This window comes from Camellia sinensis, chromosome 1 (assembly GCF_055761805.1).
Source record: "Camellia sinensis isolate YWXY chromosome 1, ASM5576180v1, whole genome shotgun sequence".
Classification (NCBI taxonomy): domain Eukaryota; kingdom Viridiplantae; phylum Streptophyta; class Magnoliopsida; order Ericales; family Theaceae; genus Camellia; species Camellia sinensis.
This window is the reverse complement of record NC_138961.1, coordinates 246,816,286-246,888,374: the sequence shown is the minus strand read 5'-3', so window position 1 is coordinate 246,888,374 and position 72,089 is coordinate 246,816,286. Positions and strand designations below refer to the sequence as shown.

The window sequence follows — 72,089 nt, the reverse complement described above, 5'->3', positions numbered from 1 at the left end:
CGTAAACTGTCACAACAACTGTCACAACAGTGTCTGCTACAACGGTCCGACATGACCCCATAAACTGTCTTCTACAACGGTCCGACATGACCCCATAAACTGTCTTCTACATCGGTTTGACACCCCCATACAGTGTCCTCTACAACGTTATGACACCACCATACAGTGTCCTCTACAACGTTATGACACCACCATTCAGTGTCTTCACCAATGGTCTGACACGACCATACAGTGTCTCCTATCCTTTTTTTATTTTTATGTATTTTCTTGTTTTGCTCCTCTCTCCAAACTCAAGTTGGTTAGTTTCTATCCTCCTTGAGTTTGCGGGGGGCTGTTAAAATATATCATCACCTACCACCTCCACTCAACTCACCTACCACACACACTCACCTACTCCCCAATCCTCTCCTATATAATGAGTACCTCACCATCTGTAATTTACACATCAATCAAATATCAATCAATAATACATCAATATATATACATAATTTGTTTTCTCTCTTTCTATATATATTAATTTTAACATAAACAGATAAATAAATCTATCAAACAGATAATTTATTACATTTTCCATTGGTGAGTGATTTATCAATCCAACTACATCATTCAATCACAATTTCCCCCAATTTCAAGATTCTCAACCCAATTTCATATTTCCACAATTTACTAAATTAATTATACAAATTAATTATTTAAATTCAATTAGGGCATTTTCCTCATTTTCTCAAACATTGATCCTAAGACCAAATTTCATCCATTCTACCCAAATATCCCCATTTTCAAGACCTCACACACACAATGAAGTCCAAAGATAGAAAACCCCTCTTTCAAACATTTCAAATTTCAAACCCTAACTTCCCAAAATTTTCAAATCTCACCATTTATACAAAATGACTAATGTCTATGTTAAAACCCATAAAAATGAGTAGATTATCCCTACCTCACATGGAGAAGCTCAAAGGAGATGAAGAGAAAAACCCAAGATGCTCCAAGGTTCAACTTTTTCGGATCAACTAATAGCCCACACGATACTCTACCTTTTTTACAAAAGGAAGTAGGGTAGAGACACTCTAGATCAAGTGTATTTGTAGAGAGGGAGAGAGAGTAGAGAGAGAGACAGCTAGATCTAGGGTTTGGAGTGAAATGGAGTTGAAAAAGTGGTGCAGAATCACGCTGTTGCGAACTGATATATACAGGGCTCGCTCGAGCGAAGAAGTGATCGCTCAAGCGACCAGACACAAAAGGACCTCACTCGAGCGCAAGAAGCGTCGCCCCAGTGAAAAATGCAAAGCTTCAGGTCTGCAACCCAAATGTACGCTCGAGTGCAGGAGTCCTCGCTCAAGCGAAGGACACAGAGTTCGCTTGAGCGCAAGAAAACTCGCTCGAGCAGAGAATACCACTCTTCAGGTCAAAAAGAGACACAGACGCACGCTCGAGCGCAAGAGTTCTCGCTCGAGCGAAGAGGCACACCAGACTAGGCTCGTTCGAGCGCAAGAAAGCTCGCTCGAGTAGAAGCTGCGTCTGAAAAGAAACCTGAAGACCTTCAATCCTCGCTCAAGTGCAAGAACTCTCGCTCGAGCGAAGAAGCAAATACCCAGGCCTCGCTTGAGCGCAAAAAGTCTCGCTCGAGCGAAGAAACCAAATCCTGGGCAGCAACCATTTGTTCTAACTCACAGCCAACCTGTTCCAAACTCACCCAACACATCCCAAAACTCAAACACAAAGAATCAAAGGATGGAAACGAGATACAGACAACAACATACAACCACGGAACTCGAGTCCGAAATATAGTAATGACAGGGAAAAACCGGGATCGCTATAATATATATGGACTGATAAACTTCATATTAGTTTCAATGCTCTACTAGGAAATTAGTTATGGCAAAGTGAAATAAAAGAAGGACAGATACAGAACATCAAATTTTCAACTTCCTATGTATATTGTTATACTAAAAAGTTCCAGAATCAATGGTGTAGAGGAGGGAGAGGTGCACAGATTATATGATTTACTGGTTGATGTACCAAATGTTAACAATGGTGTGGAGGATTCTTGCAAATGGCTAGCCCACTTATCAGGATCTTTTAGTGTAGCTTCAGTGTGGAAATGGGGGGAGCTAACTAGAGGTATTATCCTCAGAATTTCAAATTGTCTGTGGCTAAATGCTGCTCCTCCAAGAGTGCAATTTTTTGGATGGTTAACTTGGAGGGGGAGGATTAAAACCTCTGTTTTTTTGGAGAGGATTGGTTTACTGAATAATTCTGCTATCACTTTCTGCCATTTCTGCAGGATAGCGGAGGAATCAGTGAATCATACTTTGCTATTTTGCTCATTGGTTTGGAAAATTTGATCTGATGTAATCAATTGGTAGGGATTGAAGTAGGCTGTTCCTGGCTCCATTGAGAATCTGATGCTGTTGTGGTCAGGTGTTAAGTATAAGAAATCAGTTCTGAGTATTTGGAAGATTGTCCCTCTAGCTGTAATGTGGTCTATTTGGAAACTCAGAAATGAGTGCTTGTTTAATGAAGGCCAGCCCGATTTTGAGGAGCTAAAAGAATTGGTGAGAGTAAGAATAGCTTTATGGGCTAAGTTCAACTCAAAAGGGTGAGCATAGATTGGGTTGACATATCAAGTTTCTTGTGCTGCTTGCTGCTAGTTTACTATTGTTGCTGTCATTGTTGTTCTAGGTGCCTGTTGGGGCTTGCCTTGGTTGTTTTGTTAGTCTTGTTGGTCCCTCACCATCTTCTTGGCTCGAGCTAGCAGATGATAGGGTGCTTTTCTTAGTACCAATCTAGTTGGGATTAAGGAAATCACTATGATACTTGTTGCTCTTTGCCTCTGCTTTATTGATGCAATTCCATATTTATTGTATGTTGATATCATCAATGAAGTTCATTAATTTTGCCGATCAAAAAAAAAAAAAAAAATTCCAGAATCAATGTAGAATAGGGAAAAAAAATGGGATGTCAACAAGCAAAATGGGTCAATTATTGCATAAGTTTCAATTTCCCAAGAGAATAACTCTTGCTGTGTGAACTAATAGCACAAATTACACAAGGACAAGGCAACATTCATGTTTTAGTGACACAGAAAGAAAGAGATCTCATGAAAGATTCATGCTTTACTGTCATTTTCAGGAATCTGGTAAATAATAGTATGCTTGAGAGTGGAGTTATTGATTGACATTCTAAAAGCTTCTAATATTTGGTACCTGAATTAGTTGATGTGCTGTTGATGGAGTGATACTCACTGCCCTTTGCGGGTGAAAATAGAGAAGTGAGTATGATTTTATGAATAGTTAATTTGCATTTAGAACTAAAAACAGACTGTTAAACAAAGGAAAAATGAAATCCCACAACACCAAAAATCAAAAAGAAAAACTTTTAAGATTAGGACAGAATGGTCGTAACATCTATAAAGATGTTACTATTCATCGAATCCTGGATAACTGTAGTCTGTAGATTACAATATTAAGGGTTGGTTTGGGATGTTTTAAAAAAGTGCACTTTTTGACTTATTGGCTTATATGGGTTGAGTTTGGGTTGGGTTTGATGTGATGTGTTAGAGATGTGATGTGATTTAAATAAGATGATGTGACTTAAATAGGATAGTGACTTTTTGTATTATTTAGTTTATGCCAAACCAACCCTAAATATGGTCCGAAAATAAACACTCGAATCAGAAAATAAACATCAATTTCAATGCTCCATTGCCAGATTTTGGACTTTGAAACAACAATATGATTTTAAACTGTTCCAATTGCAAAAATAAAATACAGAAAAAAATTAAAAGAGGAAAAAAAAGGCAAGCAGAATATGATATTATGCAACACCTTAGGGTCAACTTTCCAAATTTGTCTAATTTGTGGGCAGTACTGAATCTGCATATTGTCGCCAACAAAAAAAGGAAAAAGAAGGGTGATTTCAGAGTGTTGCCTTCATTTTTTTGGTTCTTCTGTTTAAATTTCATCATTGCATTAAATTATTTAAAGAGACTCTTCAAATGCCATTTAAAAAAACAAACACAAAATTGAATCCTTTTGTCAAATTTGTATATTCTGAATAAAAAAAGGCATATGAATGGTGCCGTACAGTGGATTACATTCATCCATGGGTGTGCCACCAATAACCTGTTCATGATGTTATAAAAATATATATATTTTGCTATTAAATTAAACATTTTAAAAATGTCAAAAGTATCAATTTTACTACTAAGAGAAATAAACCATCTGAACCGTGTCACTAGGTCTCTTAGCTATTGGCTTTGCTTCTCCTGTGATCATACCCTCATTTACATGACTCTGACCATTAATGACAATACCATCAACAGGAACCTTTGCCTCTGGAACCATGTTCAAAATGTCATTCATCTATATTAGTTGAGTGCTAGTTTCTATCTCTGACATGACATTACCTCCAAATATTTTCCTAAGAGAATAAAGGATATCAACATTGCACTAGTGTGAAAGAAATCTTGCCCCTCAAATGTATCTGAAGTTAAAGCTTTTATCAATATATATACAGAGTAAGAGTTTCGATACATCTAAAAGTAGAGCTAGACTTCAGATCTGTTGCTCACTAATGAAAAATACTATCAAAAGTAGACATTCAATGTTATCATGTTTCTAGTGTGCTCATATGATTTTCTTTTCCTCTTTCTTTTTTTGTGTGAAAGGCAATTTTCTTTTTTTTTTGAACAGCAAAAGGCAATTATATCATATGATATACACTTGAAAGCAAACACGGCTCTATATAGATAGTTCTATATTAAAAAATGTGATAAAAAGAAAGAAGATTTAGAAAACAGCCTATACCTCAAGCAGGTAATATTTCTCCAAGAGTGAAATCTTAGGTAGGATGCCTATTGAAAGCTTCACTGCTATCAGATATTTTATGATCATCTTATTGCAACAAAATCAAAGAAAAAATAGGGGGTCCATGTCCCCCCCCCCCCCCCCCCCCCCCCCCCCCCGGGTTTTGGAATTTTTTTTTTTGTGCAAACAAAAAGAAAATATTTTAAATAAAAAAATTATAAAAATATTATTTAGAGTGAAATGTCAATGACATTTTTTAAATTATGATAACAATAATGGTTGTTTTGATTGAAAATAATGAGACTACGATAAGTCATATTATTATTTATGAAAATTTCAATATAATAGTGATGTCTATTATTATTGATATGCAAACACAATTAATCTCAATAAAGATATGAAATTTATTGAATTGTTAGTTACATTTTGACATGTTGAGTTCATCCTCCATGTGTTTTTTTACTATTGGTTAGTGATATCACGTGTCAATATTGATGCAGTATTACTATTATATTGAATTTTTACTCATATTTTGTATAAAAAATTACTTTATCATTATATAATTTATATTAAAACTTATATCCATGACTTTTTTTTATTTATTTATATTGTCTATGATACACTAGTTACAAATAACTTTTTTATTTTTTATCTTTCTTGAAGTCAATCATAAAAATTTATGCGAAATCTTTTTGTAAAAATTTTTAACGTTGTAATTAATAAGTCCCCCCTCTGATTTAATTTCTTGGCTCCACCGCTAATCATACACAACGATAACTGAAGAGAAAAAATATACTAAGGTCAAGTTTGGCATCCTCCAAAAAATTCAAAAAGTTAAAAAGTCACTATCCTATTTAGGTCACATCATCTTATTTAAGTCACATCACCTCTCTAACACATCACTTCAAACCCAACCCAAATCTAACCCATATTTCATAAAAAGTCAAAAAGTGCACTTATTTAGTTTTCCCAAACTTGGCCTAAAACTTACTTTTAGATCACTCGAGGAAGAGTTACTAAATAGGGATATAGAACTAATATTTTATATGACAATGGAAGAAATAAAACCAAACCAAAATGCATACCAATGTTTTCTCGTATATATGTAAGCGATCTGAAAAAGAGCAGTAATCTTTCCTAAGAAAACAACCACTTCAAAAGGGTGGTGTGTCCGTATTCGACACTTATTGACTACATAAAGACATCACATATGAGAGCCTTAGATATATCATGTGACAATAGAGCTATGTGACTCCAATGATAATATTCAAGTGTTGTAGGAAAATCCAGATTTAGCATCAATGAAATGCTTACTTACCACATAAATGGAAAGGAAAAACACATAAATAAAGAGTGTAAAAGAAGACTCATAGTTGAAACCATGAGGTACATCATAATTTTGCATCTATTTTATACTCAAACTTTGAGTCAACACCTATTGAAGGAGGGGGAAAACGGAAAGAAAAGAAACAAAACTATAAAACAACAAAAAACTCCACACATTAAAGCAGGAAGGATCCTGTATAGTATCTCAAATTACATTATAGTCATGTGTACTAACCTAACAGTTTAAACTGTTTGATTCTCAAATTCACTCATGTTTTGCTAAATAATAATGTAACAATGCAAAAGTTCCCACTCAAAAAGTTTAGCAAATTGAACACAATCATACATGCGTGCTTGTGTGTATCAAAATGCAATCAAATCGCTGTTCAAGCTGAACGAAAGAAGATCAGAATCAATTCAGCTTAATAATCACATGTAACGAAGTTACATAAATGAGGTGTGCATAAGAGAAAAAGAAGAGATTTTTAAACTTGAAAATGCATCGAAGCTACTAGACCCAGCAAACAAACAAGGTCGAGAGAAAGATACTACATATATGGAAGTGAAAATTAGCAAGATACTAGAGAAAAGTAGAAAACGCAGAAGAAACTTACCTTGAAGAAAAACACTAATGAAGAAACCAAATGAAGAAGCTCGAATTCAAGCCATTTGTAAGCAAAAGTGTAAATTTCAAACCACAATACCTCAATATAGAGAGAGGAGGGAGAGGGGATACTTGAGCAAAGAGAGGACTTGGAATCGATCAAACAAGGGTTCTCCTGTGCAATAGAAAAACCTAATAAGCAATTCCATCAATATGCAATAGAGATTATTACGGATGGTAAGCAACAACGAAGAGCTGCAGTAGGAGGGGACAAGAATAACCTAGCGGGTAGATGTGCAGACTCGGCCAATCCTTCGTGAATTTGTCAACAACGAAGAGCTGCAACAACTTGCTCAGCAACTTACAGTGGCATCGACATTGATGGAAGATTTGATGGAAGATGGAAGATGTAGATGGAGAGAGACAGACCCAGAGAGAGAGAGAGAGAGACAGTTGAGCGTGAAAATGAGATAAGAGGGAAATTTATTGGGTAATTTGTTTCTTTTTTATTATTTGGCTTTGCAAACTATATAGTTTCATAATATAGGAGTTTATCCAAGAGTGACTCAAAATATTCGAATAATATTTTGCGTAATATAATTTCATAATATAGTTTCATAACATAGGAGTTTATCTTTTGCGTAATATATATTCTATTAATATTATACTTTCATGTTGTAAGAGTTGTAAAATAGCAAGTCTAGGTGTTACTGTTAACACCATAAATCTGCAATTTTTATTATTATTTATTATTTATATAATTTCAGGACACGTGGCATCCTCTTATTCATTTGGAAGTTAAAAGAAGTTATAGAGATAATAGAGAATATGAAGGACAAAGTGGATGAGTGGGAGGACAAAGTGGATGAGTGGAATGACACATGGCAAGACAAGAATGAAGATGGAAGAAATGGGTAGTTACTAAGTAGTTATTACTGTATTTTTTCTTCTATAAATAGCCATTAATGGCTACATTGTAAAGGATCCAGAATTCATAATCAAAGACACTTGATTTCAATATTTCTTGTTATTTTCCTTATCTTAGGAGTAGTTTAACATAGATTTATATTTCGAAGCATTTATTTTCAGCATTTCCATTTCGAAGCATTTTATGCACTTTCTTTTCGAAGCATAGGAGTAGAGGTAAGTAATTATTACTTTGATTGTTCACTCAATCATCTTTCTCCGTTCCCCATTCTTCTTTTCTTTTTTCTTTTCTTTACACTTGGCAATCTTGAAGTCCTCTTCGTTGAGGCAAAAGAACCGTCAACACAATCGCTTGATAATTGGCTTGAATTTAATCTGTAAGGATTTTTCAATCCTTGCTGGCACGCTCGCATTTATAATATTTTCCTTCGTAGGAAAAATAAGCCAACATTTTAGCCAACATTTTTTGGCACGCCCAGTGGGACGTCAAGTGTAATAAATGGAAAATGAATTGGATTTGTCCATTTCAAATAGTCTAGATGAAATTTATTGGCGTAAACAAGAAATTTTGGATCTTCAAGAAGATATTCATTTTCTTGATGAAGTAAATTTTCATCCCTTACAATATTATTTGGTGGAAGAACAAAGACACCATTTAATTGGAGAAATTCATCAACTTGATATGGAAATTCGCCAATGGAATGATGAGTTATCAACTCTCACTACCAAGTCTTTAACTGAGGCCTTAATGGCCGAAATTGGTGAATTTTTTCAGAATTTTTCCATGGTTAAAAATAGCAAAAGCAAAGAGTTGATTTCATCAATGGCTCGGGGGGTTCAAGAATCCGTTTTTAAAGAGCCAAATTATGAAATTAACACAACGAAAGAGCATGTTCTTGAACCAAATTTGGCTAAGAATGATGTTCCATGTATGACTCGGGGGGTCCAAAAACCAAATTTTAGAGAGTCAAGTCATGAAAATAATATATCTATGGGTGATTTTCATAAGCCATTAATGGCTAACATGGAAAAACAACCCATTTTGCCAAATAATTATGAAAACCTATTCGGCAAAAGTCATGTTTTTAAAACAAACATGGTCAAGAACAATGAACAAGCCACTGTTCATGAATTCAAAATTTTTGACATTTTTCAAAATGTCAAAAAGTATAAATTTTCATGGTCACACTATACCATGACTTTTGGTGTTCAAAATCCTTTTTGGATTTGTGGTTCACATCAAAATATAATTATGATGATGTGGTTAATAAAATTAACAAATTGTTCTTATGAGTTCGAAGCACTAAGAACAAGGGATGACCATTTAAAATGCATGAACTTGGCTAGAAAAAGCCTTTGCATTTAAATAAATGGTTGAGAATGGCTTATCTTTTCAAATTGATAGCCAGTTGTTTGTATGTACACAATCAAAGCATCGAAGATACATTCGAAGCATCAAGAGTTGTTTCGAAGGTTGATTACTTCACATTCGAAGCTGTATAAAGCTTTGAAGATACATTCGAAACATCAAGAGTTGTTTCGAAGGTTGATTACTTCACCTTCGAAACTGTATAAAACTTTGAAAACTTTCGAAATGTGTACATCTCTTCAAATATATGTAAAATGACAATTAATTAGTTGTCGAATAATGCCTGTTTTTGGCATCATAAGTTGGCTCGAAGAACAACAGTTTTGGTGTCTTCGAAGAATTAATAATTGGTTCGAAGCACAAAATTAATATTTTCATTAATTCTGTGTGAATCAGAACATATAAGTTTTGAATAACCACAATGTTGGCCAAAAACAGCTTCGAAAGCCGTTTTGCCATAAGTTGCTTCGAAAGCCGTTTTGCCATAATTTTGTAAGCTTCGAAGCACTCTATCTTGTATCAACAACAGCTTCGAAGAAATAATAATGGAGGTTATGAACCTTCGAAGCTTTGTCGAGTATTTTTGAGGATGTAATTCGTCTTTGGTCGGTTCCATCGACCTTCGAATAATGATTTTGGTTCTTTATATCACTTTCGAAGCTTGTTACTAGTAATAATTCGAGTCATCTTGTCATAATTTCATACTCATTCGAAGCACTTTATTGGTGTTGTTACATCATTCGAAGCACTTTGCTGCTTAGGTTAGTCATGTGCTTGGTTCGGCCCTTCAAAAATTCAAATAAACATCATTTTTAAGGGCCGCGGGGGGTAATGTTAACACCATAAATCTGCAATTTTTATTATTATTTATTATTTATATAATTTCAGGACACGTGGCATCCTCTTATTCATTTGGAAGTTAAAAGAAGTTATAGAGATAATAGAGAATATGAAGGACAAAGTGGATGAGTGGGAGGACAAAGTGGATGAGTGGAATGACACATGGCAAGACAAGAATGAAGATGGAAGAAATGGGTAGTTACTAAGTAGTTATTGCTGTATTTTTTCTTCTATAAATAGCCATTAATGGCTACATTGTAAAGGATCCAGAATTCATAATCAAAGACACTTGATTTCAATATTTCTTGTTATTTTCCTTATCTTAGGAGTAGTTTAACATAGATTTATATTTCGAAGCATTTATTTTCAGCATTTCCATTTCGAAGCATTTTATGCACTTTCTTTTCGAAGCATAGGAGTAGAGGTAAGTAATTATTACTTTGATTGTTCACTCAATCATCTTTCTCCGTTCCCCATTCTTCTTTTCTTTTTTCTTTTCTTTACACTTGGCAATCTTGAAGTCCTCTTCGTTGAGGCAAAAGAACCGTCAACACAATCGCTTGATAATTGGCTTGAATTTAATCTGTAAGGATTTTTCAATCCTTGCTGGCACGCTCGCATTTATAATATTTTCCTTCGTAGGAAAAATAAGCCAACATTTTAGCCAACAGTTACGAAAATTATTTTATAAATTCTATCTCAAAATTTTGCCGATCATCTGACTTTATTGATCTTAAATTGTGCCGATCAGTCGCTCAATTGATCAAAACACAACTTTGTGTCAAATTTGATGATCTTAATATTATTAGTTATCTCGTTCAAAAAAAAAAACATTATTGGTTATAAAAAATAAATAAATAATTCTTTTTATTTCCTTGGAAAAATTGGTGAAAATTTCATATTTTTTGGTATTTATGGCATTAGATTTAAGAATTATTTTGTTTTGATGATAATGACATAATTAATAAAATTGTTTAATGAGAATGACTAATTATTATTCTGAAGGACTTTTTTCAAATTATTTTTACTCTACTATTATCAAACTACTGGATCACCATTGGAAAAGTCACTAGAAGTAGTTGGCGACAATAGCTGGCAGCAGTAGTGGTAGTGATATGAACAGATAGGTATAGTAGACAAATAAAAAATGACATGTGAAAAAATAAATGATGTAAATAGATAAATAAACAAATAAATAGAGATGATATAACATTTTAAATTGTTATTGTTCGTTTGTCTCCAAAAAATAGACCTTGCGATTATTAATAAAAAAAGTTTAAAATGAAACTAATAACCGACTATACTCTTTTCTTTTAAATAAAAAAAATGAATAAAAAGATGACAACAGTACAAAACTTTTCGAATTCAAGACAATTTTATGCCAAAAAATTTCCCCTAATTGACAGAGTGGTAAACTCTTTTATTTTTATTTTTATTATATATAGGGTAAATTTCACTTTACTCTTTTGTGATTTGAGTTATGTGCGTTTTACTTCCTAACGTTTGAGAATGACCACATAATCCCTTTTGTGATTAGTGGATTAAAGTGCATCATTAGACCCGATACTGATTTAATGAAAAAGACTAAAATATTTCTATATTTTCATTATTTGTTTAAAAAATAAAGTGCATTTAGCCACGGTACTTTATTTCATTCTTTGAAATTTAAAAATAAGTATATAATCTATTAGTCTATTGCGACACTTGTTCTTAAATTAGACAAAATATTTAACAATATAATTCAATTCACAAATCACATAGTGATTATATAATCATTTTCAAATATTAAGAGATACACTGCATAGAGACCGAACCACAGTAGTGTGAGATTTGCCCTTTTATATATGCTGAAAAACCACACTGTTTGTTGACACACACTCTCTTTCTCTTCTTTTTATTCTGCATTTTGGGTCTCCTCACTCTGTTCATGAGAGCGTTACATACCTTGTGAGTCTGTGATTGTTCCTGTGGAGTCCTCTCTAGATCTGTACAAACCTACAGCTTCTCTAATCTTGTAGTTTTGTTTTTTTTTTATTTATAATTTCTATGCAATTACCCACATGTGTACGTGAATTATTATTATATATACACACACATATATAAAGGAAATGTGAAACGGAAGTGTACAATGTTATACCCAATGGAAGCAATTCAAAAACAAGCAAGCAAGCAAAGGGAACAAGTAGCCAAACAGCAGCAAGTACCTTTTTATTCGATTCAACTTCCTATTTGGTTTTTGAGAATTTTGAATTTTGAATTATGATTTTTTTTTTTAAATTGCTTAATTGTCTGTTAAGTTTTACGTAAATGTATATATCTACATATACTATATTGGGTTTGCACTACTCTTCGGTTAAACCTTGATTCACTTTTTATTGAAATCACATTGATGAATTGGGAATTTGAGAGTTTTGTGTATGGTCCAATTTGGTGTTTTGTTTTGCATGATACAAAACTCTAAATAATTTTAATATAGGTATGGAGGATTAAAAAGAGAGATTTTATTGTTTAATTGTTACCAACTTCCACAATCAGGAGTTAAGAAGATTGTGATGGGCATATAATTGGCAATTTCAAATCACCTCATATTTTATTTTTTTATTAAGTTAAGTTATGTTCTTCAAATTTTTATAAATATTCAAACAAATTTGTCCTTAATGAGAGTGCCTTAATTACATGTTGAGCAACATCAAGTTAGTTATTTTATTTTATTTTATTCAAATTTCAAAATGTCATAAATTTTCATTGTGTATATATTTTAAAATAAAATTAACAATTTTAGAATCTAATTGTCGAAATATCAAATCAAAATGGATTATGAAATTATGCATACAAAAACAACTAAGAAATTTAGTAGTTTTCTGAAACTATAAAATTTCGTAGTTTGTGTTTGAGAAAATGTGAAAATTCAAATGTAATAGTTTTTGAAACTGAAAATTTGTAAAATTTTATTGCTTTTATGTTCGAGTAACTACGAAATTTCACGACTTCTGAAAAGAATCTGTGAATTTTTTAGAAATTGAGAATTTTGAAAATTATAATATTGATCTATTTTTGTGTTTGTAAAAATACAATTTTTCATAGTTTTTTTTTTTTTTTTTTTTTTTTGGGGGGGGGGGCGGGGTGCATAAATTGTGAAATTTCATTGTTTCTATATAGAAGATTGTGAAACAATTTCTCGCTCTGAAAATTTTGTCTCCATTTTAAAAAGAAAAAATTATATTGAATATAGCTTTATTGTTTGATAGATATTCTTGAATAGGTTTCAAAATTATAAAATTTAGAACAAACTTCACTTTATTTCTTGTGGTTTGAGTTATGTGTAGTTTACACCTTTAACGTTTGAAAATGACTGCATAATCTCCTTATGGCTTGTGGATTAAAGTGCACCGTTAGATTAGATTCGTTAATGATTTAATAAAAAAGACTAAAATATCTCTATATTTTCATCATTTGTTTGGAAGACAAAGTACACTTTAATCCCTGTACTTTATTCCATGTGCAATTTACCCTCTTGAAATTTGAAAATGAACATATAACCTGTTACGTCTACAATGTGTTTCACACTTATTTTTAAGTTAAATCGATATAACTGAACCAATTAAGATGAACAAACGTTTTGATTTTTGAAATTTTGATTTTTAGTCAGTTTTTCATGAAGTACGATTCGTTTTGGTTCTCAAATTTTACAACAATATGAACTGAAATATTTTAGTTAAATATTTTTCAGATTCTAATTCTTTAAGTATTAAAGATCAGTAATCAATAATATTGCATGTATTACAATAAAAATTGAGGATGAAACCATTATAAAACAATCCCCATCCTCTTTCTTCCTTTGTTTTCGATGTAAGGTTTAATAAATTTTTATAAACGCTTAAAATCTCTTATGAATTCTTCATTTACAGCAAATCGTAAGTATGTGGTTGAATCAATAAAATCAAAAAATTCAGTTGAGCACTAGTTTTTTTTTTCCTAAACCTAACCCGTATGGGACGGTCAAGCCATAATTATTTAGAATTGGTTTAAAAAATGAACATCTTTTTAATAAGGCCCTGTATGGCAAGCCACACAAAAAATAGAAAAAATAAACCCCAACAACAAAAGTTCACACCATTATATCAAACTGAAAGATGTGTCTTGATTTCTGAAAATGTCATTAACACCTGAAAATTTGTAGTCATCCTAATTAGAAGCCACTAAATGTGACCTTTACTTTATCATATAGATCAAACTTTTGTCTGATATACAAATTAATACAAATTTGTAAACACCAAAGTTAGCAATGCAAACACTGGAGAATATAAACTAAATAATATAATTCAAAATCCCATATGTTAATCTCACAAATACATGAAGAATAGCTCAAGTATTAGGTTTAATAGAAAATGTATTATACAGGATTTAAGTTGGAAGATCCTTGTAAAAGGGATAGCAGGTAGTGTTGTAGACACCCCATTTTTGACCAACCTTAAGACTCAGACGTCATTATTTGTGCACGCGATGATTGCGCATGTTTGTGCTTGTTTTGAGCGCCCGAAGATCTCAGCTAGGTGCCTTGTCTTTGAGCCTCTTAACCCTTTGTGTTTTGGCCTTGTTTTTTGGGCCCAACCTTGTTGCCTCTTGCCAGAGGGGGGGGGGGGGGAGAGGGCCTTGCCGGCCACTTGTGGCACTTGCTGGCCACTTTTCTCCCTTGTAGGCCACTTCAAGTGGCCGACAGGCCACCTTAACTGGCCGGCAGCCACTTTTTCTCCTTTTTAGATATTTTCAGATCTTTTGAGCCAGCTGTGGCTCACTGAACTCATCCTCTATACACGTGTATGGAGGGATTGAGCAAGCTTTTTGGCTTGCTTGCTCTATAAAAGGGGAGCTTCCTCCCCCTTGAGAGGGGTTCAGATTTTTCAGAGCTAAAAATCTTCCTCTCTCTCTAAAATTCTCATACACTCTCTCTATATTGTGCTATTGTGCTTAGAAGTGTTGTTTCTTCATACTTTGGCACACAAACACCTAGTTAAACACCTTTACTTTGGAGCTGAGGTCCATTGGAGTTTCATTTGAGGTCTTTGGAGTGCATTTGGTTTAGAATTATTGCTGAAGTTGCCTCCTTGCTGCTGTGCTCCAAGGGTAAGGCACTTGTCCCTTTAAAAACTTTGTTTTGATTAAGAGCTTAACCATCTTTGCATGCTATTTAAAGGCTAGTTTTGGCCTCTCAAAAACTCTATTTTTAAGGCTTAAAAGTGTTGGTTTGAACTTTGTGGGGTTAAGGGGGTGGACCCCCTCTTTTGCTCTTTGGCTTGTTAAGCCTTTTGAGCCAACTCTCTAAGCTTTTGATTCTCCCCTTGCTTGGCATTTTTACCACTGAAACTCAAAGGAATTTCAGTGGTAAAAAGTTGCTCTTGTGGTCCAAAATAGGAGGGGGTGGTCCCCCTCTCCTTTTGTCTTGCTTGTAGGCCTTGTTGGCCTTCTACTTGAGCATGCTTTTCTAGTCTTTTGTGACTTAGATCAAGCATGTTTTTGTGACTTTTGGGACCTTCCATAGCTCTATTTTTGGTTGGTTTGGTCATTGATTGTTTGCTTCTTACACTTATAGTGTAATTCTTGCTAATTAGCCTTGTATGCTTAATGCTTTGGTCCATTATTCTAGCCTATTTTGGTCCTACTCTAGCATGTATTTGGTGTCATTTTAACATTCTTTAACTCTGATTTTGATTGGTGGGGTCACCTCTTACTTGCATCTTATACTTGTAGTGTAATCCTACTTGTAGGCCTAATATGCATCATGCTTTATGCCTCTAATATTGGCTTGTGTTGGCTTTATCTCAGTATGTTTTTTCCATTATTTTAGCATGCCTTAGCTCTGTTTTGAGTGGTCTTGGCCATGTGAGGCTTGCCTTGTAGGGTTGCAGTGTAAGTGGCTTTGGCTAGTTTTGAGTTTCAAAGTCCCTAACATGTTGTGTATGTGATGATTGCATGCCTTCAACTCATTTCTCACATGATTTCAGTGTATATGGTGTAGTCACACTCTCACATATTCCACTCCTTCATAGCTTTTGTGAGTTGTGCCTTATGCCTTGTTTGTAAGCCAACTTGCATGCATGCTTGTGTAAGCTTTTGAGCTTCCATCTCAACATGTTTTGGTCTTTGTTTTGGCCTAATTGAACTCTGTCCGACGCTGGTTTAGTCATTTGTGCCATGTATTACATGCCTCTTGTGTAGTGCCCTTTACGAGCCTTATGCTTTGGGCCTTCTACCATGCCTTACTTGTGATGTTTATGTGATATGGCATCATTAAACACCTAATTTCAGAGCATATAGCCTTGTCATACTCTCATGTTTATCACTCTTTAATTGTGTTTAAGAGTTGTGCCCTTATACCTTGTTGATGAGTCAATGCATGAACATCATTTGCTTGCCTTTCATGCTATCATTTCAGAGCATTCCACCACTGTTTTGGTATGCATGGGGTCCGTTTAGGGTTGGTTTGTCATTAAACATTGTATTGTATAGCCCTAGTGTTGTGTACTTTGCTAGCTTTAATGCTTAAGGACTCTAGCATGCCATACTTGTGTTGTTTGCATGATATGTCATCATTTGGCATATGATTTCAGTGATTATACCTCTGTTATGCTCTCATATATGTCGTTCTTTCAATGTGTTTGAAAATTAAGCTTTGTGCCTTGCTTAGAGAAAACGGATGAGCATGCATTCCTTGCTTTTTGTGCCTAGGTTTTGGTGTGTATTGGCCACTGTTTTGGAGCATCTTAGGTCTTTCCATATGTGGTTTGACCATTTGAGCATTGTAGTGCATGCCTCATATGCAATACACTTTACTAGCTTTGATGCCTTAGCTTCTAAACATGCCATGCATACATTGTTTAACTGTTAGAGTCTTGTGTATGTCATTTTAGCATTGAAAGATAAGCATGTTGTTTGCATTGCATCGTGTTTGGATCGGACGTTAATCCAAACACGAGGAATGTGGCACGTTTCATACTCAAAGTGATGAAACGTGTTGCATTTCTTGGTCGCCAACCCTCTTGATCATGCATGATAGAGGTGGAGGCTCTTTTGTGTTGTTTGTGCATTCAATAACATTATGCGATCTTGGCTCTTTGGCCATCGTGCATTGAGATACGTGGTTGGTGGCTTGAAAGTCGAGTACTACGCTCCTTTGAGCTTGAGAAATGATAAGGAGAGTAGTTACGCACACATTTCCTTGTAAATGCATTGTTGTACCTTTGTTGATCTTTGCTGCAGCAAAGTTGAGGTTCTAGAAAGGAAAGTGGCCAGCCGGCCACTTGCACTAGCCTGCCGACGAGTTTAAGTGACCGACCGGCCACTTGCAGCAAATTTTTCCAAAATGCTCCTGTTTTAAGGCAGATGCAACCTGAAAGTGTGCATGATGTTCCAAGATCACCGTGAGTGCAAACAGAGACAACTCATGGCAAGGTAATGCATTCTCGGGCGAAGCAAATCGAGCATACATATCTCTCTCCCCTCGAGGCCATTTTAACTGTTTTACTTAGTAAATTTGTCAGTTTTTTGTAATTAATTAGTTAATGTGCTTAGCTAATTTAATTCATCTTTGTAATATTCTAATTAGCTCAGCATAGCTAGTTTTCAATTCGGTTTGTAATTAATTAGCTTAGCATAGTTAATTAATTGGTTTGTAATAAGTAGCTTAGCTTAGAGTAGCTTAGCCTATTTATTTAGACCCTCCGTCGAGAGGGCGCAATGTTGTAATAAATGTGTGTGTGTGTGTGAATGTCTTCCAACCCCACGTCTTTCTCCCTTTTATTTACCAGCTTTTGATGGTTAGATTAGGGCATATTTCAATTAGCATACTTATGCTTTGCATGCGTGCATCATTCATTTGTCTTGCATGCACCGGGCTCGGCACTTCATTCAAACTGCATTGTACTTCAATCCCTATTTGAATACATGTATCAATCGTCGCATTCATATGCCATTCTAGATAGCCGAGTCTATTTTAGTTTCATTTTTGCATGTGTTGGATTAGGCATCTTTACATAGCTAGGATCATACATGATTTCTAATTAGCTTCTGTTTTGGCTCGGAGTACACTGTAAGTGTTTACGCTTTAGCATCCTTGCATGAGTGTAAGTGATTGCCATGTTCAGCATGCTTGCCATGAGGCTATTTGCTTAATTGCTATAACTGCATGAATGCTTGTGGATGCAGGCTTCATTGCTTGAATTGGAACAATTCATCAAAATGTGCATTTTAAGCCCACTTTGCGGAGTGGCAAAATCATGTTGTTTTAAGCCCACATGAGGTGGCAAAACCGCGCTTTAGCCTACTTGCGAGTAGCACCTTCAAACCATTCTCGAAAAACAAACATGAGATGTTTTGTTCCAAAGTGAGTGATTTGGTCCATACTTGTATGCTATGCGCATCACGTAGTAAGTTAGCTAATAAACTGGAATAAGAACACATGTGGTTTCAAAAACAACATATCATGTTTAGTAGAGGCCGATCTTTGATCGGGCGAGTGAGGGTGCTCATTTCAGGACCTTCCCCTCTCGTACCCAAGTTCCCGAGCCGGGGCAACTCTGTTGATGACGGACGCGTGGCCTTAGGCACGAGTCAGGGTTTCCTAAATTTTTCAAAACAAAATATTTAGGCGGCGACTTTGAAATCTGGCAAAGCAATCCATGTTTGGCGCTTTTGATTCAAAATTGATTTTTAAAAACCAATTGCCAGATTTGGACTCTTTGGTGATTTATCAGTCTTACATTGCACTTTGTGAGATTAGATTCAGAACTGTGATAGGAGTCCGAACTATAGTAACTAGAACCCAATTCGCACCCTCGCGCGCGGAGAGAGTTCTGGGTGGTCTACAAGTGTTAACTAAATAAAGATGAAAACAAGATTTCCTCTTCCAAACGTGTGCATTTTCTTCCTTTTAGACATGATAATGCTTAAACAAACACAAATTAAAATGCATCTTTCCTGTCATAGACTATGCATAAAAATGAAGAACCAGAGGAAACATAGGACTGAAAGAAGTTCTAATGTCTCCCAATCCAAGTGAGCTTAACTGGTTGAAATATTCAGAAGCATGCAAACTAAAAAATATACAACAAAAGTCAAGTCCTTCGCAAAAGGAAAAGGCAAGAGCGAAGACGATACATTCTCATTAAACATTTCAATGTTTTTTATAGAATTTTCCAACTTTAATCCTAAGCCGTAGACGTACCTAAGCATTTCAAAATTCAAAGACAACAGAATTCATAACCAACCAACAATTATCCAGAGTTGGCAGTTAAAAATCACAAAATTCCCTTTTTACATACCCTAAGCATAAGATAAGGAAATTGGAAACCAGAATTTTGTATATATGAAACATTTACGTCACTATACAATCTGACAATAAGGCCATCCTCAACATATATTCCCTTTAGGTGATCATTTGTCAGACGACATTGCAGATAAACTGGACTGCAAATCTTTATCTTGCTCCGTACATTCCCCACTACTATCTTTTCTTTCCAAAATTTCAGATTCTCCATTTCCTAAGCTGGCCACTTTTAGGGAATCAACGGGTGTGACTTGTCCAGCAGGCTGAGGGTTAGAATCTGGAGGCACATTAGAAGCAATTGAAGGGTTTTCTTTAGCATCATTGTCAATGCTAGAATTACTAGATGCCAGCCATATAAACTGCAAATTGTGGCCTTGCCAGCATTTACCACTCACAAATGCCCTCTCAACTGAACGACGTGTTATGGAAGATATATGAGTTGAGCAATTTTTGGATGCCACTACGTCAGTAGACTCTACATCTTTTAGCTCTACAGAAGAAAGTTCACCGTAAGCCGAGAAATGCTCCTTTAAAACAACAACCTATGCAACATAAGAAGTCAATTTTACCATCAATAGAAAGACATAGAGACCTGGATACATAGAGTTTACTCAAACTACTAGTAAAGTAATTTTTTACAAAAATAAAACCATAACAAGGGTTGTTTAACAGAGAAAAGTGTTTTAGGAGGCATCAAAGTGTAGAGCACAGCGTTATGCGTTATACTAAAACAAAAAAAAAATGCAACACACCTACGATATATGACAAATATTATTCATAATTATTACGAAATCCCTTTTTAAGTATACAAATTTTGGGGCAAAAAATTGCCTCCTAACTCTAAAGGTCAGTAGTAGTTCAAAAAAAAAAAAAAACTTTTAAGGGAACTTTTCAATATAATCTGGTCTAGCCCACTTGATATATTTCTTAATAATTGGCCAATCTACTACTTTGTTCACTTCCCCATAAACATGTTCCCTTTCATAGATAAGTTATTCCATATCTAGTTTTTGTATTCTCAAATGATTGGCTACAAGCTCAATAGCCCTTTACCAGTTTGATTGATTCCTTCAGTAACATCCCGAGTATCCCTCTATATGGAGATGTTTTAAGGTCTTCGTTATGACCATCAAAATGGCTTCCCCAAAGCTTTCAAGGTTAGCACTCATTACTGATATTTAAAACCTTTTGATGGTTGATGACGATGTGTCTTGATGAGATCTTCTAGGAAGATGGCAGACACCGAGATGATAAGAGAGCAACGGAGGTAATGGAGGTGAGAGTTTAGATGGCCTTAGTGAGAGAAAAGTTGGAAGTGGAGATAGCTAGTGCTTTACTGGAGCTGGGAGATGATTAAGGATGGCTGGTCATTGAAAAATATATATACATGAAGGCCTCCTCATATAGGTTGTGATTGAACCATGGAGGCCAGCTTACCCTCGAACAAGTGGCTAACCCGTATCCTAATTACCTCAGCATTCTATGATTAGATCTTGAGGTCTATCATAGACAGGTATGGTCTGTATCTTTGTATGGAAACTTCTCTTGACACTCGAGAGTATGTATCAAACATGGAAAATTGCATGGAGGTCCTTTTTTCTTCATTGCCTGTATTGCACTTAGACGCTATTCCAGGGACGGAGCAGGTGCGTTCAGTAGAGTGGTCTACCGCAATTAGATGTCTTGCGAAGGCTCGACGGGATTGGTTATTTACCCTTCTACAAGTATTCACAATTGTGATTATATTTGTCACATGGATATTATTTTTTTCTAAATTTGTGATTTAAATTTACTCATTTAAAAAGCTGATGTCCTTCAGAAACCTGATGTCTTCACATGATTTGCAATTCTCTCTCTCTCTCTCTCTCTGATAGACATCTTAAAAATATCATATTCTCCTGTGTTTTAGTGGAATAGTTCTCTTACAAATTGGTTGGTAGGTATAGGGGTGCACACAAGTTGTTTTGGTTGATTGTGGTCTGTACCAAAGCCCCCGAATGAGCCCACCCAAGTCGGTTCCAGAAAATTGAACCTTGGACTGAATTATTATATTTTATTAATCATATATTGAAGTATAACATTATCAATAGATTAGAAAATAATGGCTGCTTAATTGGGTTAGCCTCATAAGTCTGTTTTTTACCTGTTAGTAGGCTTAATTAAATAGAAGCCTAAGGTAAATCTTACACTGAAGGTACAGTGAGCGATGTAAATCTTTCAAAATCAAGGTGAATAAGGCACAAGCTAAATCTTTCAAAATCAACCTGGTTTCCGATGTCATTTGTGTTCTTCAAATCTTGGAAGCATAACCAGTAAGCACAATAAAACCAAATCAATCAGCTTGAATTGGTCAATTTCAGCTCTAGTCTTAGTTTCACCAAGTCATGCACTGTCATTAGGTATTTTATGTTGCTTATAGGCTGCACATGGAAAAACAAGATTGAGTTGTTGCTGGGCATGATGTGTTTCTGCAGGAAATGAATTTCATTATTTTCTATATATTGTATTGTCACGGCCCAAACCCACCCCTATAGGTTTAGCATCGTAACCGACCAGTAATCCTGGGATTACCGAAGGCCTCTGAGATATATTAATTTAATAATAGAGGTTAGCAGAAGCAAATAACAAATATACAACATCCATTGAGCTGTGCATACTTTCATGAGATAAAAAAATTTGAAACTTTTTATATACATATTTACACATCATTCTTACGTCATCATATATATACAAATTAGACAAGAAGGGACTTAGCCCTATTTACAAAATAAACAAAGGCTTGTTTAATTAAACAAGAAAACAAAACTTGAACCTTGTGTACTTAGCCATAACCACTAGACATATTTAGAACCTCCACGGGAGGCACATAGGTTGGCTGACAAAACAGAGTCCAGGCAGAAACTCTAGGCCTGGTCATGTGGCTGATCACCTACATACATAAATAATACAGTGAGCTGGAGCCCAGTGAATAATAACAAAATAAAGAGTTTTAATGAACGATGTCCCTCACATAGTCTTATGCATATTCAGATTTCAGTTAGAAACGGATAAGGATTCATATTCATATTCTTATTCAAATCATATACAAATTTCAGAGTTCATGCTTAATCTTACATATTACATCCGTTAGTGCTAACAGATCATTTACAAAGCATCATAGGTCATACTTGTCAGTTCCATAAGGAACCTCCGGACTGGGAACTTGTAAACTTGTCAGTTCCACCTAGGAACCTCCAACCGGGTATAGATAGCTTGTCAATTCCATAAGGAACCTCCGGTACCGGGAACTTGTAACATACTTGAATCATAGCATAATGTCACTTGTAACATACTTGAACCATAGCATACTGTCACTTGTAACATACTTGAATCATAACATATTGTCATTTGTAACATACTTGAATCATAGCATAATGTCATAAATGCTTGTTATAGTGGGACAATCATTCATAGAATAAGGCATGGCATTTCTTTCAACAGATCTTATTTCGTGTAAAGAAAATACATAAAGTTGAACATAGCATTACTAAGTTATTACTCACAGTGTTCAAATGCCTGGTTCGCCCTAGTAGTTGACCTTACACAATTCATAACATATTGGGTCATATTACAATTCATTTTGTTCTTTAACTTGTTTAACATTCTTAGGCTCCTTTCATGTTCTTTAATTCATTTACAATGTTTAATGCATGCCTACGAGTGCTTTGAAATGAAAGAGAACGGAAAACGAAGCATAAAACATCTTTTCAAAATTTCTGGAACAGGGCCCTCCGCTTGAGCGGACCCATTTGGTCTGCAAAAGTACTGGTTGCTTACAAATTATGCTCGAGCGAGACTTTTGACGTTCGAGCGAGGAGTCTAGTAAAACAGGGTAGTTCGAGCGGGACTCTCCACGCTCTAGCGGACAGGTTGAATTCTGGGTTTTTCCAGATTATGTTTGAGATTCAAAACTTGATTCCAACCAATGTAATTAATATCATAAGACTCATATTTCCACCATATAACTTTTAACATGAACATAAAGGCCAATTTTACAAGATTTGAATCTCAAATTTATATAAATACATCTCATAAACTCGAATCGTATCAAACTCACTTCATAGCTTCAAAGATCATGCAAACTAATTTCCATATCATTTTGAAATATACATGCATGTGAAATATAGGTTTCGTTTTCAACTTAAATAGTACAATTGATGATCAACTTCATGAAATTCAACATTATCGTGCTTGCGTGTGCCAAATAACCTTCAATTCATTATAAAATACATGTCTGTAATCAAATATGCAAACTCATGAAAATCCCTTACATGCATGTACACACAAACTTCAAATTCAGCTCAATTCATGTTCTTCATATCAAGCCCAATTCCAAGCTCACAAATTCTAAAACTTGAATTGAGCTTTTAAAATAATTTCAAGACTTGGGTTCATACATGGCTTATCTAAAAACATACAACTCTTAAATAATCAAGAAAATATGATCAATTTTAAATCATTTACATCAAAACTCCTTTAATTTCAAATTGAACTCATCTGTTCATAAATTCATAATTTTCCAAAGCTTAGTTCTTATTTCATCAAAACATGAAATCAATTCCAAGAAATCTATGATGCATGTAAATTTACAATATCCATAATAAAGGTTCAATCGCTAATTTTTAACATAATTTTTGAACACTTCCAAAATCCAATTAAACTTGTATATATATAATTCAACCTCTCAATTTCATGATTCTACTTTAAATTTGGGCAAAATCATTAATTATCATCATGAATTAACTTAGGGTTTTTAAGAAAAATCAAGACTTTCAAGAAAAATTAAAACTTCTCACACCACTTCTTTTTATTCCAATTTTCCCATTGATTATGCATCCAAGGTTCGCAATCCATAATCTTAACCTAATAATTGAATCCCAACACTTCAAACCCTAAACCTCCAATTTCCATGGTATAACACTATATGCTCAAAAATGTAGATTTTGCATTTATATAATCAAAATACCACAAATCTATCTATTAATGCAAGTATTAAAGAAGAACTAGGACCCCTACCTCAAGAATCAAGCAAAAGAGCAAAGCTTTGAGAAAAATCCTCCGCAAATCCGAATTCCAATCGATAGGAAAGTAAGATCTTCACGCCTTCTTCACTTTTTGGTATGGGATCTTGGCCAAAACTTTGGAGAATGAGAGGTATTTGGGCCAAAATCTCTAGGGTTTTCGGACTAAGGGTGAGAGGGATGAAAAAAGAAGATGAAGGTGTGAAAAATGATTTAGAAAAGTGCCTTTAAACTTGTTGCAATTGCGCAGGCCGCTCGAGCGTCTCTTTCCACGCTCGAGTGTACCTGCTTTCAGCTAAGATATGAAAACTTCAAACAGGTATAACCCTCTCATTCGGACTCCGTTCTAGGTCGTTCTTGTGTCCAAATCGAAGCCCCGGAAATAAGATTTCCAATGGTTCTAGCCTCACATCCAAATTCAAGGTGTGGAAAAAGAAAAAGGCAAAAGAGTGACGGCTATTCGTAGGAAAAATTATCCAAATTAAATTCTTGGTTTACCCCTACTTTACTATTATGTTACCACTTCGATCAATGTCTCAAAATAAAATAAGGAGGTTCCAAATATTAAATCGAGCTTATTATCATCATCAATTTTTGTATTGTAAATCACCAAGGCCCTCAATTTCAAATCAAATCCAAAATCCTTGTCAATAAATTTCATATTCAAATTGGATACCTCGTAAATAGATTTAATTCATAATAATAATAATTTCTCAAACCTTATAACATAATTAACTTAATTAGCTCCCAAATGAGTCCGTATTTAATTGATTCAACTTGTTAATTTCACTTGCTTAAGCCATTGGGACCCTTAATTTCTAATTCTAAAATAAATCCTTATTAAAATCAAATACGAATCAAACTCTAAAATTCTCATAAATCACAAATTACCTTAGAGTAACAACTAATTAGAATCCAAATCTCCTTAATTAATTAAACATAAAATCACATACATAATGAGGTTGGCTTAATCTTAGGTTTATGTTAATTAAGCTCAATTAATTCATTATGAATCATAATTTTGCCAAATTTTACCGTAGGTTCTAAAAATCCTGCTAAACACAGATATGAAATCGGTTTTGTTTTCTGGCGCCTCTAAGCCTAAAAATTTTTAGTTCAAAGCCCCAATAACAGTAGATTTTCCTACACTCAACAGATATAAATTCATAATCACATAATAACTCACATAGTTAAACATACAAATTCATATCAAACACATAATCACATGTGTAATTAAATATATTACAGGTTGGGTTATCACATGTACACACAGTAACTTCAACTATTGCATGCCCTGTATAGGTTCAAAAGTAAATTTAGTGGAAGGAGATGGTGAATTCTCCAAAGTAGTGAAAACGATGCAAGTAAAGGCTAGGCTAGTTCAGATTGGTTCCATCCTACCAAGTGAGCTGGGAAAACTGAAAGCTTGTCTATTGAACACTAGATCAGATGGTTGGTTTTTCACATAATTGTAACCTAACTGTAATTTAGGGAAACTATATTTAATAATTAGTAAATTCTAAAACTGGAATCTTTAAATTTTATTTCTTCACTGAGTTAAAAGGAGCATTATTGTGTTTCATGCCTTTATAGCCGAAAACTTCACTTTCAGAGTACACCTTGAGTTTTTGTCTTTGTAGGTATTTGGGATGTTCTGGTAGAAGTTGTAGCAGCTTTGCAACATGTTGAAGAAAGTATATAAAAATAGTGGCTTGTTAATGCAGTGGAAATTAGCGGTGTAACAATTTATCCTTCCACGATAGGCCCAATTCTTCTAATATGTTATCGTTACTTTTTGAAATTGATGTGGATTTTCCCAAAACCCTAGTCTGTTTACTCTGGCACAAATGCATGATACATGGTAGTATTTTCTGTCAGAAATCATGTATCTATCGCTGAAAATAAGTGCATTGGTAATTGAAAACAGGATGCCTTCATCTCCCAATTATTCTATTCAATTTAATGGGATGTTAGTGCGTAGTGAAGTCTCACATTGCCCAACTATGAAAGTAATGTGCACTATATAAGCATGAGGGCATCCCCACTAAATAACTAGCTCTTGGGATTAAGTTCAACCAGGGATAAGTAGGGTGCGTATCCCTAGCTTGCATGTGCTGGGTGCTACCAAGTAAGGGAGGGAGGTGTAGACACCCCATTTTTGATCGACCTTAAGACTTAGACGTCACCAGTTGAGCGCTCGGTGATGTTGCATGTTGTGCTCGTTCTGAGGTTTCAAAGTCTCGGCTGCGAGCCTTGCCTCCGGACTTCGGGGCTCTTTTTGTGCCATGCCTCGATTTGCGAATCGGGTCCTGTTTTCTCTGTTTTCTCTTCTCGAAGGGAGGGAGAGGTCTCGTAGACCATCTCTCAGTGGCCGTAGGCTACGTTTCGTGGTCGTAGGCCATTTTTCTTGTTTGGAGCCCGGTTTTCGATTTTCGGAGCCGTCGGCCGTGTGCCTCGGTTCGGGACCGCTTAGCTACCTCCGTTTACTCTGATTTTTGGCACACATCTTATTTCCTCCCTTTAGAGGAACACTGTGGCCGTGGAGACCACCTTCGTGGTCATATGCCACTTCCGGTGCCTAACAGCCTGTTTTCGGGGCCCCGAACCGCGCGTTTTGGCCCCCGAACCTTCGTTTTGCATCCGTTTTAGTCCATTTTTGGTAGAGATCCTTTTTTCACTGTTAGGGAGGTGGTAGGATGGTGGTCAGCCACCTCTTCCCCTGAAAAGCCAATTTTCTCATTTTCTCTCTCCAAAAGCCGATTTTTCTGACAGAAAGCTGGTTTTTCTCACTTTTGAGCCACATTTTCTGGCTTTTCATACCACCATTGTGTTATGCTCATTTGGGAGGCCACCAATATGGGTAGGCCGGCCAGAAATTCATCTTGACCCTTTTAAACCTTGCTTAAAAGCTAGCTTTTCTCTCTCTTGGGTCACATTTTCTAGTTTTTCTCTACATAGCTCTGTTCTACTCATCTGGGAGGCCACCTTTCTGGGTAGGCTGACCAGCAATTTTGCTTGAACCTTTTGACCCCTGGTCAGCCGACCAGGGGGAGTGGCCGGCCGGCCACTTGAACTGGCCGGCCTGCTTCTTGCTTTTTGCCCTCTCTGAATGCTTTACAGATGTGCTAGTTGGGGGGCATTTGGTGCATTCTCCATACACGTGTATGGAGGATCTTTGAAGCTTCCAAGAGAAGCTTTGGCCTCTCTTCTCTATAAGAGCGGCCCTCCTCTTCATATCAGAGGGTTGAACATTTTTGCTTAAAGCTTATAACCTCCTTCCTCCATTGTCACTATTCTAAGCTCCAAAACCCTAATTTTCTTGGTCCATTTGCACTACAACCCTTAGCACCACACCTCCATCATCCATTCCAGCACCTTGGAAGTCATTTTCAGAGGTTGAAAGCTCACCAACTTGGTCCAAAAGCCGCTGGAGGTCAGCTCTTCAAGGGTAAGTGTCTATTTCCCTTAAACTTGCATTTTTTTGCTTCATTACTTAGCTTCACTTGCAAGTATTTCTGGGCTTTGTCACAAACTAGAAAGTGTCATATTTTGAGCTCCTCTTCAACTTTTTTTAAGGGAAATTTGCTGTTTGAGGTCTTCTACTTCCCCTTACCCTCTATCTCTCTTTTATGGCTATTTTTGCATCATACTTTAGCCTTACTTGTGAACATTTTCAAGATTTGTTATAAACTGGAAAAATCCTTGTTTTGACCTCCTCTTTAAGTTTTCTTAAGGTCACTTTTCTATTTGGAGTCATCTCCTTCCTTGCATGCTTCATTCCTTCATATTTAGGGCTATGCATTAGAGCATTTGCATTGGACTTATTTTGGCCTCTTAGCCGCTTTAATGAGGTTTTGAGCTTTGAAATCATAGAGGGGTGACCCTCTCACCCCTCATTTTCTTTACTAGCATCATTGGCTTTCCAAAGGGGCTCTATTTTTCATGCATTGAAGTCACTTTTTGGGTTCAATTTTGTGGGTTTTAAGGTCTTCCTTAGGTCTTTCCAGGGCCCTTTTGATCATATTTTATGTCTATAGTGCATGTGTAGAACAATTCCATTCAAGGCCTTTTGAGGGGGCCTTTCATCGTATGCTTCCTTGACTAATTTCAGGGCCAATTTTGTGAGTTTTAGGGTTATCATAACTCATTTCCAGAGTTGGTTTGGTCATGCTAAGTGTCTATCTTATATGTGCTTAACAACCCCTTGAATGGCCTTCCAAAGAAGCCCCTCATTTTTGCATGCATTGGTTGCATTTCAGTGATTATTTAGACATATTTTGGCATGTTTTATTCACTATTTTTGACTGGTTTGATGAGTTCTCATTTTCTTCATATACATGCCATGTAAACCATTATGGCTAGCCAATGTTGCATACTATTTTAGTCCATCATGTTAGCATCTTTTGGCCATGCTCTAAACTAGAAATGTGCATGTTTTGGGACTGCCTTGGCTCTGTCTTTAGACTTCATGATCAAATAATGCTTTCTTTGTATACTTGTGGTTCAATGCATTGGACTAGTTTTGAGTTTCGGGGCTTATTCCATGCATCGGGTGCCATATTTCCATGTTTCGGGACCATTTAGCATTATGTTTCAGTGCTGAAAATTACATGCTTGAATGCCATGCTTCATCCTTGCCATGCTTTGGTAGAGTGGTATTTTATGCCTTAGGTTCGGTCCTCGGTTTGCGTGCATGTGTGCACGCATTTCGGTTGTCTCATTTTCATCCCATGGCTGCTGATGTGAGTGTGGCTGAGGTCCACTCATGATTGGTGTAAGTCCATTATGCATTGCGTATGCCTTTTCAATTCATAGCATTGCGTATGCTAGGTTGCGTGTTAGTGCATTGTGTATGCCATGTTATATCGAGCATTGTGTATGCCATCTCATAGCATTGCGTATGCTAGGTTGTATGTTAGTCGCATTGTGTTTGCCATTTCATTTGCATTGTGTTTGGGATAGGAGTTAGCCCAAGCACGAGAAACGAGGGACGTTTCGTACTCCGAGTGACGGAACGTGTCTCAATTCCCCGTCGCCGACACTCCGGATTACCCATGATGGAGTTTAGGTCTTGTTGTGTTTTCATGTACATTCATCTCATATTGAGTCGTGCAATTCGACTCCTCGGCCATCATGCATCGATATGCGTGATTGGTGGCACGAGAATCGAGGACTACAGTCCCTGAAGAGTAGTTATGCATACATATGTGAAAATACTTTGCCATGCCTCTTTGTTGCTCTCTATTGTAGCAAATCAGAAATCAGCAGCTTTCTAAAGCCTTGCACAACATTCCGGCATTAATTGCAAACAGAGGCGAATCGGGGCATCGCAATGGATTTCCGCGCCAGGCAACTCAAGCATGCATCTTCCATCATTCGGAACAGAGCTGAGGCAGTCCATAGGCTTGCATGCTAATTTACTCGCTTTCCTAGATTAATTTGTTAATTAATTAGGATTTTGTAATATTATTCATTTCGGACTGTACTATTTATTCGGACTGTATTATTCTTTCGGACCTTCCGAGTGAGGGCATAACTGTAATAAGTGTGCGTGAGTGTGATGTATGTCTTCCAATCCCACGTCTTTCTCCCTTTTATTTACCAGCTTATGATGGTTAGATTAGGGCATGTTTCAATTAGCATATGGTATGATAGCATGTTTGCATTCATTCATCTGTCTTGCATGCACCGGGCTCGGCGCATTATACTAACTGCATTTGTATTTCAATTCCAAGTTAAATACTTGTTAGTTGTAGCATTTCATATGCCATCTTAGAATAGTCGGGCCTATCTTAGTTGCATTTTGCATGTGTTGCATTAGGCATTTCTGTATAGTTAGGATCATGCATGGATTTCTAACATAGCTTCTGTTTTGACTTGGAGTACTCGGTAAGTTTTATGCTTTAGCATCCTTGCATGCGTGTGAGTGACTGCCATGATAGCGTGCTTACCATGAGGCTAATTGCTTATGTGACATAACTGTCTGAGTGCCTGTGGGTGAAGGTTGGGTTATTTAGATTGGAACAATTCATCAATTGTGAGTTTTAAGCCCACTTGAGAGTGGCAAGACCATGTTTTCTAAGCCCACCCGAGGGTGGCAAAATCTGCATTTTAAGCCTACTTGCGAATAGCAAACCATTTTCAAAACAAACATGGAATGTGTTGTTCCAATTCAGGCGATCCGGTCTATATTTGTATGCTGTGCGCATCACATAGTAAATCTAGGCTAATAACCGGAATAAGAACGCATAATGTTTTCAAAACCCGATATCATGGTTAGTAGAGGCCGATCTTTGATCGGGCGAGCGGGGGTGCTCACGAAGTGACCTTCCCTAATCGTACCCAAGTTCCCGAGCCGAGGCAACTTTGGTGATGACGGACACATGGCCTTAGGCAACGAGTCAGGGTTTTCTAAATTTTTCAAAATAAAATATTTAGGTGGCGACTCTGTATCTGGCAAAGTAGTCCATGTTTGGCACTTCTTTCAAAAAATCTGTTTTCAAAAATGATTTGCCGGATTTGGACTCTTTGATGATTTCATCGGTCTTGCATTGCACTCTGCGAGATTAGATACAAGACCGTGACATTGAGTCCTGAACTGTAGTGAGCCCAATGAACAACACCGGGGGGGGGGGATTCCCTCCCGGAACGTTCGGGGACGTCTACAGGAGGGTGTGATGCGAAGTCTCACATTGCTTAGTAATGCAAGAGATCCCAAGATTGGTACCTCCTTTTTCATCACTCACTGCACACTAAGTGTAGGGCTTCTAGCGTAAAGTGCAGTATATAAACGTGAGGGCACCCTCACCTTAACAACTAACTTTTGGGGTTGAGTTCTATGTTGTTAATATGTTCATAACAGTTTTTCTTTGGGGCTTGTTGGCTCCTACTGCACTTTTACAGTACCTTAGCATCTTTTTTAACGGTGTCATTGAAGTCTATCTATTGAAAAACTAGGTTATGAGTTATCAACTGACTTAGATTTTTCAGATGAATTTTAGTGGGTTACACCTGCTAACAGCTTGAAAAATTCATTGCACTTAGACATTTATCCTCAATTCCCTTGCAGGCTCTTCGTTTCTTTGTATGCTATGTGGTAGCTGCTCCAAGTATATGCCTCTCCTAGTTGTGGACCAACACACGGTGTTGAGTGACCTACCAGTTACCCTTTCATCTCTTTTATCAGATAGTAATTGGGGGTTGGTTGCAGAGTCTGTGGCTTCGTATTTGTGGGCATCCACAAAGAGAATTTATGATTCGGCCATGCGTATAGCACGCAGTGATGATTCATCTATCCTGTATCCTATTGACAAGAGTGAGAATGTTTCTGCTTTTTTTCTATTGTAGGTGATGCATCATATTTGTGTTTGTTTGAAAGATTATTTGCCTCCAAAGAAACAATTCAAGATTACCAACTTGGTGGTCCCTTGAATTATGGGACATATGTTGAAATGCTTGCGACAAAGCTTGAACGCATGATGTTTGTATTAGTTACAGCTTATAACATTTTGTTTTTTGTATAGTAGTTTCAGAGGAATTTCATTTTCTATGTGATGTAACTTTGCTAGCAACTAAAATTGTTTCTAATATGAAAATTAATCCAATATCTCATCTTGATGTAGATTAACGGTTTAATAAAACTTGAAATTTAGGATAAAATAACATTCTATGACAGAATGAGATTAGATTTCAATGTTATGTTTGGATGGTAAACTTGAGAAGTGAAATGAGAATCTCATTGTTATAGGTTGCATCAAGATGTGATTTTTTTTCATTTTATTCTCAAGGTGTAACCTCTTGTGGAAATTTCACGTTCTTAGAAGAATTTAAAATATTTTCTGTTAAAAAAAAGAAGAAAGAAGAATCTAAAATATTTGAGTGAAAATATTTAAAAATTTGGTGTATGGTTCGTTTCTCATATTCTTAAATTAATTGTTGTCTTAATGCATATTACTAAATCATAATAATAATATTAAGACAACAAATATTAACACAATTCATATTCTATGTCACATAAGCATATATACTCTTGTACCTCATCAAACCACCCATAAAAATCAAGCTTATATATAAATGGTGGTAATAACATCATACTAAAATAATTTTTAGAGGTTACAGTTAGATCCATAAATAGCAATATGCTTAGTACTATAAAAATCACAATAAAATTTTAATATGTTTTCTCATACTAAAATTTGATAACATAATTTAGCAAAACATAAATAATAATGATTCATTATGCAATACTAAATATTTTTAGGCATTATTTAAAATTTACAAACACTAAATCAAACAATACGGTGATCATCACCCATTAATAGGGATGGCAATTTGAGACCAACCCGACGGGGACCCGCCTCCCCGATCCCGATTTAAGCACTTTTTTCCCGAAAAATACACCCTACGAGGTGGGGATGGTATTCGAAAATGAATCCCTGATCAGTTTTGGGCCGGGGACGGTGATAAGTGTACAAGCCCTGGCCCCGAACCCATCCCTGGCCTCGTTTGTCCCCGAAATAAAATTACTATTTTACCCCTCTCTATATATATGTGTGTGTCTTGACTCATTTTAGGGTTAACACTCACATAAAAAAAACACATTGCCTCTCTATCTCTCTCTCTCTTACTCTCTCTCTCTTCTCTCTGCAGCAAGCGATGCAATCACCGTCGTCGCCTCCTCCTTCGCGCCACCTCTACTCTCTTCCACTCTCTCTCTTCTCTCCGTAGTGACGCTATCGTCAGTGCCGTCTCGTTCTTTGAGCAGTAGTGGCAGCGATGAAGACGAATCTGAGTTGGACTGGCTGGATCTGAGTTGGACTTGCTCGGATCTGAACTTGAATCCATATATAATGCTCTACTAAAGGCTAACATGGTAAGATAGCTCTACTTTAAGTATTTCTTCTCAACCCATATAGATTTTTATCTTGCTGATGGGAGATCTTCGTTTTCTTCACGATCTCAGAGCAGCCATTGCCATTTTTTAGAAGAAGAAGAAGACTCACAGAGGACCTCTAACCATCATCACCGATGTTCCTCTCTTCTTCTCTCTTCAGATCTGCAAACGTTTCCTCTAAGTTTTTATCGATGATGATAATGATGAAACTGTTGGCTTATTTTTCCTACAAAGGAAAATATCATAAATGTGAACGTGCCAGCAAGGATTGAAAAATCCTTACAGATTAAATTCAAGCCAATTATCAAGTGATTGTGTTAATGGTTCTTTTGCCTCAATGAAGAGGACTTCAAAATTGCTAAGTGTAGAGAAAAGAAAAATTAACAAAAGAAGGTGGAAGATAGAGAAAGATGATTGAATAAATAATCGGGGTGATTGAGTAAACAATCAAAGTAACAATTACTTACCTCTACTCCTATGCTTTGAAAAGGAAGTGCATAAAATGCTTCAAAAAGTAAGTGCGTAAAATAAAATATAGGAAATATAAATGACAAGAAAAATAGAAATTAGTTGTCTTTGATTTGAGTTTTGGATCCCGTTACAATATAGCCATTGATGGCTATTTATAGAGAAAAAAAATACAGCAATAACTACGTAGTAACTATCCATTTATCCCATATTCATCATTCTCTTGCCATGTGTCCTTCCACTCAGCCACTTTGTCTTTCATGTTCTCTATCATCTCCATAATTTCTTTTAACTTCCAAATGAATAAGAGGATGCCACGTGTCCTGAAAATAATAACAATAATAATAATAATAATAATAATAATATTTTATGGTGCCAACAGAAACATACTGAAAACAGATTAATTTTTTTTTTTGTTCTTATGTTGAACAGATTATTCATTTTTTTTATTTTGTTTTTGTTTATCTATTTTCTGTATTTGAACAAATCACAAAAATCTCATTGTCTCTTTCATCTCTCTATATGTTGTCTATCTCTCTAAATCTCTCTCTATGTCTATTGTTGTTGTTGATAGGGGGCGGGGATTTTTCGAGATCGGGGAAACCCAATCCCCGTTAAGGGACGAGGGCGGGAATTTTTTTACCTTCGGGGATTGGGAATAGGGATTTTTTTACCCTTAAGGATCGAGATCGGGGATGGATCTTTTATATTCGAATTATCAAAAGGAAATATCTTTTATTTCTTTTAAACCAAGAGATAGCACTTATCACTTTGAAGGAATTCAATTTTTTTTTTATAATAAAAAAAAATCATAAATCAAACTACTCAAGAGTCAATAATGCTTTTGTTTTTCCATATTAAAAGACCTGGTTAGTAAGAAAAACTTTAAATGGTGAATTACACCAATTAGGGGTGAGCAGCGGATACACCGATCTGCCAAAATCGACCAAACCGAACCGAACCGATCCGTCGCATTTTGGACGGATGCGTGATGACGAGCGGACGGTTGCGGATTGATTTTCTCCAATCTGCCAATTTGGCGGACGGATGACGGATTTGAGATTCCTTTGGCCGCAACCGAACTGCCTAACCGCGAGCACCCCTAATAATTTATAAGACTTTATGTTTTCAATTTGTTTAAATATTTTGTTTGTGTTTTCAATAGAAAAAGAGTTTAAATATTCTGTTGAAAAAAAGTTTTCAACTTGAATATATTTTTTGAATTGAAAAAAATAAACGTATTATTTATCTATATTTTTTAGTTTTTAAATTTAACTCTAAAAATAATAAATAGAAAATATGATATATGCTAGTTGGTTTTTGTTTTCAAAAACATATATAGATGTAACAGTACAGAGATATACAATCTCTACTGCTGCCATGTTCATGGTTTTGGTGGTTTGAATTGTTATTATATTTGAAGAACCAAAGATTGTAATACTTTATGTGGATGAATCATGCTGTGATTGTAATATGTGAATGAGCCATGCAGTGATTGTGATATTCTAAAGTTTCAAACTTTCTTTTTTTGGATGAGAATTGTAATAGTTTTTGAAGTCATTGACTGTAATACTTTCTCTTTTTTTTTTTTTTTGAGGAAGTGCACAAGTTGAATTATGTTAAACCGCCAAACCGCTCAATCCACATCCGTCCATCAAACCGCCAAACCGCTCAATCCACATCAAACCGCTCAATCCACATCCGTCCATCAAACCGCCAAACCGCTCAATACACATCCATCCATCAAACCGCCAAACCGCTCAATCCACATCCGCCGGATTGGCGGACGGATGCGGATTGATTTTCTCCAATCCGCCAATTTGGCAGACGGATGGCGGATTGGAGGTTCCGTGGCCGCAACCGACCCGCACCCACCCCTAACACCAATGGTCTTTATTGTTTAGGATTTATGTCATTTTGATTATTGACTTTTTAATTATGACATATTTGACCTTGAGTTTTAAATCTTGTTCCAAACAAGGACAATTGAAGATATCATTAGATTTTTCAAGGGCAAAACCGTCAATTTGATAAAATATAAATTAATTTGACAAATATAAATGTCAAAAAAATGAAAGTATAGTATTAGTAGAATATATTACACCAAAGAATTATTAGCTCGTTAAATGCTGTGAGTCACTGTTGGATTAAACTCTTATATTATGAAACTATAGTTTACAAATCTAAATAAAAAAGAAAATTTACTCAATAAATGTCATGCCTCACTATTTGATTGAAATACTCTAATCTTATAAAAATGGGAAATACACACATAAACTTAAAGAACTTAGATAATGTTTTACATAATTATTTCATGGGTAAATTATGCAAATGATCCCTGTAGTTTATACGATATGTCAATTTAGTTCTTATTGTTTTAATTTGTTTGATTTTATCCCTTAATTTAACGGATTTTATCCCTTAATATGGTAGTAATATAGTAATTTTGAAACATAGTAATTTAAGTAGTAATATAGTAATTTTGTAACATAAGTAGTAATATAGTAATTTTGGAAATGCCAAACTGGCATTAGCTCGTCAATCCATCCCTTTATAAAATTCCGTCCTTTTATAATAATTGGTGATTTTGAAAATGCCAAACTGAAATAATAACCCTTGCCTTTTTTTTTTTTTTGGAACAACAATTTCTTTAAATATTTGGAAGGTTCCTAATTTTTATTATGAATTTTAAAAATTTGAAAGTAATTATATATGGTATGAATAATATAGTAATATAGTAAGAAACAAATTTTAATTTTTTTAAAAGAAATAAAAATCAGTGGGAGATGATTAGGTTGGAAATATATGGAATATATATTTTTTTTATCTTTCCTTTTGAAAACTATAAATTATGGAATTATTAGTATTTTGAAAACTATTACTTTAATGGATTAGTCAAATTAAATTTTAAATTTTAATTTAGTAATATATTAATAAATTCTAAAGGGAATAATATAGTAGGAAATAAATTTTAAAATATAGTAATATAGTAGTAATATAGTAGGAAATAATATAGTAATATAGTATTAATATAGTAATTTTGAAAATACCAAGCTGGCATCTTCAATCCTTTCCTTTATAAAATTCCTTCCCTTTATAATAACCGGTGATTTTGAAAATGCCAAACTGAAATAATGACCCTTGCCCCTTTCTCTTCTCTTCTCATTTTTTTTTTTTTTTGGAACATCAATTTCTTTAAATATTTGGAAGGTTCCTAATTTTTATCATGAATTTTAAAAATTTGAAAGTAATTATATATGGTATGAATAAAATAGTAATATAGTAAGAAACAAATTTTAATTTTTTTAAAGGAAATAAAAATCAATGGGAGATGACTAAATTGGAAAGATATGAAATTTTTTTTTTATCTTTCCTTTTGAAAATTATAAATTATGGAATTATTAATATTTTTAAAACTATTCAGTGTGTTTGTTTTCAATTTTCTGAATTCAGTTTTTTAAAAACTGAGTTTTTTATTTTTCGTGTTTTATTGTTTTTAGTGAATATTTTTTAAATTTTAAGTAATTTTTTAGATGTACTTTACTTAAATTTATCGAAATAGTAAAATATTTGTGAAAAAATATTTTAAAAAATTAATAATATACAAAAATACGAAAACGTACTAAATTTTGTTGTTGTTGTTGTTGTTGTTTTTTTTTTTTGTATCTTTTGGTATTTAGTATATTTTTTAAAGATTTTTTTTTCATAAATATTATACTTTTTAAGTGTGTTTATGTTAGGTGTGTCTAAAAATTAAAAAAAAATTGCCTAAAATATTAAAAAAATTCATTGAAAACATTAAAATACGAAAAATAAAAAAGTAGAATTTTCTGAAAACTATTTTTTGAAAATTGGAACCAAACAAGCAGTTACTTTAATGAATTAGCCAAATTAAATTTTAAATTTTAATTTTAAAGGGAATAATATAGTAGGAATTAAATTTTAAAATATAGTAATATAGTAGTAATATAGTAGGAAATAATATAGTAATATAGTAATCATCTAAATTGAAATTAAAATACATTTTTAATATCATTAAAAATTATTAATTGAGTTTATTATTTATCCTAAATGTTTTTTTAATTCATTTATGAGTACTTGAAAAAGAAAGAAATGTATGTAACCAAAAAAAAAAAAAAAAAAAAAGAAAAATTTTTGGATCCTCTTGTGTTAGCAAAGTACACTCACTCACACACACACACGACGCTGCTACTCTGCTTCTTCTTGATTCTATACGATCAAGAAAAAAAGAAACATTCCCTTGCCTTTTTTATTTTTTGAACAACAATTCCTTCCCTTTATAAACTCAGACCCTCTCCCCAATTCTCTTCATCTTACTCACGTCAATCTTCTTCTTCTCTTCTTCTCTCTCTGTAAAAACCACCAATCCCCCAACTCTTTGCTACCAGTATTCTCTCTCTCAAAAACAAGAATCCCCCAACTCTGATATATATATATATATAATGGACCTGACCAAATATACATATACATTTGCTACCAGTATTCTTGACGAAGTCTGCCGTTCCATGGACGCCGGGAGCGAGAAACAGAGCCGTACTGTCATCGACAAATACGAAGACTTCGCGAGCATCCGCCGAGCATGTTTCCTCGAGCACGAGACTGCTTGTTTCACCACAACGAAGCCAAAGACAGTGAAGACGACTAGTGTTTCGGAGAAGGAGAAACAGCCAGTGAAGACGACTGGGGGCAAGCTCGCCAGCTTTTTAAACTCTATGTTGAGGAATGGAAATTCGAAGAAGATGAAGAAGAACTCAAGCTCATCATCAACTGGAGGTTACGGGGATGCACGTGTGGAGAGAAAACCAAACTCTACTCAAGCATCTATGCATTCATGGGCATCTTCATATTTCTGTATAAAACCTCAATGAATTCGAAATGTAAACTGTTTTTCTTTTCATATTTCCTTCCCTCTGTTTTTTTTATTATCTGTTTTATATTTTTGAATTTGTACATTTTCATGTCTAAAGATGTCTCGATATATGTGAATATGTTTTGATGAATCATTAACCAAGGAAGTGCACCACTGCAAATTGTAGCTAATGGAGAGATTAATTTAATGTCCGAATATTTTCATCCCATCAAGTAACAGAATAGGTCATTTCTGTAATGAGAGAAGTCTTATGTTTTTTTTTTTTTTTTTTTTACTTGAGTACATCTGCAAAATAAAAGGGAACAATGTTTGGATGCTTTAGCTGGCAGAGAACTTTAATTTCCTGCATTAGAGCAATCACTTTTTCCCCCTCATAAGTATCCACAACAACAGCAAATTAACAAATAAATACACCTAAGAATAACTCGGTGCAGAATGGATGCAAATTAATCAACACGAAATCCTTTCTTGTCACTCATTGCGGACATGATGCTGCTTCACAAATTTCAGGTGATAATTATAAGAATGAATTTGTATTGAATGTCAACATCATGTACTTCTGACACAATTATTTCTACAATAAGAGTAGATGTAATTTATCAATTCTAGTCTAGAACTCTCGAGAGTCAACCACTTCATAAAACTTATGTGGTATTTATTTGAAGACACTGTTTTTTTGTTTGTTTGTTTGTTTTTTTTTTTTTGTGACAATTTCCTTCAAAATCTAAACACAAATTTAGTTTCTAATCACCTTTAACCATTGCAACTCTCTCTGCTTTGGAATGGCAAATATGATATTGGTGATTCCCTCTTAAATTTCAAGGATTTATTTCGAATTTTGATAAATTGATTGGAGAGAAACAAACTAACTGGAATTGGAGACTTGTGTAGTTCATTGACTGAATCCGAACAAATTCCATCATAAAGAAACATTAAACTGTTTCCAAGGCTTTGATGTAGATTTTCCATGCAGATTGACAATGTTCTTATTAGCTAATTCTCTGACAATGTGTTTCTCTCTTATTTTTTAGTTTCACTGCTCTTTGTATTTAGTTTCATGACAGAGTGATTATTACGTCTGATGTTCTATATCCTTCATGAAAATTGTTGATTACTAGCAATAGTACCTGCTTTTACCTGTTTTTTGCTTCCCAGACAAATGAATTTTAATTGGATGAAAAGGGATTCTATATTGACCCTAGAGGATACGAGAAGATTAGCCATGTCAGGCTTCTATTCGTTTGTTATTCAAATCAAATGTCCTTGTCCTCTTGAAAAAACAGACAGCATTAGTTTTATTCTAATCATCCGAAGTTTCAATGCAAGAGGATTATCCTTAAAAAGTTTTTTTCTTTTCTCTTTCTTCAAAGCTTCCATAAAACAGTAACAGGCACTATCTTCATACCCTTTGGGGCAGAATGCTTTGATTCGTGAAACCAACAACAAACCGTAGCAAATTGAAAAACCTTATCCATCATAAACCAGGGTAGCAAAATGCTTCCCTGCTAATTGCTATGGATGGGAGATGGTTCGTTCCTGTTGTAATGAGATCCCACAGCCTGGAACTCTAGGCTATTTAGATGCAGGTATCTTCCTGTTGGCTTCATGATTTTATAGTTCTTTCTGTCAGCATATGATCTGAACTTGCATTCATAGATTTTATTGATTAATCCACTATTTGTTGCTGTCGGTACTTTTTTAGTGTACAACATAACGTCTTCCCTTTTACATTGTTCTGTGCTATTGTTGTCATGTTTGGCAAAACAACTTGATGTCAGCCGGTGCTTCCTCCAATGTTTTGCAGCTCAAGCGTCTAAGGGAAACTTTGTCTGCAGCTCTCATTTTCCAGGTCTGTTGTTTAATTCAGAGACTACGTATATGAGCTTCTATGCAAATTCTTAAGGCACGCTATATTCCTTTGCTGTATTTTTGATCACTTGGCAGGGCCCCTTATGGTGGTGCTCTCTTTTATGTAGGATCTATCATTTTTTGATAAAGAAGCAGTTGGTGATTTGACTAGCAGGCTTGGAACAGATTGTCAAAGACTGTCTCATGTTATTGAAAATGATATACATTTGATATTACGCAGTTCTCTTTGGGTTGCTACTCTTATTGTAACTCTTTCTTTTCCTAGACTGCCATTCACTTTCAAGCTTGGCTCTTACTTGAAGTTGAACTATTACTTTCAGGGCATAGGTGCATTGATCAATTTACTGACTTTATCTTGGCCTCTTGCATTTTCAACCTTGGTGATATGTTCTGTCTTATCCACAATCTTCCTATTTTACGGCCAGTAAGCATTTTTATCTTTGCCCACATTGATACACATTAGATTGGTCTTCCCAATCTTCACTTCATATTAGTGTAGTACACACATGATCACAGAAACCAATCATTTATAGTGTGCAAATGGTTTGCCCTGTTTGCAACTTAATTTGCTTGTTTTTTTTGTTAAGTTGCTCTATTTTTATTTAGCATTCACTTTAAGTTGCACTTTCGTTAAGTTGACCATTTTTTTTTTTGAAAAGTAAGAATCAAAATCTTATGTAGTCCTCATCATGCCGAAATGTTTGGGTGCTCTAGACATCCACTGTGTGTAAAGGCAGAGATATATTTAGCTTATTTAATAACTTTCAATACAAATTCTGGCTAAACCACGGCTAGGGTCATTCTTCTGTATATTGCACCAAAGAATATAGGTCCTTTCTATTGCACCAAAGAATATAGGTCCTTTCTTCTTGTTCAGATTGGATTGCTTCTTTAAATGAAGTAGGTAGCTTCCTTGTTATACTTGAAGTAAGTTGTATCATTTTGCTTTTCATGCCTTTCACTTACCAAGTTTTCTTCCAATTTTTGATATTTCTATAAAGAGTAAGGGCACAAAGTGAAATACATATATCACAATGTCAAAGTTCTTTGTAAATCAAATCCAATGGTGAAATGAAAGACTTAACTGGTGTGACTGCCAGTTGAAGGGATATTAACAGTGGCCAAAAATCATAATGATCATGAACATGCATGCTTATAAATGAAGGGTTTTGTTAGCGTGTGCCATTAAGGCACATGTTAAGAATGCTTGAAAGGATTATACATTCTTTCTTACTCGCACTTTCATGCAGAATGTATAATCATTTTAAGCTTCTTAACGGCACACACTAACAATTGCTTTAAAATATTTGACTATCTATTCATAAGGGTGCCTTTAACAGTTTATGGTTTTTGGAAAGTGTTACAGAAACCTTTCGTTATCTGATAGGTTCCAAAAGAAAGCAGCTAAATTTACCCAAGAGTACAGTGCCTCTGCAAACGAGGTAATAGCAGAAATTTGATCTATATTGTTTCCTAAAATTCTATATCTTATTTTTATTCATTCTATGTATCTGTGGTATGATGGTCCTTTTTTTTGTTTTTTTCCCTGTCAAACTTTAGGCTGCTCAAGAGACCTTTTCTTTAATTAGAACTGTTCGAGTTTATGGAACGGAAGAAGAAGAACTTGGAAGGCAATAATTCTAACTGGAATTCTTCCGCTAAGTTTACAATGACACCCAAATCTCATATGAATGTATATTAATTAGCAATCATAGGAGGCTTACAGGACATATCCTATATTATATTGTAGGTACAAGCAATGGCTGGACAAGTTAGTTTATATAGTCATTCGAGAAAGTGTTGCTTATGGATCTTGGTATCTGAGTTTCAACACTCTGTATCGTTCAACACAGGTTTGGCTCTTCTCAACAATTTTAAGGCTGAACTAAATCATAAGTAAATCACTTACTTGATCAGATGCTGCAAATTGTATACTGTAGTTCATGTGAAATGTAACCTTATTGATTGTAGTTTAACGTCCACTTTATTTCTCTAACTAAATTTGTAGGTTTTTGCTGTCCTGTTAGGAGGAATGTCGATTCTGACTGGTCATGTATCAGCTGAGCAACTTATGAAGTATGTATTATACTGTGAGTGGTTAATTTATGCAGCCTGGAGGTTGGAAGACAAATTATCATCATTGCTTCAGGCTATTGGAGCAAGTGAAAAGGTTTTCCAGCTAATGGTTCTCATGCCCAGTGACCAATTCTTATCAAAAGGAAAGACCTTTTTCTAGTATTTCTTAAAATAGAGATTCACTAGAACAATATTTTGTAGTTGTGTAAAGATATGTACACTGTTTTTCTGAGGAACAAATAAATTTTTTACATGATTGTTGTCAACTGTGCATCTTTCTGTGCACGGGAATGAAGTTGCAGAGGCTTGTGGGGAAAATTGAATTTGTAAATGTATCCTTTTACTATCCTTCAAGGTCAATGGTACTTCTCATCCTTGAACTGTGTATTATGGAGGCTATGATGATATTCATTTTGTTTTCTCTAGGTGGTAAAAGTGCTTGACTATCTCAACTGTTCATATTGATAAATAGTTTCGAAGGTTGCTTTTCATAGAAGTATGTGATGTTTGTTATGTGGATTCTGTAGATAACCAGAGCAGCTCCAGTTAGAAACTTGCTCAATTTGCTTTCTTCTATTCATGAGTATACCTGTTTGATATTCTTCTTGATTAGTTTTGTAGGTTTTACATCCATTGCATTCAATGTAACACAGGAATGAAAACAACGTGTATCTTAGATTTCTGAGAAATACAATATTCTTTCAGATAAGGATTCACTAGCAATTAAACCTATACTAATTATACTACTTTGCATTAATTCGTTTAACACATCTCAGCTGTAATAACATGTTTTATTATTCAATAAACTTCTAATATTTAGAAAAAGTTTTTCCTGTTAATTTGTCTTTGTTAGGCTCCGTATGAATGTGCCTTGTCACATCAGCCAAACCTTTCCATTTGACAAGATATTTTTATTGAGGTAACACATGACTCTTAATATACTCAGGACCTTTATCATATGAATATGTCACGAAATAAATTTTGAAGACTTATAGCACCTTCATAGGATTTTCTTAATCACTCCCATTAAGGTTCCTGCTGATAGTAACTATTCCTTGTGTTTGTTAATAATGTTAATAACTATACCTATAATTTAATACCTATATTGATCTGTAATTGATCTGTAGATAGCCTAGCAGATAGTTGTTGCACAGCTAGACACCTTCTTTACACCTTCTTTTCCTTTTGCTTTAATTTGTATATTTCCTTTGTTCATCATTTTGTCTTGTAAAACATCTCCTATATAATGGAGGTTCCATTTGGTTGCAATACACATACAAAACACAGAGCTAATATTTGCTCTCTCAATCTCTCTCAATTTCTTATATGGTATCAGAGCACAGGTTTTCTGCCTAGCCTCTTCTTCCAACATATTTTTCTGCAGATTGCATTTCATCTATATCCTTTTTTTTTCGTCCATCTCTGAAATACAGTTTTCACCACACCAGAGCCTTCGTCTCCTCCGGACGATTCCAACGCCACCAATTTCAGTCCAATCTGACGTTACACGCGCTCTCACGCGCCACTTCTGTGAACGGCGCGTCGCCTGCCTCCGCCTTCCGCCTCACACGCGCTCCACGCGTCCTCCACACTGTCCCGTGCTAACGTGCACCGCGCACTACCTTGCTAACGTGCGCCGCGTGTTTCTGACGTCAGCACACGTCAGCCTCTCTGCTACCGTGCACTGCCTGGCCTGTCGTGCTAACGTGCACCGCGCACTACCTTGCTAACGTGCGCCGCGTGTTTCTGACGTCAGCACACGTCAGCCTCTCTGCTACCGTGCACTGCTTGGCCTGTTTTGCTAACGTGCGCCGCGCCTTTCTTGCTAACGTGCGCCGCGCCCTTTGCCTCTCATTTCTGTGCCTCTGTGGTCATATTTTGGGTCGTTTTACTCCTTTTCCCACTAATTTCGGCCTTCTGAATTCACTGGTAACCTTGGTTTTTTCAGATTCTACCTCCATTGTGCTATTTTTCCCTCATGGATCGCCCGGATTCCTCTAATCACCCTATTTCCGTTATTCTTGACGGGACTAATTATGTCCTTTGGGCACAAGCCATGTCTGGCTTTCTCAAAGGCAAGAAACTTTGGCGTATCATTACTGGGGATGTGTGCAAACCAGTCCCAGCAACCACGGAATCCGCTGCCACGGACTCCGCTGCCAAATATATCGACCGACTAGAAGATTGGGATAATAAAAACTATCAGATCATCACCTGGCTTCGCAATACTTCTATTACATCCATCAGCCTTCAGTTTGGTAGGTTCCAACTTGAGTCTGCTTCCTCTCCAGCCAAGGCCATCTGGGATTTTTCGCAAGAACGCTATCAGACTACCGGTCTTGCTCACCAATATCAACTTCTGAGTCATCTTCACCGTATGCGCCAAGAAAACACTCAGACCATTAATGATTTCCTCTCCCAAATGTATTATGTTTGGGATCAACTCGCTCTTTCTGAGCCTCCATGGCCTCATACTGAGGATGCTGCCTTGTTTACTACCTACCGTGACCAACAGCGCTTGGTTCAGTTTCTCATGGCTCTCACTCCTCGTTTTGAGCCCGTCCGCGCATCTCTCCTACATCGCACTCCTTTACCCACTCTTGAGCAAGCCGTTTCTGAACTCCTGTCTGAGGAAACCAGGTTTGGTACTCTCCATCCACACCCTGTGGACTCTGTTCTTGCTACTCCCCAGATTCGGAGTTCTCCTTCACCACAGCGGTCCACTACCTGCAACTATTGTCACAACCGCAATCTTCCATCGACTCATCTTCTGGTTCATTGTCCCGTTCGTCTTTGTCGATTTTGCAACAAGACTGGCCCCGGTCATCTCCAACAAGATTGCTTCTGCAATCCTACCCGTGCCTCTCGCCATGGTCCTTCCACCGGGAATTTTTCCCGCAGCAACTCTTACCGTTCTGGGACTCCATTTAAAAACATGCCTGCTCCACGCACTGCTGCTGCCGCCTCCGAAGATTCACCTTCTTCTGTTCCTGTAGATCCTTCCACTCCGGTCTTCTCTCATACCGATGTTGAAGCCATGTTTCAACATTTTTGGCAGCATTCCGGTACTCCTCCATCTACTGCTTTGTCTACCACCGCAGGTAACACTTCCTGGTACTTTGACTTCGCTTGTTGTAATCATATGACCTTTGATCCTACTATTTTTACTCCTCTCTCTTCGACTCCTCATGTTCCTTCTATCCATACTGCTGATGGGTCTCTTCTGTCTGTAAGTCATGTTGGGTCTGTTTCCACCTCTCACTTATCTTTATCCCATGTATATCTTATGCCTGCTCTCACTTTAAATCTTATCTCCATTAGTCAATTATGTGAGCATGGTCTAACTGTTACCTTTTCCCATACTGGTTGTTTGGTGCAGGACCCTCGGACCAGGCAAACTCTTGGGATAGGCCGTAAGCAAGGACGTCTCTACGAACTTATCCATCTTCATGTTCCGGATTCCTCTCAAATCACTGCTCCTACCACTACTACCACTGCTCCTCCTTTATCTCATTTTCAGCTTTGGCACTATCGTTTGGGCCATCTTTCTGTTGGTCGTTTGAAGTCTTTAATTTCTAGTGGTCATTTGGGTACTGTAAGTTCTGATGCTTTCATTTGTGTGTCCTGTCAACTTGCAAAACAACCTGCTTTGTCATTTAATAAAAGTAATTCTGTTTCTCTTGCGCCCTTTGATCTCATTCATTCTGATATTTGGGGACCCTCTCCTACTCCTACTATGGGAGGCGCACGCTATTTTGTTGTTTTTATAGATGATTTTTCTCGTTTTACATAGTTGTTTCTTATGAAAAATCGCTCTGAACTCAAACAAATTTATTACAATTTTGCTGCAATGGTTAAAACCCAATTTTCTATAACTATCAAGATTTTTCGCTCCGACAATGCCATGGAATATAAAGATTTTGACTTTCTTTCCTTCCTTAGGAGTCATGGTACTCAACCTCATCGTTCCTGTCCAGGTACGTCCCAACAAAATGGCCGTGCTGAACGAAAACATCGGCATCTACTTGACACTACTCGAGCCCTCCTTCTCTCTTCCTCTTGTCCAGAAAATTTTTGGGGTGAAGCCGCTCTCACTGCTGCTTACACTATCAATTGTATCCCTACACCGGTCATTCATAATCACACTCCATATGAGCGTTTACATGGCACCCGTCCCCCTTACGACACCCTTCGGGTTTTTGGCTCTGCCTGTTTTGTTCTTCTCCAACCTCATAAACGTACCAAACTTGAACCTCGTTCTCGCCTTTGTTGCTTCTTGGGGTATGGTATTGAACATAAAGGGTATCGCTGTTGGGATCCTCTCTCCCAGCGTCTCCGTATCTCTCGTCATGTGGTCTTTTGGGAACACACAATGTTTTCCTCCCTTTCTCAATTCCGTTTATCCGTTCCCTCACCCTCTCTGTGTTTTACTAACCCTTCTGCAGATCTGTTTTCTGATGAGCTTCCTCCACTGCCCATGCCTGACTCTCTTGAGACTGCCTTGCCTACTGGTCTTTCTCAAGCACCTGCCAGCTCTGATGGTCCTGCTCTTGCTCCCTCGGACTCCTCACCCCCTGTTGAGTCTCTTCCTCTGGCTCCTCCTCCTCCTGCTCGACCACACCGGGTAATCCAACCCTCTACTCGTCTTCGTGACTTTATTGTTGGCTCTACTGCTTTTTCTACTTATGAACCCACCTCCTATCGGGAGGCTCGCTCTAATCCTCTTTGGCAGCAAGCTATGACTGATGAATTACAGGCTTTAGACAAAACTTACACTTGGGACATTGTTGATCTTCCTCCTGGCAAGACTGCCATTGGCTGTAAATGGGTATACAAAATCAAAACCTGTTCTGATGGCTCTATTGAGCGCTATAAAGCTCGCCTTGTTGCTAAAGGCTTCAATCAAGAATATGGTATTGACTATGAGGAGACCTTTGCTTCTGTTGCTCGTCTCACCTCTGTTCGCAGCCTCATTGCAGTTGCTACTACCCGACACTGGGATCTTTATCAAATGGATGTGAAAAATGCCTTTCTTAATGGTGTTCTTCTTGAGGAGGTCTACATGCAACCTCCCCCTGGGTCTACTTATCCACCTCATAAAGTCTGCAAACTTCAACGTGCTTTATATGGTCTCAAACAAGCTCCCCGCGCTTGGTTTGCCAAGTTCAGCTCTACTATTCATGACTGTGGTTTCACCTCCAGCTCTTATGATACTGCACTTTTTATCCGCAAAACTGCTCAAGGGACCACCTTGCTTCTTCTTTATGTAGATGATATGATTATCACCGGTGATGATGTCAATGGTATTCTTCATCTTAAACAATTTCTTAACCATAATTTCGAGATGAAAGACCTTGGTCCTCTCAGCTATTTCTTGGGTCTTGAAATCTTCCATGATTCCACGGGTTCTTTTCTCTCTCAGGCTAAGTACACATCTGATCTTCTCACCCGTGCTGGTCTTACCGATTGCAAGACTGCCTCAACTCCCCTGGAGCCTCAGAGTCGTCTTACACCTCTTGATGGCACTCTTCTCTCTGATGCTACTCTATATCGTCAGCTGGTTGGCAGTCTTGTCTATCTCACTGTTACTCGTCCTGATATTGCCTATGCCGTCCATATTGTCAGCCAGTTTATGTCAGCTCCTCGTACCACACATTATGCTGCATTAATTCGTATCATTCGCTATCTCAAAGGCACCATGTTTCATGGTCTTCATTATTCCGCCCGCTCCTCTCTTCAGCTTTGTGCTTTCTCTGATGCTGATTGGGCTGGCGATCCTACTGACCGCCGCTCTACTACTGGGTTTTGCTTTTTTCTGGGTGATTCTCTTATTTCTTGGCGCAGTAAGAAACAATCTCTTACTGCTCGTTCTAGTACCGAAGCCGAATACCGTGCCCTTGCTGATACTACTCAGGAGCTTCTCTGGCTTCGTTGGCTTCTTGCTGACATGGGTGTTACTCCCTCTGGCGCTACTGCCCTCTTTTGTGACAATCACAGTGCTCTTCAAATTGCTCACAATGATGTTTTTCATGATCGCACCAAGCACATTGAGATTGACTGCCATTTTATTCGGCAACATGTTACTCATGGTACTGTCCATCTCCATCCGATCTCTTCTGTTGATCAACCTGCTGATATCTTCACCAAAGCTCATTCTCCTGGCCGCTTCATTGACCTTGTCTCCAAACTCAAGTTGGTTGATGTTTGTCCTCCTTGAGTTTGAGGGGGGATGTTAATAATGTTAATAACTATACCTATAATTTAATACCTATATTGATCTGTAATTGATTTGTAGATAGCCTAGCAGATAGTTGTTGCACAGCTAGACACCTTCTTTACACCTTCTTTTCCTTTTGCTTTCATTTGTATATTTCCTTTGTTCATCATTTTGTCTTGTAAAACATCTCCTATATAATGGAGGTTCCATTTGGTTGCAATACACATACAAAACACAGAGCTAATATTTGCTCTCTCAATCTCTCTCAATTTCTTATAGTGTTTATTCTTTTTGATGGAAATAACTCATCCACTAGTCTCTGACATTTCAACAGGTACCTGTTCTAGAGCATCTAAACATTTCTGTATAGACTAATGAAATGGTGGCAATTGTAAGAAATGACATTGCTTATTTAATGTTGTTTCATCATGGAACAAAAATTTGAGTACAAACTGCATTTCCATTTCCTAATCTTGCCAAGGTCGGTCTCAGTGGTAGTGGGAAAAGCACATTAGTGAATCTTTTGCTTCGTCTCTATGAGCCAACCAGCGCAGAGGTAAGCAATGTTTACACATGTATTATGTCATGATCTTGGAATCGAATAAATGATTACATTGAGGAACTACTAATCTATTATTTCATCCATTAGTTTATAAGTTTCTGAAAATCTAAGTGATTCGTGATTAGATCAAGATTAAAATATTCCAAATCCCAAAAATCCAAAACACACAATCTAAATCAACAAGCACTTACGAAAGTGATTTAGATTGTTTGTTTTTCAGATTAAATAATAAATCGACACAAACGATTTTTACGTGGAAAAAACCACAATTGGACACCTCCAACTGTGATTAAAAAACCACGGGCGAAACGCCACAAATCAATCCACTACTGAAGTAAAAAGATTACAAAGATATCATACAAATTACCCAACTCAGTCAATCTGTCTTCGAATCTTCTGTAACTCTTTTTCACGACTTCGTCTCGAAACTGATCAATCTTGAAGTTGATTCCACAACCTCACTCACATATAGAATCAAACACCTTTTGAAACTATACGCTAGAATCTTCGGAATCCACCGAAGAGATCTCTCTCTTGAATTTAAAGAAACCAACTCCTTGATGTATGTATTTTAGATCATGAGTGAAGAACTCTTCTCAAGACATCAAGGAAAACTCACCAAAATCTCTCCACAAGAAGACCTCAGAAAATCTCAAAGTAGATCTAAAAAAAGTAATCCTAAAGTTTGGAGAAACCAACTACTTATAGATTTCCGGATTCGGAAGCTCGCTCGAGCGAAGCTTATCTCGCTCGAGCGAGAAGCTTATCTCGCGTGACTTCCATAAGTACCTTCGCTCGAGCCATAAAGTCTTCGCTCGAGCGAGAAATAAACTCTTTCAGGTTTGTACGCAGATGCTGTTCTTCGCTCGAGCCTCCAATGCTTCGCTCGAGCGCACAATGACCTCTTTCAGGTTTGCATCCAGACGCAGCCCTTCGCTCGAGCGAGGCCTTCTTCGCTCGAGCGAGCAACACAAAACAGCACAGAAATTACAACTCGATTACATAAGTTTGTTCGTGGAATTGACAAGACTTAGGGACCAAACAATCTCCCCCTTTGTCAATACCCGGACAAAACTTCCTAACACAATTTCCTAAACAGACGAACTAGCTAAAACGATTACAACTCAAAGCAAACGAACTAGCTAAAACTATTACAACTCAAGGCAAACCAACTATGCAACCAATCTCAAAACAAACTGGAACGAACATCTTGAACCAATAAACCAAACTTGAGGAAAACCTGTAATCAAAGCTAACTCCATCAAACCTGAAAAGTAACATATCAAAACAAACCATCAAGATATAACACAAAAACATATAGATAAAACATATAGCCCCCAATATCCATATCAATAATAGCCACATCATATAAACATAAACGTCCAAATAGCCATCTGCAAAACAAACATGAGTACCAGTACCCCAAAACTACTCCCCCTTTTTGTCCGGGAGTGACCCAAAAACATCAACAAGCAGATACAGCATAAAAAAAACACTATCCAAAGTAAGAACAAAAACTGTCCAAGAGAAGCATATGCCAAAAGCTAAGAAGGAGAAGATGGTGGCTGCTGCAACTGAAGAAGAGAAATAATCTGAGCAAGCATGGCACTCTGCTCATCAAGGTGGCCATCAACACCATCAAGACGTGTAGCCAAAAGATCAAGGCGACGTGTAACAGACTGCTCAAAGTGCTGTAGCTGGCCACGAAATGAGCGAGGACGGAGCTCAGGAAGATCAGGGGCACCGGCATTGGCGGCCTCAAACTCCTCCTCCTCGGCAAGGGGATCATCATTACCTGCACCAGAACTCCCAACCCCCGACACACTCCCCCTCACATGAGCCTGACTCTGAGAGACTGTCAATTTAGTAATGGGTTTGATAGGGTAAGCAAACTCATCATCATCAAAAGAAAGAACATCAAGGGCCGTGAGAAAACGAGTAAGCAAACACCCATAAGGAAGCCCGAAAGATTTTCTGCCCTCAGAAACCCCAATCATTTTTGAAACAATCATTTCCGGAAGGTCAATAGGTAGTCGGTGATGAATACAATACAGAACATAACCTTGGTCCTGAGTAATATGCGAGGAATGAGTGGTGACATAAAGATTCGCACACACGATGATATTCAAGAGACGGAACCGAGGAAGCAACTCATTTTGCTGAAGGAGATCCCCAGTGATCCAAGTCCGGTCAACACCACATAACTCAGAAGCAACACAATTAAAATCAACACCTGACCGGGTAAGAAACGGAAAATGACAATTACGAACTTCAGGAAGACCAAGTAAAATCCGAAACACATCCCCAGTGATAACAAGTGACTTCTTCCTAACCCAAGTCTCAAAGGATGCCGGAAGTTCTTTGTGAATGGAATGGATATTGCAATAGAATTCCCGGATGAGACTCAAATTTTGTGGCCCGGAGAAATGCAACACTTGATCTCCGCCTAACGAATCAAATAAAGACCGAATGGGAAGAACCTCAAAGGCATTTGGGAGGATATTGCGCTCTAAATGTACGGTACGAGATGCAAAAGACTCCCTAAACAACTTAGATTTTTCTTTAGATGGGAACTTTTCAGTGTTGAAGGAAGAACGAGAAACCGTAGCTTTACGGCGCTTGGATGACTCGGCCATGACTAATACAACCCAAACAGAGCAACATAGACAAGAGCCCAGAATGACAAGGAACAACCAATAAACAACACCAGAAAACCCCCAAAACAAAACACAAAGAGTCAGTCAAAACAAATTAGTCCAACAGGGGTTAGAAAAGCAGTGAAATTCGTAACATTAGCATAAAAGAAATGAAATGAAGAGCAGTGCTAAAGAAACAAACAATCAGCCACAGAGAAAACAAGATATTACAGCCATTATAGAATCGAAACATCAATGTATGAAACAATAGAGAGAAAACAGATTACATAATGGCAATATATGTATATATAAATGAAATCCCCAATGTTAAACTCTGAACAAAACCCCAATGGTAAACCCTAAGCACAATGGAGAGTGTAATGGACAAAATCAAGAACCCTAGATGCAAGAGTGAGGCTCGAAAATTAGAGGAAAGAACCACAACCAACAAAAATAAAACCTAGAGTCTAACACAGCCAAATCTCAACCACATCTCAACCCAAGTAACATAAAAAAGGAAAAGAAAAACGAAGAAAGGGGAAAAAAAACTTACCAGAAATCGGAGAAAGATGATGAAGAACCAAAAAAAATTCCGAAATCAAGAGGGAAAAACGCAGACGATCGTAGCAAAGAGAACCACGAAAAACCCTAGGGGAGAGAGAGAGAGAAAAGACGAAGGAGGGGAAAAGATGAACGGAATAGGCACAGATTCAGAATTTGAATCGCGAAAGGTCGCTCGAGCGAAGACTTTATCGCTCGAGCGAGAGATAAAAATGCCCAGGCGGGCGCTTGAGCGAAGAAAGGGTCGGTCGAGCCAAAAAAGCATGTTCTCAGGTCTAATGTAGTGGCAAGAGCACGCTCGAGCGAGGCAATTGTTGCTCGAGCCAAGAGAGAAAAAAACAAGCCAATTTTTTTTTTTTTTTTTTTTTTTTAAAAACAACACTATACTCAAAATCAAAAGGTGAGTCCTGAAACAAGAATAGATGATCATACTGAGCCAAGTGAATACTAAGATGAAATAATCTGCAATTCATGAATCTTGTGAACTTGCAATTTTAAAAAAAAATGACACTGAAAATCATGAGCAAAGCAGATAAAATATAATCAATGATCATAAGCTACATGAGAATGTACAACCCAAAAACCAATATGAGAGCTCACATAAAAAGTGTGTGTGTGCAATCCATGAGAGGTCACTGGGCTAGAGTTAATCCTAGTAGTGATCGGATGGCTGGACCTCCATCAAGAGTAACTCAACAATACAGTGAAAAGTCAAACCACTAGGAATCACGGGATATTTGTTGAGTAAAGGCGGAGGCTCCCCCTCAGTCAAAGAGTCCCCCCCCTTTTTTTTTTTTTTTTTTTTTTTTGGGCACTCACTACTCTCAAGAGTATGGAAACCAAACCAGAGAAGAATGAAATCATAAAGGATGGCCTGGTTGGTGCCTCTGAGGTAGCCTTTTCCTAATGCCCGGACTTCAAGGAACTGAGGGAGAAACCGTGGAAGTGAAAACAGATGGTAGATGGTTAAGAGACTCAACATCACCCATGATATTCTAGTATCGGTCAATTCCACTATAAAAGTACAAGAAACACTGTTAGTGGTCCATAGAGAACTTTGATCACATGTGCGGAAACCCCTGCAACAATTAATCTCAAGGATGTGTACAGAATGAGATCATGAGGTTAATGAGCATGGGCATTCAAAATGAGCTATGACCAAAGAACAATGAGATCTTGTAAGCAGCATGAGTAGTGTAAAAAAAATTGGATGCAAGTAAACAGATATCAATGATAATGAGATTATCACATCCAAGCATTCATAAGGCACAAACATTTACACCTACTCAAGAAACAAGTAACACTCTAGTGATCGAGCATGACGCCCAAGGTCTTTCTAAGGAACTCAAACCGAAGAAGATTAAGGGGTTTTGTAAAAATATCAGCTTTTTGATGCTCAGTGGGAATGTGCTCAAGAACAACAAGGCCCTCTTCCACTAACTCTCGAATAAAATGATGACGAATGTCAATGTGTTTGGTGCGAGAGTGTTGGACAGGATTTTTTGAAATGTTTATGGCACTTGTGTTATCACAGAAAAGAGTAAGAGTGTTCTGTTCTATCCCATAATCATGAAGCATTTGCTTCATCCACAACATTTGAGCACAACAACTCCCTGCAGCAATGTACTCAGCCTCAGCAGTTGAAAGAGAGATGGCATTTTGCTTTTTACTATGCCAGGAAACCAGATTATTCCCAAGGTAAAAACACCCCCCAGAAGTACTTTTCCTATCATCAGCACACCCTGCCCAGTCGGCATCAGAAAAACCAGTAATCTCAGCTGTAGTATCAGTAGAAAACCAAACCCCATACCCCAAAGTCCCATTAACATATTTAATGATGCGTTTGACAGCAAGTAGATGAGACTCTTTAGGACTAGCTTGGTAACGGGCACAAACACCTACACTGAAAGCAATATCTGGACGACTGGCTGTGAGATACAAAAGACTCCCTATCATACTCCTATAAAGGGTAGGATCAACATCAATACCAGAGGAATCTTTGGAGAGGTGAAGACTGGTGCTCATGGGAGTGCGGGCATGTTTGGCAGACTCAAGACCAAACTTAGACACAAGATTTTTCGCATACTTAGACTGAGACACAAATATACCTGAAGGAGACTGTTTAATTTGAAGACCCAAAAAATAAGACAACTCTCCCATCATGCTCATCTCAAACTCATGTGTCATGCAATCCGAAAAATATTTCACAAGATGTTCCGCAGTGGATCCAAACACAATATCATCAACATAAATCTGAGCAACAAGAATATGAGACTTAGTATGTTTTACAAATAAAGTCTTATCCACACTACCCCTTTGAAAATCATTATCAAGAAGAAATGTAGTGAGTCTATCATACTAAGCACGAGGGGCTTGTTTCAATCCATACAAAGTCTTGTCTAACTTGTAGACATGATTAGGACATTTAGGGTCCTCAAACCCTTTTGGTTGCTCAACATATGCCTCTTCTTTCAAGTACCCATTCAGAAAAGCACTTTTCACATCCATTTGAAACAATTTAAAGCCAAGAAAACATGCAACACCAAGTAAAATACGAATAGATTCGAGACGTGCAACTGGGGCAAACGTCTCATCATAGTCAACACCCTCTACTTGAGTGTAGCCTTGAGCAACCAACCTAGCTTTGTTCCTAACAACTGTACCATTCTCATCAGATTTATTTTTAAAGATCCACTTGGTACCTATCACATTCATGTCTCTAGGTCTGGGAACTAGAGTCCAAACTTTGTTACGTTCAAATTGACCTAATTCTTCATGCATAGCATTGACCCAACTATCATCTAGCAAGGCCTCTTTAATATTCTTAGGTTCAATTAAAGAAACATAACACATATGTGATACCTCATCCCGAATCTGTCTTCGGGTTTTCATTCGATCCGAGATACTTCCAATCACCTGTTGAGCTGGATGATTCAGTTTCACCCTAGCTGATGGTTTAAGCTCAGGACTTGTGCTGACAGGGGCAACTGGAGTGATGTCCCTTGGAGCACTCTTTGGACTTGGCCTTACCTGTGAGGATGGTTCGGTAACCATTTCTTGTGATGGGTTTGCACCTTCTCCTTGATTTTGAGATTCGATATCCAAGATTGGAGACTCATCATTATCATCCTCATTTGTTGCTGGAGGAGGTGCACCTGTGTCATCTATAACCACATTGATAGATTCCATTAAAGATGAAGTTCGCAGGTTATAGACTCTAAAAGCCCTACTAGTGGTTGAATACCCTAGAAAAATACCTTCATCACTTCGGGAGTCAAATTTGCCCAAAGGCTCTCTATCTTTGAAGATGTAACACTTACTCCCAAAAGTTTTGAAGTATTTTACATTAGGTTTCAAGCCCTTCCACAATTCATATGGAGTTTGTAAAGTGCCGGGCCTTAAATACACGCGATTTATGACATAAACAGCAGTATTTATGGCTTCGGCCCAAAATTTTGGAGGAAGTTTCTTACTAAGAAGCATGACCCTAGCCATTTCTTGAACAACCCTGTTCTTCCTCTCAACAACTCCATTTTGTTGTGGAGTAATGGGTGTAGAAAATTCATGCTTAATTCCATGTATATCACAAAAATCCGAAAACGAACTATTTTCAAACTCACGACCATGATCGGTTCGGATTCTTATGATACGATCAATGGAAATACCTTGTTCATTCTAGATTTTAAAGACTAAGGCCTGGAAAGCATCAAACGTATCAGATTTTTCCTTTAAAAAATTTACCCATGAAAATCGAGTAAAATCATCAACAGTTAAAAAAATGTATCTTTTACCTCCGATGCTTTCAGTGCGAGTAGGACCCATTAAATCCATGTGAACCAATTCGAGAGGACGTTTGGTTGTAAAACTGTTCACCTTTTGATGAGGGGCACGGGTTTGCTTTCCAAGTTGACATGGTCCACACACATGGCTCAAATTCTTACCCAGTTTAGGTATTCCCCTCACAAGCTCTTTGTTGGCTATCTTAGTTAGGTCATTGAAATTCATGTGACCTAATCTTTGATGCCACAGGTCAATGTTACTAATGATGGCAGAGTGACAAGTGAGATCATTAGTAGTAACAATCCCATAGCAGTTATCAGATGTGCGAACCCCATGTAAGACAGTATTTCCCTTTTTATCCAAAATTTCACATTTATTTTTTGAAAACAATACTTCATGATGGGAATCACACATTTGACTAATGCTTAAAAGATTTGCTTTAAGACCATCAACTAGTAGAACATTATCTAGCTTGGGAAGACCAGCAACACTTATAGAGCCCTTACCAATGACTCTCGAAGTGCCGCCATCTCCAAAGGTAACAATTCCTCCTTCATATTTTTCAAGGGAGGTGAAGTAGGATTTGTTACCGGACATATGACGAGAACATCCACTATCAAGATACCACATGTGTGAATCACGTGCTTTTAGAGCAGTGCGAACAACTAAACAAGTCAAATCATCTTTTTTCACCCAAATTTTTTTAGTCTTGGTATTCCGCCTAGACATGTAAGGTTGTCTCCTAGCCCAAAAAGTATTTGAATTTCTACTCTTTTGAGACACCTTACCAAACAATTCATAGCAATAAGGACGAATGTGGCCATACCTACCACAGTGATGACAAATAAAAATCGGTTTTACCTCCTTTTTGTTGATCTTACCAGCTTTTGGTGGACGAAGAGAGAGATCAGACTGGTCTACCTTCAATTTTCCTTTTGCTTGAGTCTTCTTGTCATGTGAAGTAGAGGCCTGTCCCTTGTGAGCTGTTGAACCATAGCCTAACCCGCTTTTGTCGCAACCCATTTGTTGAGACCCGAGGATGTCTTCTAAAGATTTGGAACCTTTGTTCCACATGGCAATAGTGGCTCTAGCAAGACGAAGCTCTTCATCTTTTTGACAGACTATCTCTTCCAATCTGGCTTGTGACAGCTCAAGACTTTTAAGCTTTTCTTCATATGTGGAATACACCTTCAGAAGTTCATTCCTTTCAGTTTCACAGGATAGTAATTTTCCACCTAAGTCTTGCCTGTCACTCGAGATCTTGACGATATTCTGCTTTGCTGCTACAAGTTCTCCTTTCAGCCTGACGTTCTCATTCTCACATGTTTTGATCTTGAGAGAGAGTTTGTCGTTGGTTTTGGACAAATTCAGAGATTCCTCGTATAGCTTTTCGTAAGCTTGTTGTAGTTCATCGCCATTGATCTCATCATTGTCATCAGATGTTTCATCATCCTCTTTTTGCTCTTCATTCTCCTTTGCCTCTTCCAATCTAGCCACTAAGACTGAAAAGTTGCTGGATGGTGGTGAATGTGAATTTCCTCCTTCATGGAATTGGCTCAAAATTTCCCATGCCTCTTTAGCCTTTGTGCAACGAACAACCCGTTGCTGTTCTTCAGTAGAAATTGCTCCACGAATAGTGATCAGGGCTCTCTGATTGCTCGGATTGTCAGCCCTGTCTGTATCTTCTTCAATGGCCTGCCAGCCTTCTAGATCAAAAGCTCTCAGAAAAGCTCTCATTCTGATTTTCCAAAACAGGTAGTTACTCCCGTCAAAGGTGGGAGGAAGATGCAAATTCTGACCGCGGGCTAACTCTGCTGGCTTTGGAGGAGGTGGTGTCAAAGTAGACCAAAAAGCCATGAAAGCACTATCCCCGTCTTCTCCAGATTCAGGTTCTTCGGGTTCTTGTTCCGACCCGCTTTCATCATCCCAAGTTACAGTGTAGACTTTCTTTCGATTCTTTTTCGAAGGGCATTCAAGGGCAATGTGACCAAAACCTTGACATTCATAGCACTTGACCCCTTGCCCCTTTACAATCTTCTTTTCAGTTTTTGAAGCAAGTTTTGGTGGAAAAGTTTTGGGTTTGTCATTACTCTTATCTTTTGAAATAGGGGCTCTGAAATTCGGCTTCTTTTTCAAAAATTTTTTAAACTGTTTTGTAAGCATAGCCGTCATCTCAGACTCTAAATCAAATTCAGTCTCCGGAGGTTTTGCAGTCTCATGGGCACTCGTGAAAGCCATATTTTCTTTTTGCTTTTTCTTAGAAATTTGGTGGGCTTCATAAGTCTGCAAATTTCCAACCAATTGATCGAGCTTGAGGGTATCAACATTCTGAGCCTCCTCAATGGCTGTCACCTTTGGTTGGAACCTCTCGGGAAGGGACCTCAAAATTTTTCCAACAACTTTTGCTTCCGGGATTTTTTCACCGAGAGTGAAACAGGAATTCACGATATCACTGAGTTTAGCATAAAATTCATCGAACGTCTCATCGTCGCGCATAAAAAGGGTTTCAAAGGCGGACGTGAGACGTTGAAGTTTTGCCCTTTTAACAGAGGTAGTACCTTCGTGAATCGTTTCAAGAATATCCCACGCCTCTTTTGCTATTTCACACGTGCAAATTCGACGGAATTCTTCAGGTGTGACAGAGCAGAAGAGGGAGTTGAGAGCTTTGCTGTTCCAACTCGAATTCTGGTAATCGGTTGTGTCCCATTTATCAAGGGGTTTAGGAATATCAATCCCATCCATGGTGATTGTAGGTTCACTCCACCCAAAGATTACGGAGTGCCAAACTTTCTCATCGATGGATTTTAAAAATGCTCTCATACGAGCTTTCCAATAAGAATAGTTTGTACCGTCAAGTAATGGGGGTCTATGAGTCGAGTTACCTTCACGAATAGAATCCATGATACTAATCACACAAAATCACACTCCTATAGTTTTGAAAAAACAAAGAGTGACCCGCTCTGATACCAATTGAAAATCTAAGTGATTCGTGATTAGATCAAGATTAAAATATTCCAAATCCCAAAAATCCAAAACACACAATCTAAATCAACAAGCACTTACGAAAGTGATTTAGATTGTTTGTTTTTCAGATTAAATAATAAATCGACACAAACGATTTTTACGTGGAAAAAACCACAATTGGACACCTCCAACTGTGATTAAAAAACCACGGGCGAAACGCCACAAATCAATCCACTACTGAAGTAAAAAGATTACAAAGATATCATACAAATTACCCAACTCAGTCAATCTGTCTTCGAATCTTCTGTAACTCTTTTTCACGACTTCGTCTCGGAACTGATCAATCTTGAAGTTGATTCCACAACCTCACTCACATATAGAATCAAACACCTTTTGAAACTATACGCTAGAATCTTCAGAATCCACCGAAGAGAACTCTCTCTTGAATTTAAAGAAACCAACTCCTTGATGTATGTATTTTAGATCATGAGTGAAGAACTCTTCTCAAGACATCAAGGAAAACTCACCAAAATCTCTCCACAAGAAGACCTCAGAAAATCTCAAAGTAGATCTAAAAAAAGTAATCCTAAAGTTTGGAGAAACCAACTACTTATAGATTTCTGGATTCGGAAGCTCGCTCGAGCGAAGCTTATCTCGCTCGAGCGAGAAGCTTATCTCGCGTGACTTCCATAAGTACCTTCGCTCGAGCCATAAAGTCTTCGCTCGAGCGAGAAATAAACTCTTTCAGGTTTGTACGCAGATGCTATTCTTCGCTCGAGCCTCCAATGCTTCGCTCGAGCGCACAATGACCTCTTTCAGGTTTGCAGCCAGACGCAGCCCTTCGCTCGAGCGAGGCCTTCTTCGCTCGAGCGAGCAACACAAAACAGCACAGAAATTGCAACTCGATTACATAAGTTTGTTCGTGGAATTGACAAGACTTAGGGACCTAACAGTTTCTATATGGTGAAACCACTGAGACTCTCTCTAAGCAAGTTTCAAGCATTTCTGAAACGTGTCCTACGATGTCCCCAGTAAAGTATGTTTGACACCAGATAAAATGTTTAGAACTACATGATACTTTTTTCCCCAGTTAGAACCTAAATTGCCTTGAATTTATACACCAATTCATGATTGTTGGTGCTCAGGTCAAACGATCACCCCCAAAGTTTTGTGCATCTGTTCATGGGTTGCTATTATCTCACAATATGGAACAGGAGTGGTGGGGAATTTTTCCACCCACTTATTGTTATACCAAACTTCGTTTAATTGTTCTCTCATAAGTCTCACAACTATCCTTGCATGAGACATCTTGCATGTCTAAAAAATTGTGACTTTGATGTTTGCTAGCTGGATCTTACATATAGAAGTGCCATTTAATTACAGATTTTGGTTGATGGTTTTCCTCTTAGAAAGTTGCACATTAGGTGGTTGCGGGACAAAATTAGATTTGTTGGACAGGTTAGACTGATATAACTGCAAGAAATGCTTGAAAACTTGCTACAATATTGTTCCGTAAATGTTCTATTTGAACAGGAACCCCATCTTTTTCACATGGATGTGAAATCGAACATTAGTTATGGTTGCTCAAGAGTCAAGAGACATCAAACAGCAAGATGTAGAATGGGCTGCAAACCAAGCCAATGCTCATGAATTTATCTCATCTCTTCCCAATGGTTATGAGACCATCGTTGACGATGGTTTGCTCAGTGGGGGTCAAAAGCAGCGGATTGATATTGCTAGGGCCATTGTTAGAGACCCTGCTATTCTAATTCTTGAAGAAGCCACCAGTGCTCTGGATGCAGAAAATGAATTTTACATTGCAGTAAGCACATTTATCTCTTCCACTATAAAAATATCATCCAGAAAATCAGTAGGCAAAATAAATAAATAAATTTACAAGATTACTGCACTTGTTGATACATCATTTGCCGTATTTTTTAGAGGCTTCTTCATGCTTTCACAAATGAATGTAGAGTAAAAAGAACAGTCATTGTCATGGCACATAGGTGAGTTTTCTTGTGGCACTTGTTTTCCGACTTGATAGTGAGATTCAAGATGTGATTTTGTGACCCACCTTTTGCAGGCTATCTACTATAAAAGCTGCTGACAAAATCATGGTAATGGATGGTGGTCGAGTTATTGAGGTAAGGTCTTTTCCTGTATTTGGATTAACTTCATCTAGAGTTGGAAATGTAAAATGTGTGCACCATATGAAGTTCTGGGCACTTCCCCATAGTAACAGAGAGAACTTTAAACAATGGTAAAGAATTGAACTTGTTATTTTACCAATCCAACTCAAATTCAATTACAACCCTCTCTTTAAGCAGCTGGCTACATGAACCCTCATTTATGTCGTTATAATCTATTTGAGACCAGATATAATATCAAAGATTGGGCAATATTGCCATTTCAAAGCATCAACTTTTATACATCAATATGTATGGTCTTGGATTATTAATAATGATTTTTCTTTAGAAGATACACAATGATGCTGCTTCATCATTCTTGGAACGGGAAAAAGAAAATATTCAGACCAACATTTATTTGAAAATTTGTTATCAAGAAGTGCTTTGTGGGACATCGGTGGTTGAAACTTGAATGAAGTTTTCTGAAATCAGGATGGTGATTGGTGAGTTGATAGCAAAGGGCATATTACACAGGCCATCCAAAAATTGATCACCGAGTCACAAAATCTCAGAAGATGTATTACCATTCTTAATATGAATTTAAACTTGGAATGCCAATGGAATGGAAAATTTCCCAAGGAAAAAAGCAGTGCACACTAAAAGTAATTCAGCTCAGAAATAGATTTTCTTCATATCAACATATAGTTTTATTATGAATTATATTAAACAGAAATAATAAATTTTAATTTTTCAATTAAAATGAAAACAAGTACACCTTAATCATTTTAAGTCAAGGATGTCTAAAACCAAATTAATCGACAAGGTTTTGAATTTTGAGTTAAGTATTGTCTTTAGGTGAACTAAGGAAGCAATCGATCAAATTACTAAGAATTTTCAAGGAACCTCAAAACCATAGGATTGAATGTAATAGAAATTATCCTCAAGAACAAAATATCGCTTTTGGGGCAGAACAAAGCTCAAGAATCCACTTCACTGATCTCAAGAATTAGAAACTACATGTCTAATAGGATGAGAAACAAACATGAGCAAGCAATATACTTTATCTGTGTCAGTACTTATTACCTCATCGTAATTGAATGGATCAAAGTTGGATACTACTTTGATGGTAGCTTTACCAGGCTTTTTTGCCTGCACAACCCCATAGGTAGATACTGATACAATACCCATGTCTGTGTTGGACAATCTTCACTATATTTAAAATGATTAATTAATTATGTTTGTGTACTAAACGACAAACAGAATATGAAAGAAATATAGGAAAGGAGAAGAATGTTTGATTACAAAAATCAAATTAGAAAAAGAATTAAATAAATAAAAACAGATTTTATTTTGTTACAAAAACAAAATTAAAATCTGATTTAAATAAATAATAAAAACAGAAAATAAATAAATAACTTACTTGATTAATATCTTAAATATTATTCTAATCAAGTCCAGTGTTTGACACTGTGTCCTTAAGACAGATTCGTCATCTTCACGGTGCTTTCAGAATATGGACGTTTATCTCCCAGGATGAAATGATCAACTACAAACAATAGCAGCTCTACAAATTGTTTGCCTAACGAACACACTAAATGTTTATACTCTTTCTCACAAAAATTAAATGCAGCAAAATGAAGAATAAATTTGCAGAGGTAAAGTACGAAATTTCTGAAATGTAAAACATAAAATGAGGGCTGTCCTATTTATAGATGTAGTGGTGGCTGCAGGTTTTGAATTAAACAAGTGCAAACCTATTTGAATAGGTATGAAACCTGTTTGATTTTGAATTTAAACAGATTTGAATCTGTTGGGTTCAAAATTCAAACAGAAAAAAATGGGAAGGGACCTGTTTGGGTGTACAGAAAAATCAGACCAGTTTATTTCCGGAATTAATTTGAATACTGGATTTTATTTTTCAAAAACTAAAATTAAATTCGAATGTTTTTGACCCAAAAAGATAAGTATTGGGGTGGACAAGCCCAACCCAACCTCATACCACGCACCCGTGCCTAAGCCCAAGCCCAGCCCGCCCGCCCAACCGGACAGACGGCGGCGGCGGCGGCGGCGCGCGCCCGCGTGTGGTGATTTTTGGGTCCAATGGGTCTAGCCCATTTTGCCTATAACCTCTCTTTCTAAAATACTTGGGTACCCCTTGAGGCACACCCCAAGTTCCAATCCCATGCCTTATAAACCCATTCAAAACTTCCCACCAAATCAATGTGGAACAAGCCTTATTCAAATCTTTAAGGATTTTTCACCAAAACTCCATTTTCATGGAGCATACTTTGGCTTCAATTTCCCATTCACTTGGTAATGGTTTTGAGCAACCAAATATACCACGTGAATCACAATGCGGCATAGAACGCGTATCACTTTGACCCGCAAAAATTGACGCACGGGGCCTACCTAAAAAATAGACCAAACCTAGAAAAAAATTCTGGTTTTACCCAAAATTTTCTAACCATTTCCAACAATCCCCCACATGAATGGAATTTGATGACAACGGAAATGCAACAATATGCAGACTTTATCGAAAGAGTATAAGTCGAAAATATCTTGCATCAGGATAGGTAGCTTTCGGCCTTGAACCTTTCCTAGTGATAACCTATCGGACTTACTAGCTAACCAATGGACGCGATGCCTTGAATTGTTTAGCCGTTTGTGTAAGCCAAGACAATAGATTTCACACAAAATATCTTCTAACATATCGTGGTTCTCACTGTTGTGTTCATTTTGGCCTTGAACGCTCCTGGTTTTCATGAGTGTTTCTAGAGAATTTAGCCTCTTCATTCTCATAGAACCGGCCCCAGTTCGACGCTCATATAGGTGATTCTTATTGTGAGTATCTCTTTATACTCGTCTTGATTTATATTCCTAAATCAAGATATAAGTAATCATTAAAAGCAAAGCTTATCCTTATACCCCTGCATACAACATATGTTGCAGATATCACTCTCACCATAGGAATGGGTAAGGAATTTTAATCCTTTGGTGATTTCTAGTGAGCCACACATACCTTAGTTGTCCCTTTAAACTTAGTTCTTGGGATCTCTAGTCATATAAGTAGGGTTACCATTATGACGACTCTTATGTAATAGGCTTTAATCCCATCCCCTTCGAAGAACTATACACTAGCTCTTTTGTCAAACCTTTTGTTAACGGATCCGCAATATTCTCTTTAGATTTTATATAATCTATTGAGATTATTCCATTTGACAACAATTGCCTAACGGTATTATGTCGACGACGAATATGTTGTGACTTACCGTTATACATATGATTCTGTGCCCTGCCTATTGCAGATTGACTATCACAATGAATGCAAATAGCTGGCATAGGTTTTGGCCACATTGGAATGTCTTTTAAGAAGTGACGAAACCATTCTTCTTCTTCTCCTGCTTTGTCTAAAGTAATAAACTCGGATTCCATTGTGGATCGTGCGATGCAAGTTTCTTTCGTGGATTTCCAAGAAACAGCAGCGCTTCCCAGTGTAAAGACATATCCACTAGTGGATTTTGAATCTTTAGCATCCGATATCCAATTTGCATCACAATAACCTTCAAGCACTACTGGATATCAAGTAAAGTTCAAACCATGATCACGGGTGAATCTTAGATATCTAAGAACCCGAATGATCGCTTTCCAATGGTCTTCTCTGGGATTACTAGTGTACCTACTCAATTTGCTGATAGCATAAGCTATGTCAAGACAAGTACAATTCATTAGGTACATTAGGCTTCCAATGATTTGGGAGTATTTTAACTGAGACATCGTATCACTTTTATTTTTTGATAAATAAAGATTGACATCTATAGGTGTTCTAGCTAAATTCATATCATCCTTGATAAATTTACCAAAAATTTTCTCAATATAATGTGATTGAGATAATGCATATCCGTAAGATATTTTAGTAATTTTCATTCCTAATATAACATCTGCGACCCCCATAACTTTTATATCAAATCTTTTGTTAAGCATTTGCTTAGTTGATTTGATTATGTTTTGACTGCTTCCAATGATAAGTATGTCATCCACATAAAGACAAACTATGACATATCCTTGGTCAGTGTTTTTAATATAGACGCATTTGTCACATTGGTTTATCTTAAACCCATTAGTAAGCATTGCATGATCAAATTTTTCATGCCATTGCTTAGGTGTTTGTTTTAATCCATAAAGAGACTTTACAAGCCGACAAACTTTCTTTTCTTGCCCCGACACTACAAACCCTTCGGGTTGCTCCATATAGATCTCTTCATTTAGATCACTGTTTAAGAAAGCTGTCTTAACATCCATTTGATGTATTTCTAAATTAAACAACGCTGCTATAGAAATAAGCATGCGAATGGATGTTATTCTTGTCACAGGGGAATATGTGTCAAAATTATAGCGATCCTGGTTCTTCCTTCTTTGATTGTTGTATCCGGACTTAGGTTCTGTGGAATTGGTTATTGTATATGTTGTGTTGTTATCCTTCAATTCCATATATTTGAGTTTTAGGATGTATTGGGCATGTTTCGAACAGGTTGGTTGAGCTTTAGTCCCATTCCTTGTTGTCTGGATTTTTGGTGGTCCACTCGAGCGGGTCCATTTGCGCTCGAGCGGAGTTTACACACTTTCAGCATTTTGTGCCTCTGTAAAACTACTGCAGATGCGTTTTTCACGCTCGAGCGGACCTCTTGGCGCTTGAGCAGGTGTTCAATGTCTATAAAGTACTAGACGAGTGTAATCTACGCTCGAGCGGGTTCCTTTTTGCGCTCGAGCGGGTGCGTTTTGCAATTGTGTCTTGACGCTCGAGCGGGTCCAGTTTTTTGTGTTTGACGCTCGAGCATCCTATTCTCCGCTCGAGCGGGATAGTCGTATATCAGATGGCAAGTGGGTGATTTTGAACATTTCCTTTCTCTCTCTTACTTTTCTAAACCCTCTTTTGAGAGCTCCTCTCTCTAGAATATACCTTCTCTCTAGGGATTGACCTAGCTTGAGTGATCTACTCCCTTAGTGTCTTTGCAAAGAGTGTAGAGCTTGGCTTGGGCTTTCTATCAATCTGAAAATCTTGGGTTTTGGAGCATTTCGAGATTTCTTCATCATCTCCTTTGAGTTTCATCTCTTGAGGTAGGGATTCCTACTCATCTTTATGAGCTTTAACATAGATGTTGAACTTTTTGTATAAATGGTTTGATTTGGGAAGTTAGGGTTTGAGATGTGTTATATTGGAATGAGGGGTTTTGCTCTTTTGATTCAAACATTTGTATTTTGGGTCTAAAAAGGTGGTTATTGATGTTGTTGATCATATTTGGACCTTTGGGTCAATATTGAGATAAAATGAAAAAATGCCATGTTTGGGTATATTTGGGTCATTAGTGTAATAAATGGCATTTGTTATGGAAATATGAAATTGAGTTGGAAATAATGTAATCGGCTCATTATGAGGTAAAATGGTGGAGTTAGAATTATTAATCACTCACCTTGGGAATTATTGATAATTTATCTGTTGGATGTAATTATTATCTGTTTAGAAATAATTGCATTGGGCCATCGGTGGAGGATAGTCTTGATTGTTGTAGATATTGCATGATGATTAGACGAATTAAAACTAATCAATTGAATATGTCATTGAATATGACGGTTAGAATAATACATCAAATTTATGTATCGATTGGTTATGTATATGATTTATGCTTATATATATTGTGTTGTGTGGGAGAAGATAGGGGATGTACTCCACAGTTTAGGGAAAGATAGGGAATGGACTCCTAAACCGGATATTGTTTGGGAGGAGATAGCGGATGTACTGCATTGATACAGCAAATATGTGTATCTATTGAAGTATTGATACAACGAATATGTGTATCTATTGTGAAGTATGGAAGTATTGTTGATATGAGCTATAGTCTCATTAAATTATTGGCCAGGTTCTGAGCCATATTCAAAATTAAGAACTGGATAAGAAATGGAAAATGGAATGAAACATGGACATACTTGTCATGTAATTGAAATGAATTATGAATTGATTTGTGTGAGTTAAACATTTATCAAATGTTCATGTTTTAGTTATTTCTCATATTATGTTTAGCATATCTCTACTGGGCGTTGGCTCACCCTATATGGGACATCATTTTCAGGTGCAGGTGTTATGCCACCTCCAAGGATGTAGCTTGGGAGGCTTGAGGCTGTTGGACTCTTGTGTTGGTTTTTTTTGTTGTATTACATGTATATCAAGCCAATGGCTTATTTGTATAGAGTTAGTACTCTCTTTTTATAATCAAGTGTTGACTTGGAAAGTTGTAAGCCTTTAGGGCATTTACTTTTGTTGTCAACATGTAATACCTTTTGTAAGAATACTCTGATGATTGTAATATGAAATCTCTTTTCTTTATCGTGAATGTGTGATATTATGGGTTTATTTTTAGGGCGTTACAAAAATAGTCCAGATCTTCCTTTTGTCTGTAACCTTTTACTACAAGTCTTGCTTTATACTTGTCTATTGAACCATCTGCTTTCATTTTTCTCTTGAATATCCACTTATATCCAAGAGGTTTAGAACCTGGTGGAAGATCCACTAATTTCCAAGTATGATTTTGTATAATGGACTCAATTCCATTATTAACAGCCTCTTTCCACAAAGATGCTTCAGGACCTGTCATTGCTGCCTAAAGCTTTGAGGTTCATTTTCTAACAGGTATGTCAGAAAATCTGGACCAAAGAATTTTGATGTTCTCGCTCTCTTACTTCGTCTTGGTTCATCATCAGTTAAATCCTGTTGGTCGAGACCATTACTAGTCTCTTGTGTTTGATTGTCGTTAGTCTCTTGACTTTGTGTACAATCATAAGTTCTTTTCTGTGAACTTAATTCCTCTCCTTTCTTGTAAGGGAAGACATGTTAAAAAAACACAGCATTCCTTGACTCTATAATAGTGTTCACATTTATATCAGGTATTTCTAATTTATAAGTCAGAAACCGATATGCACTACTATTTTGAGCATAACCAATAAACACACAATCTACTGTTTTTGGTATAATCTTAGTCTTTTTAGGAACAGGAACTTCAATTTTTGCCAAACACCCCCACACTTTTAAGTATTTGTAGGAAGGTGGTCGACCTTTCCACAATTCATAAGGAGTGTTGTTGGTTTTCTTGTGGGGTATTCTGTTAAGAACATAATTAGCAGACAATATTGCTTCCCTCCACAAGTTCTATGGTAAACCTGAACTTAGTGGTGCATCATATTCACCAACCCTATCACTTCTAACCATTTTAATGGTTTTACCAAGTTGATTTTCAACTTCTGTTTTGTAGAATTTAAACATTTCTAAGGCTTCATCTTTACTTCTAAGTAAAAAAACATAACAATATCTTGTGCAATCATCGATAAATGTTATGAAATACTTTTTGCCCCCTCTAGTTTGAACAAATTTTAGATCACATACATCAGTATGAATTAATTCTAAAGGTTCGGCTTTCCTTTTAACCGATTTAAATGGAGCCTTAGTTAGTTTCGCTTCTACACAAACTTCATATTTATGATTAGGATTAATTTCAAACTTTGGTATATAATCCAAACCAATTAATCTACGCAAAACATCATAATTTACATGTCCTAATCTACCATGCCATAAATTCGACTCAAGAATATAAACAAAAGATATGTTATTCTTATTCATAGCAACTTTCGGTACAACTTTCATTACATTCAACTTAAAGAGACCATCACTCATATATCCCTTACCAACATACATACCACTTTTTGTTAATACAAATTTATCAAACTAAAAAACAAGTCTAAAACCATTTTTACTTAACAAAGAACCAGAAACTAAATTCTTCCAGATGTCGATGTCAGGTACATGCAGTACATTGTTGAGGGTTAGTTCTTTCCCTGATGTCATCTTCAAGATCACTTTCCCTTGTCCAGCCACAGTAGATAAGTATTGGGCTGGACAAGCCCAACCCAACCTCACACCACGTACCCACGCCCAAGCCCAAGCCCAGCCCGCCCGCTTGACCGACCGGACGGCGGCGGCACGCACCCGCGTGTGGTGATTTTTGGGTCCAATGGGTCTAGCCCATTTTGCCCATAACCTCCCTCTCTAAAACACTTGGGTACCCCTTGGGGCACACCCCAAGTTCTAATCTCATGCCTTATAAACCCATTCAAAACTTCCCACTAAATCAATGTGGGACAAGCCTTATTCAAACCTTTAAGGATTTTTCATCAAAACTCCATTTCCATGGAGCATACTTTGGCTTCAATTTCCCATTCACCCGGTAATGGTTTTGAGCAACCAAATATGCCACGTGAATCACAACGCGGCATAGAACGCGCTACCACTTTGACCCGCGAAAATTGATGCACGGGGCCCACCTAAAAAATAGACCAAACTTAGGAAAAAATTCTAGTTTTACCCATAATTTTCCAACCATTTCCAACAGTCTGTAGAAGACCATTTATAGTCGCTGGACACTTTTGTACAACCTAAAATATCCAATGCCATCAAATGTCCATCAGTAATGTCAGAAGTCAGTTATCTCCTCACAACAATAAAAAAAATACTAGGTAGAACAAAATACTTTAAAAGGCTGCTACCTCCTGTTGCCTTTAGTTCCAACTCCTGATAGACAGTTGGGGCCCAAGGAAGGAGAATACTTTGAGTTACAACATCTGTACTGTTGATAATGAATTTCACTTGATCACAGACCATAATTTCTTGCACAACCTTGAGGACCTGTACGAAAATACCATCAATACTGTGACAAGTTTAGATGCATATCTCTTCTTGCAAAGCAGCCACCACCACCAAAGACAATGGACAGATGATTAATGTGAAAATTAATAATAATAATAATGCAAAAGGTAGCATAAATTATTTTCCCCTAAGAAATAATAATAAATAAGAAAAATATCACCTTCTTTGTTCCATCTTCCCTAGTACTATACGTTAAACTTGCCGGCGGCTTTCCTAGTCCATATGAAGTTGCTTCTAAGATTCCAGAATTAGATAACGCATGTTTAATAGCAATATCATCTAAAATTGGGAGAGTATTCCAGAAACCAGACTGATCGTCATGCAACTTAACATCATCATTCTGCAAAGAAAGCAATTCTGAGCAAAAAGAAACCAAAAAAATAAATGGTAAGGGATCAAATGAACAATAAGAATGTACAATGGTAATGAATGACATTAAATTCACAAGTTAACCACACTGAAAAAGTAAGATAAGATAACAAATAAAGGAAAGACAACTACATCAAACGAATCTTTAAATAAATGGAATGACAAATATAGAGAATGATTGCCAAACCCAATGTGTGAGCTTCATTGCTTTCTTTCAGAATGTTGTGGACAGATCCATGCAAGTCTATATTTTCCTAATCAAATATAACTCAATATAACCATGGAAATCGGTTACTCTTTTTGGATCCAATAGATGTAGCTTAGAAGAAGTGACTCAAAAGTGCTGCAAAAATATGAAGGATCTCTAAAAAAAAAAAAAAAAAAAAAAATCTTCTTTTGAAAATTGACTAACTAGTTTGACAACCCAAGGTGTTAATCTTGTTGAATTACTATAACTCCCCAACAAAAATGATTTATAAACACACAAATCTACCCTTTTGTTTCTACATTTGCCTTTTACCTTCTATCATAATTACTCTCCTGTCCTTAACAATTTCAATCAATTACACTAATGATGAGTTAAATATAATCATTGTTCCACCATACAGATATATGAACTACCATCCTTATATAAATAAAATTTCCATTATGTTATCAAGTTACCATTAGTTTACCTCCTTTTTTTTTTCTTTTTTGGGTAAAAGTTCTAAATCAAACTTTATATATATATATATATATAAATGCATATATATATATATATATATTGTACGAGCACGAAATAATATTATCGTATAATCCTGTTGACCAAGTCTGCGCTCTTCCAAACGTCGTCGCTTTACTCTCTGAAAACACAAACGTGAGCTAGCCAGCAGGTGTGTGTCGGATACCTCTCCGATGCCTAAGTCAGCAAAATAGACAAATAGACAAAAGTTCTGTGTATTTGAGAATCAAAGTTGTGTTACCTCTCCATAGGTGATGTTGTGAGCTTTTATAGGTTCCGCTTAGCACAATCCTAGTAGGACTCTTATTCCTCCATGTAGTGTCCTCCTAGGAATAACACTTCAGAAAGATAATGCTTATCCTTTAACACCTCCCTCATTGCTTAAACCAAGTGAGATGGTTTTACCTCGGTAGTATGACAAAACGACCGAGCTAACACGACCATGCTAAAGTGGCAGAAATGACCGTGCTCCAACTAGCTCGGTTCTTCTCTTTATTGTTGGTACTTCGGTTTGGTCTGTTGAGACCGAGCTAACCGCAGTAAGCTTTGACCGAGCTAACGAGAGCAAGGTCCATCATAAGAAGCCCAAGTACCTTGGTTTTGAATACCATGACCGAGCTAACTACCTCCATACCGACCGTGGTAACCACGACCACAATTGGACTGAGCTAACTGCAAGGTCCTTTCACTGGGCCCTTTTTACGGCGGCCCACAGAACGGCCCATTACCGCGCCTTGGCCTAGCTCGGCCCTAGTGCATATAAAAACTTCTCTCTCATATATATACAACCTAATCAAACTTTTTGTTAGTTTTATAACTTCTGAATCAAACTTTATATATATATATATGCATATATACAACCCAATCAAAATTTTTCTTGATCCCATTTTGATTCGAACTTGAGGCAAATACAATGAGACGATCCTAGATGGAGAGAGAACCCAGAAA

At 36.8% G+C, this 72,089-nt stretch overlaps 1 long non-coding RNA gene and 1 pseudogene across 1 annotated transcript in view; one reads left to right on the top strand and one right to left on the bottom strand.

Moving 5' to 3' along the window:
• Positions 1–7,252, bottom strand: part of LOC114296825 (uncharacterized) — a 12,378-nt gene extending 5,126 nt beyond the window's left edge. The window contains exons 1-3 of the long non-coding RNA XR_014347914.1: positions 7,023–7,252; positions 6,842–6,916; positions 525–3,247 (exon numbers count right to left, since the gene is read on the bottom strand). This is a non-coding gene — a long non-coding RNA (uncharacterized LOC114296825). The remainder of the gene's footprint in view (positions 1–524; positions 3,248–6,841; positions 6,917–7,022) is intronic.
• A 30,894-nt stretch (positions 7,253–38,146) lies between these two features.
• LOC114260606 (ABC transporter B family member 26, chloroplastic-like) lies at positions 38,147–61,774 on the top strand (annotated as a pseudogene).
• Positions 61,775–72,089: the final 10,315 nt, after the last annotated feature.